Genomic DNA, 60,948 nt, shown 5'->3' with positions numbered 1-60,948 from the left:
TATAAGAAAACAAAGGCGCTGTATCGGTCAGACTAGAGGGAAGTGAGGAAGGTGGGAGTGAAAGCAGAAAAAGTCAGATGTACTCTAGTGGAGGGCTACGGAGGAATTTCGGCCGCCTGGGGCCTTTGACGCGCACTGACATCACACCAAACAGGGCTGGCTGCCTGTCTGTTTAAGGTGGGTTATCCCACCGGACAGGGCTGTCTGTCCGTCTAAGGTGGGGTTCGGGGAAACGAAGGTGCGATATGCTTTTGGGTGGACAGGACGGAATCTTAGACACCCATATTTTATTACGTCAATGTCACTTAAGGCTCAAATTTAGTGCCACGCGAAGACCGGCTCTACCTCGCGTATTGAAGTTTTCGCTGCAATTGTAAATCGGTTTATAAGAAAGTAACGTCGCAGTATCTGTCAAGGTCAATTGAAGGTCAAACTGAAGCTTGGTCGATGACTGCTTTACCTAGTGTAGCGAAACTTTTACTCCAAAAAGAAACAGATATCATGTCTCAACAGGGGATCTTTAACATGCGCTGACATCGCACAGCACACGGACGCCTCTTCGTTTCGCCTCCATAGAAACGTAGCCGCCGAGGTCGGGTTCGAACCCGGGAACTCTTCCTGCTTGCAGGAAATTACTCCGAAGCCCTCCACTACGGCTCCTCTTTCTCTCTTTCCACTTTAACTCCCACCTTCCTCCCTTCCCTTACGGCGCGGTTCAGGTGTCCACAGACACAAGTGACAGTTACCGCGCCTTTGCCTTCCTGTGAACCAATTATTATTATTATTATTATTATTATTATTATTATTATTATTATTATTATTATTATTATTATTATTTTAGTTTACTTCTTTTTTGCTTCTTTATTGTATTATTCTGTATTTCTAGCCTGTGTTTTAAGTACCATGCACTTGTTGCGCCTGGAATGGTTGTTCATTTTATGTATATTTCTATATTACTATAATCAATGTCAGTTATTTGTTGTTGTTTTTTTTTCTCTTCTACCTACCGTTCTTTTTTTTTTTTCCTGGTGTGCTCAAAAATTCTCTCACTGTGTATATAAGTGATGCTACTCATTGATTGCTTACTTTCCGTGATACTTTTGGTCTCAGTTTCATTTCATGTATTATTTATTTCTTTCTTTGTGTTCTCTGTGTGTGTAAACATGTTCGTGCTTTTTCACTTTTGTTTCTTTTTATTTATTTGTGCTGCAGCACAAAGACCACATGGTTGTTCCTGCGCACATTAAATAAAGATTGATTGATTGATTATTATTATTATTATTATTATCATCATCATCATCATCATCATCATCATCATCATCATCATCCTGCTTGCTCCTCTGTTCATGTAAAGCAATCATCGTTTCTGCTGCTAAATGCCTGTATTCTCTTGCGCTTCAGGCGTTGGTCATCAAGATCCTGCCTTCGGAACCAGAAGCAGAAACACGCGGTTTGGCCACTCCTTACGCAACCTCGGATATGTCGCTGCCTTACCGAGAAGAAGGCGACAAGTGTGTCGACAAGGAGGAGAGCTGCGCTTAAGCCCAGTGCTCAACAGCAGGGTTTTGGAGCCGTGTTCGAGCCGTTTTCTGCTTAAGCCTACGTGCTGGAGTCTAGAAAAATAAGCAGCTGGTGATAAAATCGCGAGAATCTAAATTATGAAAAATAAATGCGTGATTTGCATCAAATATACACGGACTCAATATTACTAGTAGCATGCCGTGATATTTCCATGGCTTCTTATTGTCACAGTTCAGTAAACAAACCTCTAGATAGACATTGATTTCTACTCATTGACGCATTTACTAAACTTCCGCACAGTTATATTCTGGCCTGTGAATTGCAAGAACCTCTCCTGTTTGTGAATAAACTCAGACTATGAACGAGATTAATGCGACTTATAGGCGTGATATTTATTTTTTTTACAGGTACTACACCAAGCCAAGAAGTGGTACGTATACTGCTGCGCTGCCCGACCACTCCGGTCCCAGCTACGGGGACCGACAACTCTGTCTCCTTACCACCGGCGCGCCGTTGACGGCAGCCTTTCCTTGTCTAAGTGAATGAAAATGGCCACCAGGTCTAACTTTAGCTACAGTGAACTGAAATTGACAATTGCTTACATCGTATGATGCGCGTACAATCCCCGACATGCTATAACGTTAGTATGCTGCTCGCTTGTATACGTACGAGCGGAATCGAAGAGCGGAAGTAGCCGGCGCACTCAAAAACCTTACTTCAGCAAAGTGTGCTACGATTTCACAAATACCTGATTAGATTTTTTTCCAGTTGATTTACGCCGTAGGCAATGCACTCACGATGGATCCAGAATGCGAATGCGAGCATTTTCACAAGCTTAAAAAAGTGGATTAAAATATCTTCTACACTTCCCTTGAGTTTAATACTTCAGTGTGGTGGTCTCCACACCCAAAAGACGCGCATGAAAAGCTTTGCACAGGGGTGTACCTACACCTTTAAAGTACAACACCCTTACGCGCACATTCTCCTTTTTTGAGATTTACGCTGTCCTAGCATAGATTGGAATAATTCAATACAGTATGAATACAACGATGAAATTAAACTTAAACTTGCCCATTTATTCACGGAACTTACACGCATTGCCGGAGATACTGCTAGCATTCTCAACCTCATACCGTCTAGGCACACAACAGCGACAAGTAGCTACTTCTTGTTTCTGAGAAAGTCGTTTGTGTGTAGTTCAACTTCACTCCAAAAATAAAATAAAAGTTACTATGTACGACACAAAATCTCTAAGGCCATCAACAGGAAATTACAAGCCTGTTATATAATTTTTGCAGTGATTTCACGAAATTATCAATGAAAACTGGTCAATAAACTAATGATTACAGAAATGATTAACATCAGCATACCCAAAATGTAGCTTCTGTGCTAGCAACCATATCCACCGAGACACTTGAAAGATTAGAAAATAGGAAGAAACATATATTTCAACCTCCAAAAAAGCTGTAATAACTACGCTGCTGAAAAGGCATACCTGGTCGCAGGAAACAACTATATATGCATTCATGCCATCTATTTACCTCTTAAACATTGCCCTTAACAACACAACTAAATTCTAGCAGGTTTTTAACCCACAATCTGTGCCCTCACTGACGGGTGTAGGCCTGCTGTTTCGAATGTTGAGGAGCTTACATGTATATCCTAAGTCATTATAATTGATTAATATTGAGCAGGAACCGCCCCCAATTATGACAACTTATGGGTTCACAATTACAGTGTCAGCTGCCACTTTTTTTCAGAAACTGGTATATCGCGTCTGATTTATACTTTATAAGCTGTCATCATCCGGAGGCATTGAAGCAATCACCAAACGGTACTAAAAACATCCATAATACTTTTGCCAATGCCCCATCCGAGGTGGCGTAGTGGTTAGGGCACTTTATTATGCCAAAAAATGTGGAATCATATCCCTGTCTCGGCGGCCTCTTTTCGGTGGAGGCGAAAAGCGAGGCGCCCGTGTCCTGTTTGATTTCAATGCACGTTAAAGAACTCTCGGTGGTCGAAATTTCCGGAGCCCTCCACTACGGCGTCTTTCATATCCAGAGTCGCCCCGCAGGGGTGGTGCAGTGATAAGACGCCCGACTACTGTGCCGTAGTTCCCGGGTTCGAACCCGACCATGGTGGCTGCATATCGATGGAGGCGAAACGAAGTGGCGTCCGTGTGCTGTGCGATGTCAGCGCACGTTAAATATTTCCAGGTAGTCGAAATTACTCCGTAGCCCTCCACTACGGCTCCTCTTTCTCTGTTTCCACTTTCACTCCCATTTTCCTCCCTTTCCTTACGGCGCGGTCGGGTGTCCACAGAAGCAAGTGTGACAGATACTGCGCCTTTCCCTTCCTGTGAACCAATAATAATAATAATAATAATAATAATAATAATAATAATAATAATAATAATAATAATAATAATAATAATAATAATAATAATAATAATAATAATAATAATAATAATAATAATAATAATAATAATAATTAATAGAATACTTGCTTTGGGACGTTAAACCCTATAAACAAAAGCAATGCTTCTGCCAAGTTTTATTCTTGCTGTTATCGGTGTCTCCTTCCACAGGCGTCGTACTCTTTGAGCCCCGCCGGGGTGGTGCAGTGGTAAGACGCCCGCCTACTGTGCCGGAGTACCCGGGTTCGAACCTCACCTCGACGGCTACGTTTCGATGGAGACGAAACGAAGAGGCGAAATCGCAGTGGATGTCAGAAAGCGAAACGTTGACACCAGCTCCGTAGTTGCATGGCTTAATGACAGGAGTATAACCTCGGTGACAAGGTAGTATAAGGAATATCCGAGGGACAATGATATATTTCAGAAATTCGTAACTTTTTCAGATTACCAATTGTATCGCCATTGTGTTCAATTTTTATTTATAACCTTGCAACGTTACGCCATCTGACTGCCTTTAAGACCCCAGACTTCCAATCAATTGTTTAGCAGTGCTAAGCGCTGATGCACTCAGATTATCATTGGCATTCCAAATGTTAGGACCTCTTGGAGAGTTTTGGGTACGTTCCTTTTGCAGCTTCTTGCTCTAGAAAATCCTCATCACGCTTAAACAAGTAGGAAACAGCTTGTTGTGCTGTCAAATGTCAATTCATTCTCTCCTAATTTGTGTTTTCTATTTTCCATGCAGGTCCAGATTTCCCACTGAATTTTTTCAGTTCTTGCCCTCCACGTTTTTACCTGTATAACGCTCTCTCGTCCCCTTGCGCCCGTATACTTGCTACCTAGAATTCTAGTATGTTCTAGTAGATTTGGGAGATTTTGTTCCCTGCCACGTTTCGGGGCAGCACTAGCGGCTACTACTGTCCCGTTTCGAATTTGTCTAGAAGCTTCATGGCCAGTATGCAAGATTCCGATAAAACACGAAGTGTAAGCGTCTGCGTACACACATTCACATTTATCAAAACAGTATACTGTCCATTTCGTCGAGCTATCTCGATACGAGCCGTCAAAGCAACCACAAATTAAACTAAAACTGACTGCGCTTGATGGCGCTAATTGAACGCTGCTCATCTCCATCAGTAGAAGACATTCTGCCACTCTCGCTCAGTAGTGGTTGCGTGGCCAATATCGCTGAATCGCCCACGAGGGCTGTTGTCCAGATATCTTAAGTCAATTCTCGCAATGCTAAAAAATTCGTTAAGGTGCCTCGTCGGTTAGATGCAGATGAGAGGTAACGGCTTCTCCGCATTTCGTTCAGTCCACGTGACGGTTGGTTGTTGTCGGATGGAGGCAATGCAGCGTCACTGCGCGGCATGCGCCTCGAGTCGCTGTCGCAGGGCAGGCGGTGGCGACTGTATCTTCCAGAGCAGGTACGCCTTCCGGTATAGCCTACGCATGAGAATCAGAGAGAAGACGCATTATTACTTGTAGTCACCGCTCAGAAAATGCCCTTGGTTTGCTCCAATCACACAATATTCTTTCTGTGAAGAAAATAATCGACTACAGTTTATGTATCCTAATGTACAAATCTGTTAGAGAGCTACTTCCGTTCTCACTAACCACCAATGATCAAATTCCGCGTCGTACGGACACACGTTTCGCCAACAACAACAACTTCTTGCTGCCTAAACCAAACACTAATTATGGGAAACAATCAGTCCGATTCTCTGCTACCACTCTTTGGAATTCATTACCTACAACTCTCAAACAATCATTAACTATTTTTGCCTTTAAATCCGCTCTTCGTCAGTTTTTGTTATCACACTTATCGTAATTTTCAAGGTAATCTGTTCCAGTGTTATCCTTTATATCTTTTTATGAATTGTTTTCTATGTTTTCTTTATGTGATTAGGTGTTTATTCTTTGTTTTTACATCAATAGCGCCTGTACTATTTCATGTTTCATTCGCCCCAACCCACTGATGCGAAATATTGTATAATTTCTGCAACTGCTCAATATGTATTTCTTTTCAATAATCATTATAGGAGGTCCCGTTCCGCAGTCCTTGACTTTGGGACCTCCTTCTGTATTCATGTTTTGTTAACCTTTGAAATACAATAAACTTCAAACTTCAACTTCAACTTCAACTTCAACCTCCTGATCATTGGGCGCAGTCAGCCACACAGCCCTCTCCCCGTTTCCTCCGGCGCCTCTGGCTCCACAAAAGGACAAAAGAGATAAATTTTGCATTGCAAGAACTCGCTCACAAAAATACACTAACCCGGAAACCGCGACAAATACCTTTCTAAGCGAAGATATTCTATGGAATACCCGCTGCTAGATCAATAAAGTAAGCAACGTGATGCTACTTCCGGGGCAAATTCGATACAGCCGCATTCGCTCCTTCGAAAACACTCGAACCAAATATAACAGCAGCTGAAGAATTGGCCCCAATGGAGTGTTCAGTTAAGTTTGGTTTGGTTTGGTTTGTGGGGTTTGACGTCCCAAAGCGACTCAGGCTATGAGAGACGCCGTAGTGAAGGACTCCGGAAATTTCGACCACCTGGGGTTCTTTAACGGGCACTGACATCGCACAGCACACGGGCGTCTTGCTTTTCGCCTCCATCGAAAAGCTGCCGCCGATACGGGAGTTAGTTAAGTAGTTTAGTACACACTAATGAAGAAGAACACAACACTTAATTATGGTCAGAGCGAACCCGGTGATGCAACAGCATAACAAGGGATTTTCCCCGGCGAAGCAGCGCTTCTCTATTTATAGGGTGTTAGCACTGGCAGAGTATTACATCTTTAATAGAGTAAAAACGTTTAGAATGATATAAGGCGCGCTGTTTCAGTTTTACGTGGAGCCGCGTTCGTACAACTTGGTTAAGGCAGGACCGCATGTTGGGTTTCCTTTCAAGTAACGTGGTGGGATATGATTACATGCTAATCATTACGTGTGAGATAAAGACACAAGTAAGAGGATTAGTGATTACACGAATAGCAGCCAATAGCAAAGTGCATGTAAAGGGCCGACTACACTTTGAATGAACAAGCGGGGAGATGGCCGCTTTCTTTAATGCGCCGCTGTGTCCGACACTGCCGCGCATTAAAGCAAAGTTGCGCAGGTACAGTGACCTGGAGGTGGTGCTTCGAATTGGTTGTTACTGTGCTTCGGTGCAGAGTTGGGCCGGACGATCTGGTGCTCCCAAGAGACCGACCACAGGCTCGCATGTGCCCCCTCAGAGTGGAGAAACCTGTACCCCCCGTCAGCTAGCCGAAAAGAAAAGTTGCACAGCATGTCAGTTGATATCATCGATTCGAAGCGGTTACCATTGGAACTAACACAAAATATAAGGGGAACCTAAACTTCGCCTTAAGGGTGGACTCGATAGCTCCTTTATCACCCCAGTTCCGTTCGGCAAACGTCGTATACGTTTTGTTTGCCGGTCTCATTTTGCACTGTCTCATTTTGTAACGCGTGAATTGTTAATTTTATATCGCACAAACTGCCGCTGCTGTTCGTTGTCGACTTTACGGGTGGCAAAGTCCGTCAAGCGGTCATTGCGAACTGCTTTTTTTTTGTCACCCGCGTTTTCTGTACGACAAAAGCGGAATAAACATTCATTCATTCATTCATTCATTCATTCATTCATTCATTCATTCATTCATTCATTCATTCATTCATTCATTCATTCATTCATTCATTCATTCATTCATTCATTCATTCATTCATTCATTCATTCTAAGTCCGAGCAAGTAGCCCAACTGTGCAAACCATTTGCCCGAAGGCTAACGGAGGGGGGTGTCTGATGACCAATGATAGCGAGACATCTGACATGGGCGCTGCAGACCCGCTGTGCCATTGTCTGGATGGAAGCTGGTTCCGAAATGAAATAAGACAATTACCAACACATTTAAGATGCGCAGATATAAAACATCGGCGGCCGCTGCATGGATAGAATGTTGATGGTGGAGCGCCGACGTCTCGGTTTACACCTCTATGCCTGACGAGCCCAATCAGAGATAAATACAACTGTAAATCTCCGTGAGCGGCAACTTAACCTTTTTTCTGACAGAAGATATTTGTAATCGCCATCATCAGTTTCGGTACCGTTCTGGGACAGCGCCACTTTTCCCCTAACAAGTATTTTTGGTCTGTATGGAGGAGGGTGCTTGCTCGGCATATTACAGTAGGTTGGCTTCTGGCAATGAAGGCACAGTATCTGTCTCACTCCTTCATGGACACCTGCAGCTATATTCACCGGCATACAATAGGAGATACATGTATCATCAGTTCTAATCCCTATCGCAGACTAGCCTCTAACTTCACAAATAAATAGATGCCGAATTGACAGCAAAGCGATATGACACCACTTTGAACTTTGCACAAAGAACGGCTGCGTCATACTTCTGATAAAACATCCCGTGCATATGTTTTCTAGAACGTTAGAAAAGGTGCCAAAATTCTCCCCCGCTATTCTGAGGTAAGACGAGAGCGACGGAGTTTCTGCGCACCGAGCCCCAATACGTTCTCCCGTAAATACTTGATAGTCTTGCGGCAGCTGACGATAGCTGTATCGCAATTCGATTGCATTTTGCCATAACTTCTATATGACAAAGGAAGAGATTGCGCGCTCTTGCCGATCTTGGTTCGTTCCAGCCTGCGGCGTCACGTACACACAAAAAGCACGGTAAAACTTGCTTACCTCGGCAGCCAAACTTATTATGACAGAGCTAGTGGAAACTTTAGGAAAATAAAGAAATTTAGCAAAACTAATCGGCTAAGTTATTTGATGTCCAAGCTCAAAATAACCTCGAATCCGCGTTTGCTTCTTTCCCCATTTAACTACCGAGAGCATTGTCTAACGCCTCAAGGTACTGGCGTCAGTCTAATCCACGCCGTCGAGAGTTCGTGTCAAAAGTGGTTACGGGTGTCCACGACCAAGGATCTGCAAACTATTGATCTCAGTATCGCAAGGAGGGCCGGACGCTGCACCCATTAACGCTGCCTGGTCTACCTTTAAAGGGCAACGGTCAATCCACCGGTCAAAAATATTTTCTTCCCCCGTGTTGTGAGGCTTCGCCCCCGAAAGTCGAAGCAGCGAACATTTTTTTTATGGAGCAATTAGTAGCGCAGTTACAGCTACTGCAACCAATAGATTCTACGGTATTTCTCTTCTCCCGTTTCTTCGCAGAAGCTTTTTTCTCGCCTGCCTGACCGTCTAGCTTCCGCTATGCCTCTGCAAGCCAAATTCCCCTTCCTTCCTCCTCCGCGCTTGGCGAGAGGCGAGGTGTCTGTAGGAAGGCTTTAGGAACGGCCCAGCGCACAGAATGGTACCAGAGTAGGGACACCGCGTGTGTGAGAACGAAATAGCCTGTAGAGAGCGGCTCATTCAATTAATGGTCTCCACCCACGATTCGCCCTTGAATCAAAGCGACGGACCAGTGAATGCCGTCGTATGTATTGACGTCACCATCCAGGATCGGTCGCCAGACTAGAGAGCACGGAATCTGACATTCAAGGCAGCATAAGGTAGGTTTAATTTGTATTTCTCCTGCTTTTCTGCGTTTGCATAAATGTAGTATTCTGCAGAGACCGTATCCGATACATGGTGTAAGCTTTACGCTAGTTTATTTAAAATGCCATACCCTGGTAAGTGGCCCTCTAAAGCAGGAGTCTAAGTTTTCCCCAGACATTTCCCACCAAAGCCAAAGGCGTCCCTCAGGGGTTTCCTTATTTATGAGCCAAATGTTATCACGAAAGTATTCACAGCGAAAGAGGCGCCACTGCTTATGCAAAAAAATTATATAATTTCCTTCAAAGTGGAAATGCCGGGATGGTAGGCAATTGGCAGATGCCCCACAGGAATTGACATGACGCCACGCTCAATTCTGTGCTGAATTCCGTTTATCTGTCACATCCTGCTCTTTCATGTTTAGCAGTAGCAAGTGGATTAACCACGAAGATATAAGGATCGGTCGATACCATTTCCTCGAAGGCTTTCTTCGATGGCCACTAGTCGCTTCTTTGTGGAGTTCCCTATGCCTAGAGTGTCAGGCCTGAACGATGGATTTCGTAGTAAAATTGTAGGCTGCAAAGCAGCCCGTTACACTCGTCGGAGAATAAATTGTTTTAATACAGCAGCTTATATTTCTTCAATATACTTACCGCAAGTTAGAGCACGATATAGAGCAATCATATTGCTACAAGTAAAGTACCGGGTCATCCACTCTTAGTGCGAACACGTGAGCATGTGGTCATTCCATTAAAATCGCTGTTACGTCCAATACAGATATTCATATAAGCACGCGTAGAGGGACCTCGAAGCGGTGCCTCGCATGGTCTGCAAATTTGCTTCAGTATACGAGAGTCCCCTTACCACAGGCTGTAGAAGGCGAAGCCAATCCAGGTGAAGCTCTGCAGTACGAGCAGGAGGGCGAGCGGCATGGCCAGCAGCCACGAGAGGTGCGCCAGCGTCTGAGTGGCCTGCAGCCAAGCGAAGGTCAGCACCAGCACCAGGCTGAGGGTGAAGAGTACGCTCATCGCGAACAGCACGTGGTCGGCCAGATTGTCGCCATCCAGCAGCCAATCGACGAAGGTCTGCATTTTGTACGTGTGGAATTGTGTGGTAGGTACTGCATAAGCAGGTCCATATGCTAATTAATACATCTTTCATGCGTTTCCGAATCGTTCCTTTATCATGTTGAATGGTCGCGCATGATATCCATGAGATGCCACACATATGAATTCATAAACATTTTCATGAGTTCAACTTTTCCAAAGTGGAGCTCTGTATGTTCAGTATCATTCCGACACCACCATAAGTTGAAATTACGCAGCTATGACCGTCATAGTGTCCAATTTTCATACAGTTTCGTGAAATATTTTACCAAAAAGCTACAGAATGAAGCTCTCTACATATACGCTGTGGGTATATGCTCCTTGTTCACTGCATAATGTTATGAAGAGAAGATACTGTGACATTGTTGTCAGTAACATCTTTCACACGGTAGGCAGAAGTGAAGAATACCTAGAGATATAGCAGCTACCGGAGGGACTACGCTGCTGCATCGCACCCTGCTGCAATGTGTGCAGAATGTTGAAGATGCCTATCACTTTGGGATGAAACTATTACCACAGAACTGAAAAATAAGTCGGCCTCTAAAGGTTTCTTGCAGATACATGCAGATACCCATAGGCAACCTGCAATTAAGCTAACCACGTCGCTCGCAGTGCCCTAACACAGCGTAGAGGAGCAGCACGTGACGTTTGCAGTACCGGGAATAATTTTACACGCTACCTGATCTTCCTTATCGGAATGTGTTCGCGCTGTGCCGAAGACACGCGTTGCGTAATTCAGTCCACTGGCGTCAGCCCACTGGGCCTTGTCGAGAAACGCAACGGAGGCATGTTATCAGTCTTAGAGTTTCTTACTCTAACCTAGAGTGAAAGGTGTGTCGAAATCCATGAGAGTTTGGAAGCAGCTTCCTGACGACCAGTTCAGCCACCATGGGCGCCCAAAGCATCATGGGTTAGGGAGCTACCGAGTGCAGAACTACGACTTTTGGCCAAACATAATGCAAAAATAAACGTTGCTTTAAATATAAAACGTCCCAACATCCAATAGTGTGTCCATAAATTGCAAAAAGCGAGCGAGACAGCATGTAAGTGTAAACTGTGTCCAAAATAAGCGATGTCCTTGTCTCCTCTATAGCCAAACGGGTCAGTTGGTGGAACATATTGGACGAAAAAAAAGCGCGACAGACGAACACACAGCGCTCGTCTTGTGTTCTTTTGCTGTGTGTTCGTCTGTCGCGCTGGTTTTCCAACCTTGTCTCCTATTGGCCCAGTATTCAGTAGCACGGAAATCAACATCTCGCACCTAATAGGCACTGTTTAAAAAGTAAAAATATTTTGAAGATATATATGGTCGCACAATTACTTTAGGAATTTTCGTAGCGGCCATTTCGAAAAACCAAAACCTTTTCTTAGCGACGTCTGCTTTTGCGCGCTTTAGCTACTATATATTTTGTGCTCTACGTTCGCGCCTCGACATAAGGATGATGATGACGATGATGAAAAGGACTGAAGTGCAGCGCCTCCATCTTTCTCTCTAGGTAAGAGTAAGAGCCGCCGGTACCAGCCATGCTAGCGCTTATAATTGTAGATAATTTGCTGCGTGTTTCCGCTGTCAATGCGGCTCATGGAGGCAGTTTTGAGGCTTTGAGCGAAAGCACTTAATCACCACCTTTGTACTCCAACTTTCTATGTGTGTGCAGCGCCTGCGAACTTCTCATTCGCTATTCTAGTCTTTCGCTGACGTCATTGCTTGTCTTAGATCTTGCGAGGGGATGTGGGCTATGTCGACTTCGTGCGATCGAAATATGCGGGAAAGGCTGTCGCTTATACTATTCCCTGGTTCCGCATGAAAGCGGAATCCCTCTTTTATCTTGTGAGTGGGGTTGGTATGCAGCCTGATAACCTTGGAAAAAATTGATGACCACAAAAAAGAATCCCTGGAAACGCTGTGACAACATGACAATACTTGCGCTGGTAAGATCAGTTTCTCGTTATCCCAGCGCTCATTACAGTGTTTGTTAATAGAAAGAGAAACAGTTTTTTCGCTCTCCGTAGTATAAGTGAGACAGCCACCAAAGTTTCGTGACAGATATGAAACTAATGTTCAGCTGCCGGCATTATCAAAGGTATACAGCCCAAGGGGTTTCCTTCTGAAGGCCATGCAGTGGCGCTCCTGTGACTCTCCCAGGTTTAGAATCCTGCATATGACGAAATATATTCACCCTTCTCAGACTTATGTGCTGCAGGTGCGCTCCCAGGAACCCCTTTGCAGGACGTAGAAGCAAGCCACCTTGAGCTCTAAAATGTTGACAGTCTGTCCATACCGGTGTGCGTGTTCGGTCTGAATACACACTGAACGCCCGTCTAGTGTCATTGCATTTTACTAGAATGTGCATGAACGCCAGAGCGCCATCGACTACTTCCTTGCTCGTGAACTGTATGGCCATTCATGTGCAAAGAAAAGCCCTCAAAGCCGTTTTTATGATAATGCAGAATCAATCGTACATGCATTGAACGAAGGCCTTTGGTATCTTTGGGAATGCTTTGAACTTGGAAGGGCTCGGGACTCTACAGATTTTTTTTTGCCAAATCCTTTGTGGTGACTAAAATTGATGGTCTCATAAGCGTTTTGGATACGCTTAAATAAGTTTTACTGAGATATTACATATGTGTCGGATAGACAGAGCCGCAGAAATCTGCTTGGGCTTTAACATTATTTTGTGCTGAGTCTTTATTCGAAGCACACTATTGTGATATCGGACAACCCATCTGCCGTTCCGGACGATACACGGAGTAATAATTGCGCCGTTGCCTATGCAAAAGTGAGCAACAATTCCTGAAACCACTAGAGCCGCTGCCCTTGACAGGGCACATCAGCAGGGATTCGCATTTCTTCAAACTGAAATTTCTCACTTTTTTTTTTTGAAAGCGTGGGATCCGACCGGTCAACCAAGACTAGAGTATGCAAACGCTGTGTGTTTTGAGTTCTGCAGATTAGGAATCTTTTTATGTCCATGATAATTTACGTTGGCAGAAACAAAATTGAAAACTTTACAACGCTGTGGTGGTCAAACTGTTTAAGCTGCGGCGCCCCAAACAACGGGGCGCACGAACACAATCAGTTCAGGAAGAGAGTCTAGGAATCTGGAGAGCCTTCTGAACGTTTATGTGTCTATTGAAGACGTAGGCGGGAAATATTAAAACATATTCAATTAGTAGAGGAAAAGTTGTTTCTGCCACCAACGGTAGCAAATCATGATGGATGAGAGGGCGCAGACGGAACGTGGACACAGAGAGGAATACAGCATGACAAGCGCCGTCTTGCTGAACGGCAGCAAAGTACCAGAAAGGTTGTTCGCAAGACAACAGAGCAAATCTGCAAGCCAGCCGACAGCTCCTGAACTAAAAAAAAATGTATCAAATGGGCACCAGCAGCAGGTAGTAAAATCTATAAGAAATAAAAGCCATTTGCCTTTTAAGAAAGAAATGAAACTATACAAGTGCATGAAATGCGATCTAACGCCGAGGTGCTGCAGCATTCGAGTTCGGACGCATATGCGGGAAGTGCAAAGCAACAATTTCGCAGTTTGCTGCAAATCTGAATTATGATAGTCACAAGCTTCAGCAATATGAAGAAAAATTATACGTGTTCCATGTGCTGGTCAGCAATCTCAAAAGAAAAATAGAATGGATCGCCCGGACATGCATAAACAGAATAATTTTGAAGCTTAAAGTAGCGACAAGAGACGAAGCTAAACTTTCGCCATTTGGGCGCCAAAAGAAATGTTCTCTAAGATCATCATTGTGGTTGAACAGTGTGGTTTTTTGCTTGTACGGCGTTAGAATTATTTAGAATTTAAGTGCCCTGAGAGCAGAAGTGCCTGTGAACAACCGATGAAGCTCTGTGATCTTTCTGGTACTGTGTAAAAGAAATAAAGCAATTTTTAGGCTGCAAGGATATGAAGAACTAGCAGTTTTGCCTCGAATCATTCGCACCATATCAGTCAACATTGTGGACAAAGTGATTGATGACTCCCGACATTTGTTCATTGGCCCACGTTGTGTTTTACGGCAGTACCGCATGGTCCTGGGTGAAGGAGCTGTAGCTGCCGTCTAAATAGCTGACTGTATTTTGTGTTTAAGAAGATTCACTTCGGGAAGGATTAGAACAGATAAAGCGAACTGATATAATCATTTAGGTCAACCATATATATTGTGCACCGGGACAAGTGAGAGCTCTCGTGATCCTTTAAAATAAATTACAAAGTAGCGTAAAGCTATTCTGAACAGCGTAACGCTTCCGTCTTTCGTGATTTTCTTCAGCTAAGCAGCAAAGGGATGGCTAATGACACTGTAGCCTGCTCCCACGGCCAGAAAGCAGTAAACGTCTGGCCGGTAGAAGTCACCTTCAAGCTGGGGGTTTATACTTGAACCCGCGTATAATCTTAAAACAAAACGTAATAATATTTACATTTTGCAGGGAATTCTGTGCAACAGAGGAGTTCCGTTAACTTTATTATTCAAGGCAGACTTCCTATATAACTTTTTTTTTTAGAACGCCCAAAACTTTAAAAAAAGGGCTACTGACTTTAGAATACTTTCAGCCCTGGCGTTATATTTGAAGCCTATGGCGGACACCAGGTAAGACGTAGAACGCTTCGTTGAGTTCCCTAATCAACTAAATACATTTAATATTACTTTAATTACCGTTTAGGGCGTATGTTATATTCGTAGAATTGGAGCTCGTCCTCCAAATTGTATAGCCATGAAAAAAATATTGTAAAAAACTGACGGGAGTTGCAAGGCCCGCAGATATGACCCTGATAGGCAATGCACTTAATAACACTGCGCCAATGGCACGTCAGAAGTAGATCGGTCGGCTAATGCGAGATTTGATCGAGGCGGGACTGCACGCCAATGACTGCGTGCATTCGATATCGAAGCGGTGGCTATCAGCGAGGCCACGGTCAAAACAAAATTAACTAGCCGCCGTGAGCCCGTCTGGCTCTCAGGTGATGCCAGCAGAGCGAAGAAACATCTGGGTGGAACGATCTACGTCGCAGGCGCTGAGCTAGTGTGTGAAACTGTCTATCGAGGACATATTAGATTCTTGTAGCGCGCTGTAATTTTTTAATAACTTCTTTTCGTTGCTATACTATTTGGAGGAGGAGTTACAATTCTACAAATACAAAATTTATATACCCCGAAAAATGAAAATTTAATATTTTACATAATGTACATAGCTAATTAGTGAAATAATTAAAGCACTCTGCATCTTACCTGGCGTCCGCTGTAGCCCGGAATAAATCCCCGGGATAAAATAAATCTCAAGCGAGTTGCCTTTGTCTTAAAATTTCGCGCCTCCTAGAAGAAACATCCGGTATGCTTAGTTTTAGCCTATACATTTATACCTTCTTCTATAAAAATACTGAACAGCATACTCTCCGACTGCAGCATATAAAGGATGACAAAAAGCTCTCTTCAAGGGTGAAGTTGTGCGCTTGTGCCGTACCTTCTGGGTGTCCCAGCGTATGTTGAAGTCGTAGTGGCAGATGTGGCAGGCGTACACTCGGTTCTGGTATATCTGGATGGCAACGCAGTTGGCATGGGCGTGACTAAAGTTCCCTGCGTAAAATAGAGCGAGGTCTATAAGCGAACATTTGGCAGCGGTTAACTGTGCTTAAGCGACTTTGACGACTTAGTGTATACAGCGCGCCTCTTGCGCTTTCGTTCACGGTCTCTGCCGATACGCTGCCTGCCTAGCTTCACATTCTCACGCTTTTTCTGCATCTTGTTTCGCTTCCTTTGCCGTTTCTTGACTAGTTTGTCTTGCTGAACAGGGACTCCGGAATCGGGGGGGCAGGGGGGGCGGTTGCAACCCCCCCCCCAACTTTTTTTCCGAGGGGGCGGCGCACCGTTTCCCCCCCACCTTTCCATTGCTCACACTAAACTCCCTTTTATGAGCGCTGAAATTCTAGGACGTTAAAATTAGACTGTGTTGTAAATGAACTAGCATGAATTGCCACCATTTTGAAAACTTTTTCTTTGCGTGAACTAAATTACTACTCTAAAAACAAAAACAAAACAAAACAAGTATTGAATGACTGACCACAGTTGATGAGCAAGAACCAGGGGATTGAAACAGGCCGTGCGCGAACTTCCTTAACTCAAGTGTATATCGTTTGGGCGTATACTTCTTTGAACTAAGGTTTTATATATATATATATATATATATATATATATATATATATATATATATATATATATATATATATATATATATATATATATATATATATATATTTCATACAAAATTAAGGCCCCTTTCATTTTTTTGCCCAAGTTTCGTTCGCTGGCTTGAAAATTGACAGATTGCAAGAATAGGGCACCCTTGAGCCAACAACCCAATTTCTTCTCGCAAAGAATCTGAATGCAAGTTGTTGGGACCCTTAAACAACCTTTTGTTGGCTCCCTAAAGTTATGTATTCTTTTAAACCAGCTTTTCGATTGCTTGAACTTGAATCATGTTGGCAATTTTGAGTGAGTATATTAGCGAGTATTTTGAAAGTATCAAGTGCGATAGTGTTTTAGAAGGCTGTATTTGCGAAAAATTCATGGCCTCATTCTTCTTTAGGGGTAAAACATGCCTTCAAATCGCGCAAAACTAAATTTACAAAGTGTTAATTTGGGGCTAAATTTAATTAAAAATTCATATAAAATAATAAAATAACGATAAAACAACATCAAAATAAAAAATAAAATCAAGCGCGCCTGTAGTTGCAGTCTGCTCGCGCGGCGATCAGCTGTTGCTGTAGCTACGAAGTTGTCGCTTCCGATGGGGGACATTTCTGGGTTCCGCTCCGCTCACCTCCAAAGTTTTTTTTTTTTTATGTAAAAGCACTACTTGCGGACACGCAAATATTGGACAATTTTGCTATGTTTTGAACCATAGGCTTAGTGATTTCACTCTAAACGTTGCTGCAATGCGCAATCTGGTGCATCATCGCGTAGCAGTGGAGCCATACTGCATGTTGCAAAGTGAAGCGCACGTACCCTTGCAGTTGCAGGGTGTCACCATGCTCATCTGGTTGTCGCTACTCAGGCAGAAGCGGCATGTGTACATTGGGGAGGCCGCCTGAACTCCCCCTTGTGGAGGAGGAGGAGCCTCCGCACCGCGGCGTCCCGGCTGCTCAGCAGCGTCGCTCTGCATGTTGGCTTCACTGCTGGGCGCTCCAGAACACCGGTCTGAGTGCGTGGATTTCGGAACGGTGACCTAGATGAGAAGCATGGGCGAAAACGATTCATATGCGAGGTGTAAACGGCCGTGAAACTAAAAAAGAATTGGATATACCATCCGTATTCCTATTATAGGATACACACTCGGTGGCCTCACCGATGTGGTGCAGTGTATAGTGCACCAAACGTCTGTGGCTGAGAATGTGGGATCAAATCCCGGCTGCGGGGGCGGTTTCTGGATGTAGTCCAACAGAAAGGCACTCATGTGCTGTGCGATGTTAGTGCACGTTAAAGAACCCCAGGTGGTCAAAAAGTCTAGGGCCCTCCACTACGGCGTTTGTCATAGCCAGAGTTGCTTTGGGACGTTGAACATACCCGAGGGCGAGGACAAAAGTCGTTGTAATCCTGGTGGGTCTCATAACCATTTTTAAAGTTCGCAACTGACAGAGCGAGGCAATATATGCAACAAGCTTTTATTTCCAGCCCCTTCATCTACTCAATGAAGCTACAGAGATCAAGCTGTGGTGCCTTATCACTCAAGCATTGAAATCGGAACTAGGGCTTTCTCGTTACACATCCAGAAATATTTCTCCAGCAAGACGTGCAAGACACTCTAGTAAATCCCCACGACCCACATCACCACGAAGATGGCGCATGTCACGGAAAGAAACTGTCAGAAATATCCTAGCCCACTGGACACAGAATTAGATACTGGACGCAAATGCAGAAGCGGAATTGGATGAACCAAAAAACGTACCCACACAAGTCAGGAAATGACTCACCACTAATCATTTTCCAAAAATGCGCATCCAATGCACAACAATGGTCGAATGACCAGAGCTGTGGACCAGAGGTATCAGGAAATTCACAGCTAAACCTCTTCCAAATAAAGCGCATCCTATGCACCACTATGACAGGACGACCAGAACTGCGGCTCTCAGTCTCGAAATATAAGCAGTCACCGGGTGTCAGCAAATGCCTCACCATTAAACATCATCCCAAAAACGCGCATCCTATAACCCGTAGGATGTCATCCACGTAGATGCATCTGAGTATCGGGCTCACAACAGAGACTTTACAGTGGCAGGGATTACCGACAAACAGGCCACAGTCATCTCAGCCTTCATTTCTGCATATACAGGGACAGTCAAAAGTTCCCAGGCCAGGTTTGCTTCTGAGAGTTTAGTGAGGCAGCTACGACAATCGCAAACCACAAAATGTCTGTGGAAAGTAGAAGCATTAATCTAACCTCCGAGGTAATTGATAGCTTTGATGGGGTCTCAGGTGCCAGAATATGCCGGCGATAAGCAGAATCTGTGACTTAGGAATTTTTTACTCAGCCTGTACATAAACAATATCTGAGGCGGCAGCCATTGCTTTAGCTGTTACGGATTCACAAGCAGCTATGATAATCTGGCTTATAATCGCTCACAACATCAGCTACTTCAAGGCAGCCAGGCACAATTTTGCCCAGAGTAGAGTTCAACAATCGACTTTCATTAATCTTAGGTCCCCTTTCCCATATACGGACATTCAACTGATTTCAATGCAGTACAGTCTGGCTACCCTCAAACGAGGTGGAAATGACGCGGAAACGAGGTTTAGTCAGCTGCAAAGTGAGAACCTCCACTCTGGGAATAGCCACAAATACCCGAACCTGATTTCATGATCTAACCCACTACTTCAGCTCTCAACACAGGAAGTCTTCACATCTGCAGAACAGGAAATCAACAGAAGAGTATACTGCAACTTCCTCGCATACTCTGTAGTTCACTCCCATATGTTCTCCAGTCAATTTTCGCCTTAATGTACACAGTGCGACTAGATGGTTTACATTTTGTGAGGTTTAACGTCCCAAAGCAACGCAGCCTGTGAGACGCCATAGTGGGGGTGGGGTTCCAGACATTTCGACCTATCGTTTACCACATACCCTGCGGGGCCTAAATTATTAGATGAAATTCTGCATCCAGACTAAAGGGTATTCTGCTGCACAGCTCTGATAGGGACATACAAGAAAGTATCATCAAGAGCCCTTAAGAGTGCGCCAGTAGGTTTGACCAACTGGCCATGTATAGTGGCAGTGCAACCTGGCCCTTCAAAACTATCTGTGTACATGAAGGCTTCTGTCTGTTTCAGCAGAGGAAAAGTCGCAGGAAAACTGTGAGTTAAAAGTTTTGATTTCGTTCTAATGTTTCCTACTGTACTTAAAAGTGCAAACAGTAGACAATCCACGGAGTAGACACAAGGAAAGCAGGTAACTAATAACTAATTCATTCGTCGTGCAACAACGCACTGCCTGAGGCCACCCTTGTGCAATCAGACGAGAAATCGACCTTAATCTGCTCCAAGATAACAACGTCTCGAGCACAGAAACTTATATTCGGCTTCTTACAAAGAAATAGAAGAGTCGCTAGTACAGCTTTCTCCTTGATGTGAAAGGCTTCAAGTGCCGACCGCACGTGTTCAGTTTTGCTTCTGCCAAGAGTCGACGTCTTATCAAATCGCGGTGCACATTTGCATGCAAGACTATGAGACCCTAGATGAACACCTTTGTCATCTTCCCTCTTAAAATTTAGAGCATGCTCCCTGAGTCGATCACTTATACAGCGGCCAGTCTGCCAGCGTATGTCTTCCCTCAAGAAAGCGGAATTGAATACACCACTCCGATGGCGCATGGAATCTGTGTAGTTCTATGCCCGATTTGGCCGCCCCGCCGTCCTCACCGCACGTGCAGGGGCAAAACTTTGATAGCTTGTTTGGGGCAGAAAACGCCCCAGGGATAGAATGCCTATTTGGTATATTTTCTCAGATGGTGTGAAACGTTATCGAAATTAGACACTTGTCTGAATTTTGTGCATACACGGTTTTCTAAGAGCATAAAAAGGAGGCAAGTTTGACATTCAGGCGCTCCGAATTTTGGAACTAGGTTATCTTTGTCGCTTTTGACAGCTGTGGCCGAGAACGGATTCAAAAGCGAAAAACCGGAACGCCAATTCAGAGGTCGGCGGCCGAACCTCAAACGTTCAGGCAAGTGGTGGTGCCTTAAGGTATGACACCATCTGATGAAAATAACAACTTTCGCTCTGGCGTTTTCTGCTCCGAACAATCTATGTAAGCTTTGCTCCCGCAGGCTCTGGGGCAGCTGGCGCTGGTGCCCGGAAAGTAGGCCCTCGGGCTATCCTGTCGGCAGCCTCGTTGCCGTCGATTCCCTCGTGTGCCGGTATCCACAAGATTGTGTGCTTCATGTTGCCCGTCTTTTTTTTCCTGCTGCATTATTCGGTGTGCCTGTTTGCATACGCGTCCCAGGAGGAAGGCACGACAGGCCTTTTGGGAACCGCTGAGTATTATGTGTTTTCTACCTTGGCTGCAGGCGTTTTTTAACTGCAAGGGCGATTGCAACTTCCTCTGAATCTTCTATGTAGTTATTAGTCTTGATCGATGAGCTAGTCACCTCTCTTCCGGTTTGTGTCAACTGTGGTGGCTACCACCGCTGTTCTTCCCAGATATGGACTGGCGTCTCTAATGTCGCTATTCTGGACTCAGGAAACCACCCACGCTATTCCGTTAAACAATTAAAGTTTACTCTCTCTCTTTGCTGCCCCACATGCGGTGGTAGATGGAGTGGCTGCCAATTAAGGCACGGAACTACACACGTTTCATACGCCATTGAAGTGGTGTATCCTATACCACTTTCTTGCGGGAAGACTTACGTTGGGCAGACTGGCCTCTGTATTAATGAGCGCCTCAGGGAGTACGCGATAAATATTAAGAAAGATAACAAAGGTGTTCATCTCGTGTCTCATATTCTTGCATGCCAATGTGCACCGCGATTTGATAAGGCGTCGATTCTTGGCCGAAGCAAAAATTAACACGCGTGGTTAGCACTTAAACCCTTTCATATCAATGAAAAAGCTGAAGACTGTATCAGCGACGCTGCTATTTTTTTTGTACGAAGCCGAATATAAGATCATGTGCTTGAGACGTTGTTAACGTGGACAAGATTAGATATCGGATTCATGTCTGCTTGCGCAACGGTGGCCTCAGGTCTATATATGCCTTGTTGCCACGAAGAACAAAGTAGTTGTTAGCGCCTGTCCTTGTGTCTTCTCCGCGGACTGTGTACTGTTTGCGCTCCTCAGTTTCGTAGAAAATCATCAACCAAAAAGGCCTAACTGAAATTTTATTGTCGCTCTAATGTAACGTCCAAATCAACATTGGTTATGACTGCGCATAGTGCAGGGCTGCAAAATGATTTCGACCACCGACGATCCTTTAACCTGCGTGGACATCCCACACTACAGGCGGGCGTCTTGCTTTTCCACTGGCGGTTCTTTAACCTACGCGGACATAGCATACTGCACAGATGGCAATCGTTTAGCCTAGAGAGAGAGAGAAAGAGAGAGAAGGCAGAGAGGTTAACCAGGAACGCTTCCGGTTTGCTACCCTGCACTGGGGAAGGGGAATGAGGAGTTTAAAGGAGAAAGATAGAAGAGAATGATAAGAAAGGTAAGGCGGCGAGGAGCACAGTCACAGTTTCTCAACCAAGTTTGTGTCTCTCATAAAACACATAAGTGCTTTGAAGGCTTTGTCGTTAGACGCCTTCTGTGGCCATGGGCCGAGGATTTTCTCCTCTGTGAAAGGACGGCTGTCAAGATGGCCCAGAGCCGAACGCAGCGCATATCTTTCGCTTGAAAAAGCAGGGCACTCGAAAAGGAGATGCTGTGTGGTCTCTTCGCAGCCGCATCTTTCACAGTTAGGGCTATCCGCCATTCTACATTTGTACTGATTGCGGCGGCCTAGATCAAACTCGCGCCCTAACCGCTGACACAGCACCTTGGGCGAATGTAATGTCAAACCATTAGTAATGTTGTCCGTGATAAAAACATTCATGACTTGCCCACAAACAAGACACACTTGTGAAAGAAGATAAACATCAAGAAGGACGCCTTTCGCGCACTTTCTCTACATTCCTAGATCCAGTTACCCTGAGGGTTGTGGGAAGCTCCACACGATTCAAATATTCCCATTAGAAATGTTTCAAAATGGGTATACTGCTCAAATGACAGGAAGCTGCTCTCTGCACGAAGGGTGCTGTACCCTACAGTACTCGAGCGGAGGGATTACAGAGCAACAAAAAATGATTGGAAACAACCTACTGTGATCGACGCCCTCTCACGTCCAAGGGTGCTTCTTCTTTCTTCGAACTGCGGAATGAAACACGCGCATTCGTGCCTTCGGTCGGAAAAAATCAACGACAAAGACATTCAGGAAAACAAACTTCTTAGTATGAAAAGTTATAATTATCTCAAGCAATTTGCCTCAAGATCAGCATTCATTTATATTTGAAAGCGGATTATAAAACACACAAAATTGTAGCGATATCTTAAATGTTTCCCATTTGCCAGGCCCTCACGCGGATCCTCGTTTGCGTACATTCACTTTTGTGCCTTCTTCAGCACTTCTAAATTAGCGCACATGTATCCAGCACAATACAATCCAAATTGTAAACACTGCGGCGAAATAACAGGATACGATCATATAATATGGAGGAGCTGCAAAAAAAGCGCCGCCACCGGCGGACCTATATACTACCAGTCCCTTCTCTAGAGCGGTGGGAGGCTATACTGGCCAGCTCAGACCCGATGACGCAAGTTCGGGCTACCGAGTGGGCTCATAAGGTCGCCGAGAGCAACGGCCTTGAGGCCATCTAAGTGTAGCGTCCACAAATCGCTCATTGCTGACAATAAATGTTTTCCAATCCAAACATCTCCTCGCCTAATCACTAATATCTTGATTTGTGCGTCTATTATCCCACAGATACTCATTAGAAAGCAATGTTAAGCTACTATAAGAGGCATGCCCGTGATTTTTCGTTCACAAGACAGGCGCTGATAATACCGCACCGGATACTTTTAGGAACTAGGACTTAACTTCTATCAGAAGTTTGTGTTTGCTGCATTGGTCTAATGGTGCGATGACCTAAAAGTGTTAGGTTAGTTTTGCCTACGACGTAAAATGTTTCATGGTTCGAAATGTTAGATCAAATTAGAACAGGCTTTTTAAAGAGCCGCTTAAAAAACGGCATCGCTTTAAAAAGCGGTACCGCTTTTCTTTGTAACTGCAAGGAACAGTTGGTCCTGTTTTTCCATAAATCTCTGTTTGAAATCCCGCGGCCTCAAATTGAGCAACTTGCTTAGAATGCTAAGCTTATATTCAAACTACTGAATTTAGCTTCCCTCTCTTCATGAACAATTTCTGTTGTTACCGCTAAGATATGCTTCCCTCCTATATCGCGCATACAAGCCTAAAGAAGACACATTACTCCTCTATAGCAAAGTAACAGTAGTTAAGCTTTCTTTAAGACATGTACCGTCTTTGCCAAAAGTAACCAGGCTGCGCGGTTTGCTCCTTAGCCCCGTTGTGCAGAGTTTATGAGATATCTCAAAATTTTAACCACTTGTATGGAAAGAAAGCCACTCATCCTTATCTGTGAAGACAATCTTTTGCCTTTTAGGATAGACAAAGGGCTCTAAACACGGATGAGAATTAAACCCGTCAGCCTGGTTACTTTTTTTTGCAAAGACGGTACATACACTGATACGAAGAGGTGTAAATAATGCAAAGAGCAACCTTAACGTGCCGTACTTACTGCGGTATGTACTAAGCATGCCGTATGTACTAAAAACTCGAAGAACTATGGAAATAATTGCTACGTTAAAAAGTGCGCATCATGGTTAAACTGCGAAACAAAGTTGTGTACTTGTTGTGCTAAATTACACCGCAGTAAGTTTTGCGGCGAACTTGCTATCTCATCTCCTTTTCCGCGAAACAATATTTATTACATATTATGCGCTGCATAAAAATTGTTTTGAATTCACCGAAGCAAATAATCATCGCTAAGCTGTGCGTGCACTTGAAACAAAATATGAGAGCCTATATAATAGGCGCGACAAAGGTTTGAGCGGCGCTGCATTGTGTCTTGGAATGGATGGAGTGTTCGTTCAGAGCTTCTTCCTTTTGCACTGAAAGCCGAATGAAGGGGTAACATTAAGAGATAGAAAGCGTGCAGAGTGGGTCCGAGAAATAACTCAAGTTACCGACATTCTAGTGGAAATTAAAAAGAAGAAATGGACATGGGCAGGACATGTAGTGCGAAGAGAGGATAACCGGTGGTCGCTTAGGGTAACAAACTGGATTCCAAGGGAAGGAAAGCGTAGCAGGGGGCGGCAGAAAGTTAGGTGGGCGGATGAGATTAAGAAGTTCGCAGGGGGCAAGTGGATGCAGCTAGCACAGAACCGGGTTAAGTGGAGAAATATGGGAGAGGCCTTCGCCCTGCAGTGGGTATAATCAGGCTGATGATGATGATAATGGTGAATTGGACCAATTTTAACACTTTGCTTCATCTAGTTAGCGCTACTTGCGCTTCACAAATCTCTGAGGATGCTTGCGTCAACGCTGCTGACCACTTCTCGAGTTCCTCCACTTTCCGTCTTGTGGCAATACTCATATTGTCCTTTCCCCGACAGAAATAGGACAGGCACGAAGGTTAGCCGATAGAGGAGAGCAGGAAATTATAGGAGAGGACCTTGGACGGTCAAATTAGTCTTCTCTAGTCGGCATCTAAAAATAGAGGAGACGCTGGTGCATTTAAGTTATTTTATTTACCTGTTATTATTCCAAAAGTTTGTTTTTTATTGTAAATACAATGCGCTGCACAATTACATGCTCGTCATAGATTGCTTCTCTAAGCAAAACCCATGAATAACTTGCAGCTCAAGTTTCGCAGCAGAAATAGCATTTGTCGGCACTATTTTAATGCCAAATTTGTGGGGGGTACTGGCATAGTTCAACCAGAGGTCGAAGTTCCCTATAGTATCCGGTGACGACGAAGCAAGAGATGCCGTTCCACAAACGATGGCCCCAGTGTCATCATCATGTGCTGTTTGCAACAACCTTCCGCCAAACAACGTTCACCCCTTTTTTTCCCGAGACCGAGTTGCCACAAATAGCGCGAGATGGCGGCACAGTTTATGAAGAACTTAGCCGCTGCTAGCAGGTGCCGTTTTATTTGAAGGTCATTATGCTCTTTGAGCGAACAACACAAGGGCGAGAGATACGCAGATTTTGCTTGCGCATGGTCTGCCGCTGCTTCGTCACTGCGTCTTTGCAACTCTGTGGAGGATCGAAGAAGAGGAAGGCTCAATTAAGCCAACCAGGCGCATACTGTACGCAAGAAAGAATTTACAAAAGTGGATTATGTCATCACTTCTGGCAGTCCAGAAGGTTCTCATGAAGACATCATCATAACAGGGGCTGTGTTGAGGAAATACAATTCAGTGCCAGATGAACATTACATGAACATCGAAAAAAGCAATAAAGGTCTAGAACACAGCACTTCGTGCACTCAGACTCACTTTTTTGTCCATTTTAATGTGACAGACGTGGCGGAGGCCGGCTGGAACAGTTACGTTGGGTGACACCCTCCAGCCGAAATCGTTGTCCTTCCTGTTAATAATAGCATTCTCGCCCTCACGCAGGTAAATTGCACAGACAACGTTTTTGAATTTGGCTTCTCTGTGTCCAAAATAATTAAATCCAATTCTTAGGCAATAATCATTTTTGTAATGCATTGCATTTCGACGTGTTGGAGTTTTGTTATGGACGATCAGCGAGAGGTGCCACGTGGCTGTAACAGGCTGCGCCGTTTGCCGTATCTTTACTTTCTGGTGGCGACCCATTGCAAGCCCAGCTTAGTCCAAGATGCGGGGAGAAATGTCTTCGCTATGCTTCGCTATACGCGGCTTGTATGCCTGTGTACTTGCCTGAATGAGTTGCAGAGCCATTTATAAAATGGAAGCATTCGATGTCCCAGTGGCATCCACGTCAGTCAGGACAAGTTCCTGTTCGACCACGTTGTATAGAGAAAAGCTACGGCTCTTCCTGAGAACGTTTTTCGTGCTGTACAGCAATACATGACTTTGATAGGACCTTACAAACATCTAGCTGGCAGTGTCACTCACAGCCGATGTAGTAACCGATCCTTGAAATAGGATAAGTAAAGCTGCGAATACCTATAATCAAAACCGCTGATCGCTAATATATAATGGAACGATCTTCTGTATAGCGAAACCTAAGCTATATATGCCGCTTCTTCCTCATTTGCTATCAATAGCGATGTTGGAAGCTGACTGCTTAGTAATTTGAAAGTTTTTTGCACGTGATTCTTTCTCTAACGATGACAAGCGTTCTTGCACTTTGTTTACAGTTGGTCTACGTTCCTAGGAGACTTTTACAGTGTCCAGCTTTTCTACGCTGGAAGCACGTCCTCCCATGCGTTGGATATCAAAGCGTAGATGCTAATTGCTGGTTGGAACTCCATCTCTGATAATGCACTCAAGGTTGCTGATGTAATGATTTCAAATCTTTGACTGAAGATGCAGGTTACAAGTACTGAGCTGGGCGTTGCAGCCCTGAATGACATGGTTCATTATTGCGTCGGTATTCTGAGAACAACGGTGTCACCTTTAAGAAGGAATCACATGATACGATGTATTCAATGTCTTGTACAAGTAAACAGGGACGAAACCAACCTACCAACAAAGAACAGAATCCAAAACTCGCGATACAAAGGTTTAAGTTTTTTTTTTCGGTAATCACGTGTAGCCGCTCCTGTTCACTCGAGCAAGCAAACATCACACGAAGAAGAGAAGAACGAGAAAAAAAAAATGACGGCCGTTTCGGAACCATCGCCCCAGTTTTCCTGTTCTAGCCCAGGTAAGATGTGCACGCAACACTGTATATACACTCATTACGGATTCCCACGAAACTGCTGCACGCAGCAGTTAGCGCGAACAGGTTTTTGCCACATGTGATAACTTACCGAAGGTAATGGTCATGCACACTGAAGGACACCTATACCATCAGCAAGCGCATAAACTAGGCTTATTTTAAAGCAAGGAGATATGAATGCACGCGGCGACGACAAATCGAAGTCGGCCTATACATAGAGTGCGGTATTCTAGTGATGAATTCACTGCTTATAGTTTAAAAGCACATTTTGCCAACTAGAGTAGAAACAAATAAAATACTTCATCGCCAGTACCGACTGTCCTTGTAAGGAAACCGCGGGAAAGTGATGACCATTTTGTGGGTGCGGATCAGTCACGATAGCCTTCAGCACCGTTCACTTCAATATAAATGCCGGAAATGTCTGGCTGTTTTCATCACTCAGCATTCACTCAGGCGCAGTCATGCGGCTACAAAGGCGAGCCCTAGAGATTTCACACCAACTTCATAGTTGACGAACCCGTTTGAGTTCTGATTTCACATCCAGAATAATAGGCCCGGCGGGGAAGTCGTTCTATTAACGGTGCTAATGAGAACAGCTATCAAGTGGTAGGGCGGGATGGAACGGTCAGCAGCGTGAAATTGTTGGTCCATCGTTTACAGGAATCCGCTAAGGTGGAGTAAACGTATGAAAAAGGAGCAATTACTCATCTCCATCCAACCCGCTGCGGTGGTGCAGTGGTTATTGCGTTCGACTCATGTGCCCCAGGATACGGGATCGAATCCAGGCCGCGGTGACCGCTTTTCGTTGGAGGCGAAAAGCATGGCACCCGTGTGCTGTGAGATATCAATGCAGGTAAAGAACTTCGAAACTTCCGGCACTCCTCTACGGCGTTTCTCATAGCTAGTGTTGCTTTGGAACGTGAAGCCCCACAAACCTAACCAAACTCATCTCCATCCACCCACCGAGGCTGCTGAATCTATGTTAGACTGCTGAACCTATTAACTCGAGGTCGAATCCTGCTAATCCTGGCTGCGACAGCTACTTTTCGATGCCGACGGCTCAGTGTCACATTGTGTTCGTGCATATTGTACTGATGTTGATGCCTGGAGCTTTAGCTCTTTTTTCAAATATGCACAAAATATACACAAAATTCTTCGAGATTTTTTAGTGGCCGCTTGTATGAAGCACCTGCTATAGTGGCGGGAATCGACTAACATGAACATGAAAGTTTAACTAACATGAAAGATTAACCAATATATTGGAAGTTCTGGGCAATTTTTGCCGCTTTATGTTGGGGTCATGATGCCCGTCAAAAAGCGAAGGACTTTTCTTTTTTGTTTTATTTCTACGCTGTCCGTCTGAGCTGTCAATGTTTAGTAATATGAGACAGAACAAGAGCCTTGGAAGACGGTTTCATTGGGACATTGCTGAGGTTTCATTGAGGCTAATGGTATCGAAGCCTTTCTCGTTTTCTATGTAGTTTCCAACTATGTGCTGCTGGAGCACTGGATTTAGTTAAACGTAGTGTATTCAGGGATGACACCGTGGCATTGGACGAAGTTCAGCCTCTGCAAGCGCCTGCTGTAAATGCCCTTCTTAGGTTATCGCTAAAACAAAAAATATAAAACACGGTCATTTAGTCTTTCAGCCTCTAAACGTAGTGAGTGGTCATTTGGACAGAAGCGAGATAGCATATCTGAAAATGACGGCCCCATCTAGTTCCGTTATTTACACATCTTTCCCCGGCCATGTGAAATGCGTACTCGTGCAAACACTGCTATGATGTGAGTATAGAAATGAGCTCGAATGCGATAACCCACATTTTAACAGATTTCGCCCACCCTTAAATCATTTATTGAGGCTTCAAAAGGATGTTTGTGTTTTAACGGTGAAACTATTTTTTTTTCTTGATCTATCTGTATTTCTTAGACTCACAACAGACCAGGCCTGTCGTAATAAGAGCCTTATTCTGTGTCTTCCTACGGTGTCCGGTGTTAGCTTTGGGCTATGTGTGGCCTAAATGTATTTTGTGGTTTACCAGAGGTATGTTCTTGTATAAAGGCTTGGCTTTTCAGACCGACAGCCAATTACATTTTTGTGCGGGCACTGCTAATTTATATAAGATTATTTCATAAGAGGAAAACCAATCGTTCCAATTCTACTTTTTCCGAAGAATAAAAATCTGATAATCTGTCTCAGAAGCTGTTTACAGCAAAGCGAAAGGCAGGGGTGCCGGGGCCCGATCAGGATTGTGTGTACTATAAAAAAAAAAAGAAAACATTACAAGGGTTCAAGGCTGCTGAACCAAACATTTAGCGAAAGCATTAGCTGCAGGTGACCGAGCGTTCTTCTTCTTCTCTTTTTCTTCTTCTTCAGCCCACATATAAAGCCCCGCTTTAACCAAGCCATATGAACGTGCCTTAGTGGCCGATAGGTGTAACGTGAATGCCAGGGTCCTAGAAGGCTAATTCTGACATAACCGTCCCATGTGAAACTAGAGAACCAAGTTAGCAGATTCTGCCAGCTCACATATAAAGACATCTAAAGCCCCGCTTTAACCCAGCCGTATGAATGTGCCTGACGTCACGTATCACGTTAACACCAGCTGAGCCTCTAGCGCGCCACGCAGACCGCTTTTGTGTCACGTGGGGTGTGACGTCACGCGCTGCGCCATGGATGCGACCGCGCTTCGCCGACGGCTTGAGTTGGTAGCCCAGCTCTCACCCTAGTTATCCTAGTGTCACGTGGGGTTTGACGTCACAGCGTCACGTGGGTGCGGCCGCACCACGCTGAAGGCTCGAAACCTGGAGTAGTATTGCTTCCGCAATAATAAATAAATGGGCTCCTATTGTCGGGCCCATATTCGGGGGCGTGAGGCGCATAGAAGCGAAATTGCCTATTGTAGTGCTTATGATCCTAATTGCTTCACAGAGTCTATGCCTTTCACATTTCTGCAAACAGCTTGCGAGACGAACAATCGTTAAGCGTCTTTTCACGAAAAGAGCTGTAACCAAGTCGATCGACCATTGCCAAACGGCATTTAGTTTAGAACATTTCAAGCACAATTTGAGAGCTGTGTTGTAGAACGATTAAGGGACACCTAGTTATTATTAACGATAATAATGTCCTAGAAATAAATCATCTGTTGCTTTTAATCTCTTCTCTCATACATACTAACTTCTATTTTTTCCTAAACTACTTAGTTAGCCGAGCATTCAGTGCTCGGCTCGAAATACACATGCTAGACTATTCACGCACTTTTATTGCATTTTCTGGTATTTAGCATTAAGAGTGAGTTATAACTTCTTTCTTATGTGTTTGCTCTTGCAGCGGATGAGTCGGCTGTGGCCGCGGCAAGGCGCTTTGGTAAGTCCGCGATCCCTTTATTCTATTATCTTGCCCGCTGTGTTATATATGGCTACAACTCCAACTGTTCAGCGTCTCGTTGCTGCATTCGGTCTTGGGCGGACCATGTAAAGGAAAAATCACTATTTGTGATGCGTACGTTTTTTGCGTAACACTTGATGTGTGGCCTTGCGGCGCTTACTATACCGATCATTATGATTTCGTCATTACTCAATCCACTATGAGGAGGACAAAAAGCCCGATACGTGGTTGCACCGACGGTGAAACTTTTCAGATGGCTTTAAATATTCCGCGCATATATTTATTCGCCACATATTGCAGCCATTGTTATTCTGCAGGCTATCAAACTGCGTGTTTATCGATAAAGCCGATTATGTACGGAGTTCATGTGGCGTCTTAAAAAAATGATCTCGTGGGTTTAGCTTATTCTGCAGGCTATCAAACTGCGTGTTTATCGATAAAGCCGATTATGTACGGAGTTCATGTGGCGTCTTAAAAAAATGATCTCGTGGGTTTAGCTTATATTTTGATAATTTTTTTTCTCTCGAATTCTTTGTGGAATGTGGAATAAATTTTTTAGGAGTGAAAACAAGTCAATCAGCTCGATTGTCTGTCCCGTTTGCTCTTTTTCATAAGAAACAACATAAAAAATACACGTACCGTGCTTTCAGGCACACGTTAGGTAACAACGTAAGCTCGACAAATGTTACATCACAAATGCAGGGCGTTTCTTCAGACGAGCTCAAAGCTTCGTGACAAATAAAATTTGGGGAACATTAGGCTCCGCCTATAAATGACGAGTGCCTTAATAGAGAGATTTAGCATACCGTGATCCGCGATCCGCCACCGTGGCTCTCTACCGCTCGTGGGCGAGGCGCACAAGCTGATTGGTTCCGATGCGGCAGGTCTGTGTGCCATGGAGGGGCTTTACCAACATCCAGTATGTGGCGCCATCTATCGGCATCAAAGTGATCTGGGCATGCGCAGTGGAACGCGCGGTGGCAGATCACGGTAGCGGATCGCGGATCACGGTGTGCTAAATCTCTCTAATGGCTACTCTCTCAGCGGCCCTCGATAAGTCGCGTTTAGTCACCTGCACCGACATCCGCTATGATGCTCGCTTAATCGCTCCTTCCTTAACAAATAATAAAAATAATAAATACAAATGATAACCTAATATGGATCAGTATAAAAATAATAAATGTGTTTTATTGCTGTCACCCGGTTCAACCTTCCTACGGTCATAAAAAAAATGTCTTTGTTGTACTTAACGGTATCTACGAATCACGTGCGCTTCCCTTCGGGCACCCTCGTGCGCAGCAACGTTCCAGAGAACGATAGGTACTGCACTAACGTCAACTCGTTAAAAAATTTGGAATGAGTTGGCGCACGCTACAAAAACACCTAACATAAATGTGGCGATGGCTTAAGCCAGATATTAGGCGGCAGAATAGTATGCGCTTGATTTACAGGGATGTGCTGCATTATAAATATGTTCCCAGTTCCAGACACGACCACAAACTGTTTTCTAATGCTTTGTGCACGTTTTACTCCTAAATCGAGGATTTCAACAATTTTAGCTCCTTCGTTTATTCAGGTATATGAGCGAAACAAAAACGAAACTCCAGGGTAAAATGCAGCTATTCTCAACCACACTTTTCATTGAGACGTGTGTGTGCTACTCCGATTTCGAAAGCCATTTTTTTTTTACTTTTATCTGGATCAACACCCTCCTCTTTTGACCGATCACCGCCATGATTTCCTCTTCTTTACTGTGCAAGTGTCGTCAAAAACACCTAACATCCATTCGGATTCAAAGGCCAACTTGTTGGCCATTCTTACACAACACGATCAGGAACAGGTCACATTGCGCACCCTATGCCAGCTTCGCAATATTGGCGCTCAACAGCTGCTTGCAGCGGCCTAAGCAGCAAAAACACCACCGTCTTCCTCTCAAATCAGTAGAGGGAGTGTTCGGGCTAGCGCCTTTCAACATTTAATGAAAGAACATTTCTTTTCCACTCCTTGTTTTCCACAGGAAGGGCAAGGCGTTACTCACGTAAGTGGCTTCATAACGAGAAATACATTTCTGTTTTACGTGCAGATGCACACTCTGTTGTGTGCACTATTGAATCTTACTAGCGCTGTGGTACACGCCCTAAGGCTGCCAGTATGAAGTTATGGTAACAGCAATAGGGAGTGAATGCGCTTCTGATATTGTTCGGTGTGAAGGAATACTCTCCTCTTCTCCCTTACGCAGCTACCACTGCCATCTATTGACTTATGTGATTGCAAGAGTAAGATTGCCTACTTTCATAAGATGAAGCCCATAGCTCCCGTATATATAGTCTCCATGGAGGCAAATATTTAATTAGCCTTGGGTATAAAACATACGCAAAAAGAGGTAGGACGCAGAGAAACAATATTAGGCCTCTAGAATTCGCCCAAAAAGAAAGCTTGATAACGCGACTTGGGCTGCTTTTCTGTGGACCACCGCGCGCAGCGGTGAGGATAGTGGTAACGATAAAAGATATATAACGTCTTCCAACAATCTTTTTTTTGTTTTTATATTTGATAACGTCATGCATATTCCTGCTCACACAATACTGTAATGTAGAGATCTTGATTTATTCGCATCGTCAGTTAAAGTTTACATTTCTGCGAACATAATCTTTATCACAGCATGTTCTGAATTTGGGCCAGCAACTAATATATGTCTAAATTTATTCCTATTTGCCACGGTAACAGCAGGTTGGCGAAGCTGCAGTGATAGTACTCGCGTCACTATCTCCCCATTCTAAAAACGTAAACATTTAACCCTGCTACGAACATGTTTTATCGAACTGCTGACGTCTCGACGATCACACATCGGTCTGACACTGTGGCAGCATGCAGAACAAGCACTGAATGAAAGTTTAACAATTGAGGTGTAAAATACACCAGCGGTGTAAGAGGTGGCCTTCCTCCAAAACATGTGCAGTTAGAGCAGGTAATCACTGAATGTCAATACCAGGTAAGTGTAATAAAAGACGTATAAGAATATGGGACGAAGGAACTCGTTGGCAGGTATTAGAGAGATTTAGCTTACCGTGATTCGCGATCCGCTACCGTGATCCGCCACCGCGCGTTCCACTGCGCATGCCCAGATCTCCTTGACGCCGATAGATGGCGCCACAAACTTGATGTCGGCACATAGACCTGCCGCGGGGGGACCAATCAGCTTGTGCGCCACACACGCGCGGTAGAGGGTCACGGTAGCAGATCGCGAATCACGGTAAGCTAAATCTCTCTATTCTTATGCAAGAAACGGCAGTTTGCCAGTGCTCTTCGAAAGAAAACTATACCACATATTTCAGTGCACACTTTAAGAAATTGCTTAACAGCATTTCAAAATATAAAGTGTATTTTCAAGAAGAAGCTCTCAGCCGCAAAGTACGTGATTTACCAAAACAAAACGCTGAATTGCACTAACTTTTTATGTAAGGCATATTGGTGTTAAGTGATTACGGCGAGACCAAAGCCGGTCTAGATAATGCCATGGTAAACCGGGTTGCAACAACTCCGAGTTTCCTGTCGGAGCTCGTCAAAAGTCGCTACGGTCAGTTTTATATCCCCGCAACTGATTTCAAGCAATACATTGACCGACCTAACCCTGGAACAACTACTTCGTTATTTAATCAAAGGTCCAGGAGATAGAAATTCACATTCAAGAAGCAACGGCACCAGGTTCGCCGCCGCTTGCGAATAGGGCCTACGATGGCTTTGAAGATTTCGAGCATCGCCATACGTTCACGTCCGATCGGTATATCGATCAAGCTTCAGTGGTACGCAAGAAAAGGCTTCTTCGTGCGGACATACAGGTCTCAGGCAGCCCGCGCTGATCGCGAATACCGTAAGCTTGACGGTGTATAAAGCAAGCAACAATAGAGAGATATAGCACACCGTGATCCGCGATCCGCCACCGCGCGTTCCACTGCGCATGCCCAGATCACTTTGATGCCGATAGATGGCGCCACATACTGGATGTTGGCACACAGACCTGCCGCATTAGAACCAATCAGCTTGTGCGCCCCGCCCACGAGCGGTAGAGAGCCACGGTGGCGGGTCACGGTATGCTAAATCTCTCTGGTTTGGTTTGGTTTGTGGGGTTTACCGTCCCAAAGCAACTTAGGCTATGAGAGACGCCGTAGTGGAGGACTCCGGAAATTTCGACCACCTGGGGTTCTTTAACGTGCACTGACATCGTACAGCACACGGGCGCCTTGCTTTTCACCTCCATCGAAAAGCAGCCGCCGAGGCCGGGATTCGATCCCGCGTCCTTGGGAACAGTAGTCGAGCGCCGTAACCACTGCGCCACCCCGGCGGGGCGCTAAATCTCTCTAATACAAACTCCTAAAAACACAATTCAGCTCCTCGTTTGCGTTGACTATAACAGATTATTTGAACACGAAAAAATTATTAGGACACTTAAGTTTCACCTTATGAGTAGACACGATAGCCTCTTTAACACTGCCTTTTCATTCCGCGATAATTTTTCACATTTGAAATATTTTTTTGCCAATTATTATTCTTGGAAAATAAGTACACATCCCAACCCCACTTTGTATTAAACCATACGCATCGCAATCACAACTAGGTGCCTCTCTGACACGCTTAGATCCGGCTACTTCTATGCCCTATTATTTGTTTAAAGCAAGCAATGAGGAAGCTTTCTTGGACATTGCGTTCCGTGCCCGTGTGGCATACAGCAGGCTTGGGCCTTGGTTCAAAACCCGTTGGCGGAAAATATTATTTTCTATAGTGCCCGCATTAGAAGAACCTCCTCACCAATTGCGGCTTCGTTTAATATCTCCGCAGTGTTTTTTTTTTTTTTTTTTGCGCTTGATTTCAAATTTCAGGAACTTTTTCTAACTACGAAGTGTTGTATTCCGCTTAAATTAACAAGCCATCTTGATCGCTTAGCAGGGCTTATTTAAAGCTCTGTATAAGCCTAAAGGCATTAGGACCAGCAGGCTTCATATTCGTTTCACAAAAGGATGTCTGCCTGTGTTCTGCAGAGGAAACGCTATTTACGGCTCGAATCTCTTTCTTCTGTACAAGGGTCAACGCACGGAGATTATGTGATCTCTTCTTTTCCTTGATTAGTGTGCAATAAATATGACGTGAATAACGTAAAAAAAATGTAATAGAGATCCTAATATAGCCCGGAAGTTATATGAAATAGCAATGGGCATCTCGATTTTTTATATTAATATATTGGATCCAAGTCAACTGTTCAAAAAATACCGCGCCCAGTTTTTTTCAACGATTTTACCTCGCAAAGTCAAAGCGGTCCAGCTACATGCTCCTTTCAATCTTGATAAAAGTCGCATAGCTTATGTACATAAAACCCTTTTGTATATTGTTTCAACAAAAGGCAATCTGTCAAGAACCATTCATATATTGCGCAGTGGCCACAGCACTCCACATGAGGAAAAAAAAAATGCGCGATTTTAACGTTCATTGCGTTTACCTTAACGGGGGGGTGGCAACTTCACACCAACACGCGACGTCGAAAATGCGCGACTAGCTATTATCATGCAATGTGTGGTGTTGTTTTTTGCTGTTGTACGCGTGAAAAGATTTTTTTTTTGTAATTGCAGAACAGCGTTGCGTGATATACGTATAGTCTTGTTAAGGAAAATAGTATTTGATTATATGATGCAGCGTCAGCGCGAACTTTATATAGAGACAGGGGTCTCGCCAGGAACCGATTGCCTTTAGCTTCTTTTCTTGAATCAGGAATTGTATTTGTAAGCTGTCAAAAAGTGAAATAAATCAATAAGCCGTCCATTAAATTTTGTTCTCTTCCTCCTGTCCCATTCATCATATTTACAAGTCGCGGCGAAGCGAAGCGGGAAAGAAATTATTCGTTACAAAATGGGGCCTTTGCATGTCCACTTGATTGTAATAAATTGACTCTGAAAGCAGCGCATTGTTTTAATTCCTAATTTATGATGATACTGATATGAAAGTTCATTTCCCCAATAATCAGGACTTGCCACCAACAAAAAAAAATACACTTGTTGTCTTTCTCGCGTGTAACTCATTTTCCCTGCCCGGATTATCCTTTTTGATATGGCAACACACATTTCAGCCCGCCTAAGTCAAGACGCTGGTAAGTATACGCGCTTCATTTTCGTTTACGAAAATAGGCCGCATTTTCTTTGTGGCCGCTCGGCGTATGCGCGCTCCGCCTCAACTCCACCACCTAGAGATGTATTGGTTCAAGACGAGCCGGCAAGTTGCATCGCTCGGGCGCAGTTCCCATTTTTGACAGATGTAAGCGACAGATGGCGACATCTGCATGCTTATATTGAAGCTATAGAGAATAATCTCAGCTGTAACGTAAACAGGAAGAATGCACAATCGCTCAGGCAATAAATTCGACAAATTGGTTGGTTTCACACATTCTGAAATTGATGCTAGAAAGCTGTGATGCTATTTCGATTTGTCGTCGATGATTACTTTGTTGCAGGTTTACAAAATGAGGTGCATTCTATAAATCAGTGCTTCAAGTTAAGAGTACTTTTATGCCATTGGACTATGACCCGTAGCTCACGTCACCCGTTTTGGTCGGGAAGACTACGACGACTACGATGATTTCCTTCCTCGCGAGTAGCATTGCACGCGACGAACGCTCGTGAATGTCTCGGTCTGCAGAGGCAGGGCGCTCGCTTATATTGCCTGCAAAGCCGTTGACACTCAAATTCTCCAATCCGGAGGCAGCACGTGACGGCGGACCGAGAGCTCCAATCAGCGAGCACGCCGATTGCTAGCTTCAAAGCTTCAAGTCAACTTGCCGCTAGGAGACTGGCATCAGGCCGTTTGGGATTTCAGGCGTGCAAGAAGCCGCTTGCTGACGCTTTCTTGCAATAAGCCGCTGTCTTGCGGTGCAACATCGGGGCTTCCACAGATGGTGTTAGCAGGAGAAGCTTGCCGTTAGCTGAGCGAAATCCGGGCGGCTTGCCCGTGCACAACTGCACACAACTTAGCAATTACTTTCCGCATGCTCGGTTCCCCCAGAAATGTGCCGATTCACTGATTACGATGACTGTTCCCAGCGCTTTTTTTACTTAGGTGTGTATAAAAAAAGCTATATTATGCTTTTTACATGCAAATACAAGCAAGCTAAGCCCTGATCACAAGACATTTCCCGCTTTCTTGTCCACCAATTATAGCTGTAGCTACACCTATATTAAAGTTTGATTAAACACTGAAATAGCGCAGGAATATTAAAGAGCGCCGAAGATGGCATTGCATGCCTGGGAAGTGCTCCATAAGCTTGTTGTCGACACCACTGTGGGATACCAAGATACTTTATTGGGCGAGTTGGTACTTATTCATTATTAATATAAACAGCTCGAACACGAAGACAAAGGACAAGATAAAAGAAAGCCACAGTACAAGCGAAGACAAAGGACAAGATAAAAGAAAGCCACAGTACAAGCGCTTGTACTGTGGCTTTCTTTTATCTTGTCCTTTGTCTTCGTGTTCGCGCTGTTTATATTAATAATGAACCACTGTGGGATATGCGCTTCCCGTTGGTAATTTCCGCCTATTCCTTTTTTCCGGTGTGAGCAATAGTTTATTTGAGATTGCTATGTTTACAGTATGTACATTCGGCGGCCATTTCCATTAGCGGGGCCAAATGTTTTCTCCACAAGCGGCGCCGATGACTGGATGTTGCTGGATGTTTTCGGAATCGTTCGACAGACAGCGTGACACCCGTGCTTCCAGCTTATTGCGTGTGCTTCATGTGATGTGAGCACTAGTCCATGTATTTATTTGTTTACTTTTAACTACTTTTATACTTTTACAAAACAAGAGTGCGCGGTCAGAAACTACACAAGACTGGGCCGTGTGCACGGCAGATGCAAGACAAACATTTATGCTGTGAAGCGTACAACCTTAGCATTGGCATCTCGCCTCAAAGACAAGCAGGAATGGATTTAAAAGGTTCATGGCCTCAAAGCTTATGCCCTACTTATTTGCCGATGGTCACCAACCAGTCGATCTTTCATACTTCCGAGTTGTTGCCGTCGATGATTCTGGTGGAGGATGCGCAGCCGCCTTTAGTGATTTGGTTCGCATAACCCAGCACTCGTCAGCGGGCGGGGAGGGGGGGAGGGAGGGAAGGGGTAATGAAACCAGAAAGTGTCGAAAGCCAGACCGCTATTCTCATGCGGTATTGCAAAGGCGCCACCTCCTCCGCCTTCGAGTCCCCGCTCTTACAGAATCCTTTTGTCCCTCTCCCATTGCCGACAACCTCCCTTGACGAGCTTCCCCCCTCCCACCCTTCTCTCTCCACACATCTAAACCTTGGCGATGGTTGGAAAAGAAGGGGGGGGGGGAGGGAAGGGGGGTTGGCCGTGTGTAGCTTTTAGTTTAACTTTGGAAGATAAGGTGCGCTAGGAGCGTTACTGAGACCAAAATATTGCGCCTGTAGAAGTAGATTTACTGCAGATCTACTGACATTACAAAACTGAACCCAAAATTTTGAAACAGACAAAAATTGAGATTTAGCCTATAGTTTCGCTCTAAAAAAAATCCTATGTATATTGTTATTACGCATATCGTTAAATGCGGAGGGAGTAAATATATCACAATTTATTCAGATAACAGCACATAAAATATGGAGTAAACTTAATAGGTTTGCCAGCCACCCTTTAGATAATAATATGCGGGGCCAAGCTTCGCTACACTTTCTCGTCTAATCGCGGCATGTAAATGAAAGAAAAAATTTATTTCATCCCGAAGAGTGTTTTTTTTTCATCGCCGTTCAAATACGCTTCTTTCACATCCGTTGAGGGACGCTTTTGGCACTTACAAATCCCCATCACCTTAAACGCATGCGTTTATTATGCTCCAAAACACTAGCTGGCAGGCCAATTTGAATGAACACTTGTCGGGTGTTAAGACGCCGCCATGCACCGTTCCAACTTAATCCTGCACTGACACTGTGGAGCGGCACCCACCTGTTGCAAGCCTGCGCAGAAGCAATAATCGGCATCGGAGCTTACACCATCGAGTACCAATAAGCGGGCACTCGTGACATTAGCCGCCAATGTGTGAACACGCTGGCTAATATGGGCTGGATAAAACTTCCTGCACAATCATTTATTGCATCCTCACATCAACGATCGCAGAAAGAACGGAGAAGAAAAGATATTTTCCCCGTTTTCGCTGAACACAGTCGCTTCGGTTCAGAGCCCGTATTCCTATCGCCCTTGATCGCCCTCCATAGAGAAAAATAGCGAGTAGAAGCTCGTCGCCAAGACGCGCGCTAACACCATTACCTGCTGTTAGGGTGGGAAGGAGATATGGCGCTGACCCCTGCTCCCCAACTCTTGCAACTGCTGACAAGGGTGGGGTGAGAGGGTATTGTGAGCAGGGAGAGCCCATACATGGGGAAACACATGCGTGGCTCTTCACGGGATTTTGGCACTGCGGGGAGATGGCACATTGCATGGATGGATGGATGGAATATAGGAGCGTCCCCTGTGAAACGGGGTGGTAGCAGTAGCTATCATGGTCATTTTATGCGAAGCATATTAACGTAGGTTTCGGGCCTTCGCGCGACGCCCGGCGGTGGCCACCATTGACCCTGAAGTGGGGTCACGTGACATGACGTCACGCGATGACGTCACACCGGCTGCAGATGGGGCCTCATATCGCGCCGTCGGACGTCGCCCGGCGGAGGCCTCCACGCTTCGGTTCGCGCCGTCGCGCGCGACGTGGCGGCGGCGCCACCACCGCTGCATCACGTGATATAAATAATAATAAATAAATAAATTATTTATTTATTTCAAAAAATTACATACAAATACAAGCCTGCCCAAGCCAACAATGGGCTTGTGGGGCAGCGCTCGGCAGAATGGAGCAAGCCCAGGGGCGGCACAGTAAGTCAATTGCACAAGACTCAAACTAAAAACTAAAGAAAGGCAGTAAGAAATGACGGGGAAGAAATGACGTGCGGTGACGTCACGTAAGGGATGAAGCGGCGCGCGCCCGCCGTCGCGTCAGTCTCTGTGCCCGCAACCGCGCCAGCGTCTTTGCGCCGGGCGTGTATGCGTAAGTGACGTGCAAACCAAGAGTCATGCATTTACGGACCATAAGAGTGTGTTTGTCGGGCTGCAAAGAATAAAGTACGACGATTAACCTAAAACCGCGTCTCCGTTACTTAGCCCCATCCACACTGAGGCAGCTGCTTAACATGCTTCGCATCTACTGGGCTTAACCTTGATAAGCCTCCAATTTTTTTCTCCCTATATCTTAATTATAGTTTTAGATTGGTTAAATATACCATCATTCTATTTATAAAATTTTTGTTTCTACATTACTAACATTATGTCACTTTTCTGCTTTTAAGCCACCAATCTTCCAGTCGCTTTTTTTGCTAGCTTCAACCGCCGGTCTATTCATCCGGCCACTGGTATCGACACGCCGAAACCGCCATCAGGGGAAGTGTGCTACTCCCTTAAGTGGAATTGCTTGCTCACGACCCATGGCCGTTTGACGAGCTGCTCCGGCATATTTAACGCAACTCTTCCTTCGCATTTCCTTTGCAACGATCTGAACAAAGCAGCGCGCCTTAGGTAAAAGCAATTTAGAAGAAAAGAAGCAAGAAATAATGAAAAGAAATAACATTCGTGAGACTCACGGGCTCAAAGCTTCCGCGAATTTGACATGAGCGGCGGCACCGGTACTCATTATGCATACAAACCGCATGTTTCATGAATAATTTGATCTTTATTGAGATAAAATTATCCACGAAAACATGTGGTTTGGATTCACAAAGCCTTATGCAACAAACATTGTTAAACAGGGGCTTTTTATGATCCTAAGGGCATGCATTTTGGGCTCCACAAACTTCCCTTGTGGATGAAAACGTTGCTCACATAGTAGCACCCTATAAAATTGTTTAATCGAGCGTGGCGAGAACGACGGGAGTATATTGTAATGCTCGAAAGTGACGAAAGTGCTTGCTTTGAAATCCCAGCTGCATACGGAGCTGGTGTTTGCGCGATATCCATAGAACATTCTACGTTAACGTCAGCAGCAATTGCGCGACATCAGTGCATTTGTGTGACTTTTGTCTGCAGGCGGGACATCGGGAACTCATGGTAAGTTGTACGTTTTATGTTTATTTGTTTTGTGCGAAGACATTATGGGCATCTTAGTACCCTAGCTGCCGTACATGAACGTCCAGCCTTAACGTGCAAAGCTTAGTACTGCTTACGCAGGAACTTTGCCTTTATCTAGGTGCTGGAAAAATTTTCGTAATGTGTAATGGGCCACTGAATAAAGTTACTTCCGAAAAGTAAGAAATCTTGATGAACTTGATGACGAGAGACGACCACTGGGGTTATTATTGACATGTCCAACCGCACGTAAACTCCACAGTTCACAGTTACATATATAGTAACTCGAGTTGTGTGTATATAATATATATATATATATATATATATATAGTACCTCTAGCAAACTCAATCGCATGGAGGTTTGGTGAGGTAAATTTACTGAACTGTAATCCCTTACTTGAACTCACCTAATCTCAACTTTTATTACGTATGGTGCCGCCGCCAAGCGGCTGCTTCCGGTACCTCTCTTGAGATGATAGCCGGCGAACGGCGCGTGCTTCAGCAGCTTGGTGCGGCATCTCCCACCCAATTTTGCGTCTATTTCAGTCCGAACGGCGCTGGTAGTGTGTAACTGCGTTTCGAGTTACAATTTGCTCTCAGCGATACCAACAGGTTAATAATATAATTTAATTTGATTTGGGTGTGTGTAACGCACAGCAAGAGCTGAAAAACATAAAGTAGTCTCCCTTGTCTTTTTGTGTCGTCTTTTTGTGCGCATAAAACCTATCTGAGTACGAACACAACTAGCCCCACAACGCATATTACTGAATATTCTATACACCGCAGTGTCCAAACTTTGCAGTCAAAGGCGAGATAAGCTTGCACGCGTTACCTCTAGATGGAAGAAGAGGATAACCAAGCCAATATCTCGGTAAGATCAAGTCGGTTACTCAAGGTCAAAACTATCGCTGCAAAAACTTCAAAAACTTGGTCGACGAAGAACTACGCCCTTAATGACAAGTGGTGTAGCGGTATTGTTTGTGAGTGTCGCTACCTTCCGCGTTGTTTTAAGCACTGAGGGTTGAGCGTAACTAAGGTTCTCGTGTGAAAGCCAGTGATCAAGGTAATGACGGTTTGCAGTGAGAATTTCTGCTACGAGAAGAAGAAATGCAATATTCAAGAGATATTCAGTGACGCAAGTTCCGAGCCAGCCGTGAGAGTAACATTTTTGAGTGGCAAGTTGCAACCCCTTGACGCACATATATCTTTTGAGGAATTAAGAACGCTTGTTTCCCGCATTATTGGGAGTATACAGTGCTTGCAGTCAGTGATGCGCGCTGAATTCGGAGCTTGTACTGAACTTTGAATTTTAGAGAAGTGCAGCCCATTCACAGTATCGGAAAATAGCTCTGGCGTTTTCTAAAGCAAAGGCTACCTCGCTTGTAAAGCTTTCATTGAAGAAAACATATTTCTTTAGGATCAGCCATGGACGTGCCATCCCTAAGTTCCTATATTCGTCAAAATAATTGCCTATTGGGGGTGCTACAAAAAAGTCAGGCGCTGTAAAATGATCACAGAAGACCTCATTGGTAACTTGTAAGGATGTGTTTTTGTTGCACCCAAACTATGCGCTCCTATGCGAATGTTCAAGTGGAAAACGAGGTTACATTGGATGCGGGCTTGGCACGTTTTACTACGCGTGTGAAAGCACGGTGCTATCGCGAGTTTCCGTGATCGTCTTATGAATTAAAACATTTATTGGTATTTGTGTTTGTTCTACGAGTGTGTGTCGAACGTTTCTAGGTGGAGCGATTACCGCCTTGCAACGCCTCGCACTTGCCACAAAACGCCGTCAGCAGCAGGATGTTTCACATACCTGACCAGCCACAGACGAGTGGTTCTCTGTATCGCTCCCCTGCAACATCTGCTCCCAAAGGTCTCGTGTGCTTAGGTATATCGTGCATACCTTCGCGCCACAGAACACTCTCGCGAATAATGTAATGTAGCTCCAGGAAGCGTAGCCCATCAAAACAAAAGGCAAGGGAGCCTGCCGGATCATCTCAAGGGCAGCCATATTGGCAAGTACACGGAGCACCTCGCATTTCTTCGCATGGCCAGGACAGACAATGCGATGGCCGCATAATTCTCTGTCGTACAAGGCAATTGGATGCGATTTGATAGAAGGCCAACCAGGCAGAAGACGGAAGCGGGTCAGATGGACAAAGAATAGACACGCTTAGTGAGCTTACCGTTTGTCTCCTTAGATCGTTGATAGCAATGCAGCACGGTTCTACGCGTATCTATATTCACTACGTTTTCCTGCGTTGGAACTCCGCCATTCCTTCCAGCACGTACTGTCGCGTGGACCACGCAGAGTGCGACCAAAGCGCATAACGTTAGTATCGGGCAGTCGTCTGGGACCATATTCGTCGACGTGCAAGTTAGATTTTAGTTATTGCGTTTAAGATAGAGAGATAAGCTGATAATTTGTTTACATCGTGCCTATGGTCTAAAATTGCTGGACGTGTGGTCCAGTGACTTTGTCCTCGATAGTACTTCGACGGCATCGTCAATTAGCTTACACAGCACCGAAGAAAAAAGCCCCAGTGAAATTTTAGAAACACTAGTCTCCCTGGTCAAATTATCACCGTGTAAATTGTAGCAAACAGCTAAAGGAAGTCACACGAAGTGCTTCCAATACGAAATATACCCTAATGATTACTTACTTATTTCGAATTGTTCAGTATTCGTATTCCAATATTTGTAATTTCAGCTCAGTATTTGTATTCGCTGTATCTGTATCTGAACTCTTTTGTTTCCCGTGGGACAGATGAAGGTGTAAAACAATTCGCTGTGTTCGAAGGAGGCGGGAATTTGTTTTTGATATCTGTGGGAGTCCTTGTAGGTCGCGGGAAGAATAGCCAACACTTCATTTATTTATTTATTCAAATACCTCACGGGCTCCGATTGGAGTATTATGTGAGGGAGGTTACATAACTGGGGTGCGAAACAGAAGCATGTAGAAGATGGTTATTTTAACATCGTTATGTTCAAAACGTTAACATTATACAATGGCAAACACAAGAAAAGAGAACAATTTGAAAAGCACACTATAGAGCACACTTCAGTAACAGCACACTTCAGAACAAAATGTTGCTTATTTTTTCTTTGAAAATAACATAATCTGAAGTGTGAACAATGTTATCATGTTGCCTTCATTTTATTTCTTTCTCTACTTTTTATTATTTCTGTCCTATATATTTGCTGAGAGTGAGACGGACCCAGCGACACTTTTATTTTCATACTGCAATGTACCTGAGCGCCTTTGCACGTGCAAGGATATTGCGAAACATTCTCCCGTTTAAAGAGGAAAGGAAACTACTGAAATGCGTCGAGCAAGTCAAAATCAACTTGCAATTGATCAATTTCAAAAGGATGTCAGCGAGTGACCATCGCGTTAAGCATGAGGTGCAGTTTGAAGCTGTTCCACACTGTGTTTACCTTCACCACTTAGAGTAAATGTGCTGTTCTTTTGAACTAAACGCTGCGGTTTTCTTCCTGCCAAGGGTACGCTGACTAGTAAGGCTCAACACTGCACTGAAGCCACTCTCAAGGCCCTTAACGGCATGTCATCAGGGACAGAGTGCCTAGTGGCGGCAAAATGGAATGCACCACTTTTTGGAAATCAGGCGCTTTTCAAGCGGAACCGAGAAAGAAACAATTTACATTTGTTTAATGCTTACACTAGTAAATGCCACTTGCTTGCTTCCACGTAAAGGCGGCAACTATATTTCGTGCACGCAACGCGTACGAACAGTTGATTCCCGAAGCGAGGTTCGTATTATCCTTTCCGAGGCTGTACTGTTAGTGTGAACCGAAATGCTAAAACCACCCGACTGCAACGAAAAAAAAAAAAGAAAGCAAACTTAGATTTTTGTCGAACAGGGGTAGATAGTTGCTCACTCGAATTTCACTTTAATGCACGCCCCCATATTTTACCAATTTTTGTACCTATCTCGGCCCACGTGCACCTATGTAGTAATCCTACTGCGCTTGTTTTAGTATCTGCTTATTGCCTACTCAGCTACACCTGTACGGTGGGCTTTGAGCATCACACAGGGGGCCAAAGATGGTTATTCATCTAGCGCTTCTGAAAAAAAAAAAACAAAAACGACTTCACCGATACAAGCTCATCTACACAAAAGAGAAATACCCTAGTATTTAGAAGCGTATATGTTTCCCTCGAACGATGCAAGTTATGTGAAAAAAGAGAAACAGAACAACAAGGCACGAACTCCCAATTTGTTAGGCAGAGTATATCAGGTGTAGCAAGGATTATCCTACAATCTATTTGATGTTTTGTTGAAATGTGCTTTATACGCTACAGCGAAGATAGTAGTTCAATTTAAGGATGTAAATACAAGATATAAGAGTTCACGATAGTAAATCATACCTGCACTATCGAATATTGGCGCATGCCACTAGTACTTGTTAAAGCAAACTATTGTGTTCTCTTTTCTTCATAGCGGCCTCTCCAGAAGGGTAAGCCTAAGAACTATCTATAGCATTTTGAAAGGCATTCCTTGTTTCAACTGTTGCCTAGTTGTAGCTGCTTTTAGAGAAAAATATATGAGAGAAAAAGCTAGATTTCAGCGTAATAAGATAGCTGAGTATCAAAACGTTGCGCCGTGATCTTAAATTTTCGCTACGGGAGGGAACACGTTGGAAAAAGACTCGTCCATTCCCGGGCGCCGAACAAGTCATGAAGTGTCCGCTTTTATGCTCTATGGTGTCAGCGGTAATGCAGCTCCTTTGTGGTGCACCCGAAAGACGCCAGAGCTGGCCATGGCGCTGCTAGTGAAAACTAGCCAACCGTAGCTGACCGAAGACGACCGGTTGGCCATCAACACACCCTCCACCGCTTTGGTGGTGGACGAAGGCTGTTGCGACGCGCGTCATTCTCTCCCTCTTCTCTTCTCTTCTCCTTTCTTTCTTTCTTTCTTTCTTTCTTTCTTTCTTTCTTTCTTTCTTTCTTTCTTTCTTTCTTTCTTTCTTTCTTTCTTTCTTTCTTTCTTTCTTTCTTTCTTTCTTTCTTTCTTTCTTTCTTTCCTTCTTTCTTTCTTTCTTTCTTTCTTTCTTTCTATCCGCACGAGGCAGTGGAGGTGGCTCAGCTACAGAGCCAGTAGCAGGCCCATGCATTTTCTTTTCCTTCTTCCTACAGTCGCAACAAAAACAACAGTACCCCTGAACTTCATCTTGGGCGCTTAACTGGCACATTTTTCTGCTCAAACCACGAAACCTAGTCATGGTTTCTAGCATTTACAGCCAAACGCGGCGAAGAAGTAGAACCAAGCGGATGTGGAATCAAGCTGGACATAAACTTTCGGCTCGCAAACAGAGTTGATTTGTTTATTTGACGTTTTATTACATGGAGTATTCTGCGCAAGCGCGGTACAGATTATATGTATCCTTCTAATGGGGATTAAATGGCGGAAGTTATTTTTTATATCAATATTTTTGTTTATCAACCCTATCCTTAATACTACAGGCTTAACTACACACATGTGGCGCATTAGTATTGAGAGCGCTGTAGTGAGGAGGGTTCAGCCCAATTATGTGTCAGGTAATCAGTTTCTTGTAAAGATATGGGGGAGAGGTCTTTATGAACCAAATAGTCCCTAGCGAAAAAACCCTATGAGTCACAAAAACCTCATACAGATTTGTCATACTAAACTCATATTAAGCTCGTATAAATCTCATATAATCTCATACAAATATCATTCAACGTATGAGAAATATATGACCTTGAATGAGCTATGTATGAGATATGTATGAGTTTTTATGATAAATCTGTATGAGGTTATTGTGACACATATGATTTTTCGCTAGGGGTGCGAGCTATATTGAGAAGATGGACACCTAAGTTTAAGCTGCAATACGACATATGCTCAGGTTTCATTTTGAGCCATCTCGGAAGTGAAGTGGACACGAAAACCACTTCCTCTTGGCACAGCTCCAGCGTTCTGAAATTTCCTTTTACGTTGAAGACGTAAAAGGAAATCAGTAACCAATATCACAAAATGACGGACGTTGTCGCCGCGTAGGTATCCGGCGACGCTCAGCGAAGCCGGCTTGGTTCAGAAGTCACTGGGATTCCTCCTGGTCGCCGTACCGCTGGTGATGGTCCTGGTCCTCATCGTCTACTCGCTATCCGTGCTGCTCAGGTTCGGTGAGTTAACTAATAAGCCTGCACTTACCAGAGTTCAACTATGTGCTTGCCAAATTGGCGCGACATGATGGAAAAGCGATGGAACGACGATTGTTCATGTGTCATGATGCATCTGCTGTCCTCATTGTACTCACTGTCATAACACTTGAGGCACTTGCGTTTTTTTTTCTCCCAGTGGAAACCATGTCAAAAACGTGATAACATATTGTCTAATTTAGTCGCAACTTGATAGTTTTCTGTAGTTCTGTAGTACCTTCTGTAGCTTCTTCCTGTCGTACTTTTCTGTAGTCTGTAGTTCTGTTGTACTTTCCGGTTCTAACAACAGAACTTCTGATGTCCTTCGGTTTTCACATGTTTACTGTCAAAGCCGCACATATATTTGTTTGTGAGAACAGATTTTTTTAGTTTTCATTTTTATTTTCAGACCGTGTCTGGAGTAGGAGTAGGTTTCATTGACATTGGAGCCTCTTGCCTCTGCGCACCAGAATCGTTGCAGATGACTAAAGGGAGAGAAATAGATGAAGTCCTCCAGCACCATTTCCTACTTTACACGTGTATATCGCAGGCGATAGATATGAAAAGTGCACATACAATTTAAGTTTGCCTTTTCGCAGCTCACGACTGAAAAGAAGTGTTTAGCTTTCCCGTAATGAACATTTACTCTGTCATTAATGACAGCGACTGAAATTAAATTAATGACCCTATGCCTGCTCTTTGAATTCAGTTATGAGGCCGAACGTTTTCTTCTCAGTCGCCTGTTGACAGCAAACCTAGCCTTCAAACCTCAGCCCTTTTTCTTCAGTGTATCAAACTCATATTTTTCAGTCAGCGCATTTATACTCTTACCTCGTAAATAACCAACGAGAAAAGAGTTGACGAATGAGCCCGATCACTTAAGCAACTAAGGCCTGGGCTACCAACACTTTTTATTCAGTTTGAGGTCACTCATTTGCACCCAAAGAAAGCGACCCATGACGGAAACACCTTCGCCATGAAGCCGAGAGCTCAACGAAAACACGCATGGTTTGTTATGACTTGACATTTTATGTGTAGGCCTACGTTCTCCGTATTGTCGGCACTAGTGAAAGCGCTCCTGTTCCGAAGGTTTTTTCGGAAACTTCTGTGCGCTACTGGCCGATATTTTAGTCCCGCCTCAGAGGCAGAGATCTGCCCTAAGCAGTAACGCGCTCTAACCTATGGGCTGTCCAGTGCTACTCTGCAAAGCATCTCCTAACAATGACAACACAGCTTTGAGAATATTGTCCTGACGTTCGGAAACAAAAAAATTTGTTCAGTATTTGTTTTCAGCAGACGTCCTTTCGTAAAAGCCATGAAAGACAGTTAATTTCAGCCTAGTAGAAAGGTGTGTTTAGTTTCTTTCAGGAGTTTTAGTTATGTCTATTTTATGTGCCTTCCGCCTTTTTCTCAAGACGTGGCCCCTCTCGGGAATGGTTGAAACGTTTACAACGAGAGCTACATTGGCCAGTCTCTCGTCGTGCCTGTCCGTGCTGGTCCGAAAAGCGAAAAAAGAAGAATGCGTTTTAGGCCGTAGCTGGCAGCTGACATGACCAAGCACTAACTGGATGTAGGGCTTCCTGACATCACGTTTGGCAGGAGCTGTCAACTCGGGCCTTCCCTTTCATATGGGAGGGTGCTATCACAACCAGCCTGCCAAAACCCTTGCATTCACTTTACCCTAGGCCACGCAGGCGCGTTCATACAGTTCGGTTAACGCGGGCGTTATATGTTGGCTAGTAGTTTACGCTATGGCGTCATCGCGAAGGTGAGAGTGAAAACAAATAGATAGAGGTGCCCTAGTGGAGGGCTTCGGACCACCGCGCAATGCCTCATCGAACTTTAGTGGTCAAAAGTGCCCCCCGTGGCATAAATAAAGCTGAACAATAGAGTAAACTACTATGTGCAAAAGCCAAGCCATATTATTACTTTCTAGCCGAACCTAAGCGTAGCCATACAGATAGCTCTCGCGTAACTCCAGGATTAACCACCAGCTAAGCCACAGCTAATTTTTCTGGTACTGGTTGAAAACGACATTTTCAGACGGGGGGATATTTTTGCGGTTCCTAGCAGCGCAGTCATGTGACACAAAAGTGACGTTATGCCTACGTCACTCCTGCGTGTCATATCGATGATTTTTTTTCATTCTAGTAGGAAGCAGCGAGAGGGAGGATGCAAGCTGTCTCTCAAGTTCGATGCGTGGGAAGGATCAAAGTTGTTGTTGTTGTGGCTGTAGGAGGAGATGGTGAAGGGTGGCCGTTCCTGGCCCTGCGGGGCTGGGACTTAGCTGGGACGGTAGGTCAACGCCGCGTTGCGGCGGGGGCTAGCCAGCCACCGAATTTTATCTGTTGTAGGCCGTCATTGCACTCGCCACTGCTTCGGTGGTGGATGACGGCTGTTGTTGCGGCGCGCGTCGTTCTCTCCATCTTCTCTTTCCTTTCTTCTCTATTTTCTCTTCTGTCCGCACGAGGCAGCGGAGGTGGCTCAGCTACAGAGCCAGTAACAGGCCCGTGCATTTTCTTTTACTTCTTCCTACAGCTACAACAACAACAACAGACGACCTGCGGACACGCTCTACGGACACGGTCTGCGGACAAAAATCTGTGAACATAGCGAAGTAATGCTTTCTCATTAATATAATCTTTCAAGGTTTAACTGTCATATCATGATCACGTTTATAACAACTGCTGACACGCATTACACATGAATTCCCACTGAATATCCTAGAAATACCGCCCTCTCTTTTTTCTTCTAAAGTCCATACAGAGCAGGCGCAACAGAGCACAATGAAAGGAGGCCTAATTTGCCTAAACCGGCTCATCCGAGTTTATCTAAATGGATGAGAAAAGGCGTGCGCTGCGGAAAGCGATGACGTGGAGCCGGGTGCGAGGCCGCATGCACCGACGATGCGTCACAGACACCGAGGTACTTCAGACGATCCTTACAATGAACAGCGGCACGAAGCTGAGTTGACGAGGAAGCGATCAAGGCAACGGGCTCGGATCGCCGCTGAAATGGGTGAAGAACTGGTGTTCTTCATTTTTTTTTGTTCAGGTTGCAGAGCAAGCAACGTCTGACCATGTAGGACAGTAAGACCCCGCCGGGGTGGTGCAGTGGCAAGACGCCCGACTATTGTGCCGGAGCACCCGGGCTCGAACCCGACCTCGACGGCTGCGTTTCGATGGAGGCGAAACGGAGTGGCGTCCGTGTGCTGTGCGATGTCAGTGCACGTTAAAAGAATCCCAGGTGGTCGAAATTTCCGGAGTCCTCCACTACGGCGTCTCTCATAGCCTCAGTCGTTTTGGGACGTTAAACCCCACAAACCAAACCAAACATCAAGTTAAACCGTGCCCAACTGTGTCAACCGAACTATCGCTCGACAAATTACGTTTAGCCCGGTTGAACCTCAGTAATTCTTTTTTGCCGGCTGTCTCTTTCACATTGTCTACAGCATGTTGCAAGTTTCTCGAAAGCACATGTCATCCCTCAGCCATCCTTACGCCATAAGTGCATAAGATGCAGGCTGAGGATTCGCTGATTCCTGACAAATAAAGAACAGCCGCACGTTGCAACAGCAGCGACTCTGTTAGAACTGTTAGGCACGATTGGCTAATCAATGTCTCTCTATAATAATAGTGCATTAGTACTAAACACAACTTATCTTCACCTGGAGAATGGGAACTAATGCGTGGCATCCTGTGGCATCCTTTTTCTCGCAGAGGACACCTCGGTGAGATCGTGGCAAGGTCTGCTTCATGTGATCCTGATTATTTCATTGCTGCACCGCGCTTGGGCCCGCCGCGCTATATAGGCGAGGGCAGTGAAAGAAAAATGATTGCCGACGATTACATTGCTTCCTAACGCGAAATTTGAGCGCAGCTCACTAGCTGTTTCAGCTTTTCGATTTGAGGCAAAGATTTCCAGCAAGACACGTATGTACAATTACAGACAACTTTTTCAATTTTTTTATACACATTATTTCCTTCAAGAAACACTTCGCTAAATTTTCTTTATTTGTCATGAAGGAAGCTTTGTGGTCGGAGAAATAGATGGATATATGCTCGACTTGTTGCCCCAATGACTGATTCTCAAAGACGAAGTATATGCAAGAATTTCGCGAGGTTGTCACAGCCGTGGGAGGTCTTACGAGCGAGAGGGATGCTGACTCGCTCAAGTAGTAAGAAATTTCAGTTCGTCTTTGCGTCTACTTTAAAGGCACCCTGCTAACAATGATGTGGATCGATGGACGGTTAACGCGAGTAGCAAGAAGTGTGGTTCCCAGTGGCGAACGGCGGCGGCTCTGAATTTCGGCTCGGGTGGTGCACATCGAGATCCGCCGCCAGCGATCCAGCAAAGCTGGGACACCTGCCGCAGAGTGGAAAATTCCTTACCTTGTCGCACGCTCATTGCAGTATATATATATATATATATATATATATATATATATATATATATATATATATATATATATATATATATATATATATATATATATATATAATTAGTTTACAGGAAAGGAAAGGCGCTGCATCTGTCACACTTTCTCCGGCAAGTGTTTGGAGGGTACACCGTCGCTCGTGTTGCGTGGCATTCCTATAGGCGCGCGTTTAAGCGTGTAACCTTGGAATGGCTGCCCTATCTCGTATTGTGGCGTCTATACAGATACTGCGCCTTTCCCTTCCTAAGAACCAGCTATTTTAACTATTCTATGCAGACGACCTTACTGTTTGGTGCACTTCTGGGTCTCCTGGAGCAGTAGAGGAGACCCTACAGCTAGGTATGGATGCGGTCGTTAGCTATCTTTATAAAATAGCGTTATTTCCAGCACCTGAAAAATCTGAATTGCTGCTGGTTGCGAAAACTCGCTATAAACGCCAACATAACCAGCTAATCAATCTCACAATGGCAGGGTACTCCATTCCTCGTGTATCGTCCTACCGGATCCTTGGACTCCATATCCATGAGTCCACTAATCAGGCCAATGTATCTACAACCGTTAAAGTTTGCAGTCAGCTTACGCATCTAGTTCGCCGCATAGTCAAAAAGCACGCCGGGCTACGTGAGGGTCAAGTCAGGCAGCTTGTCGACGCATTAGCACTTAGCAAAAGTTTAGATACAATTTCTTACCTTACTCTAATATGTCTATAACGACATAAGATTGAGGTTGCGCTTCATATATTGTACAAGGCTGCACTTAACGTCCCTGTACATACGTCCGCGGAGCGCCTATACTCTACGGGGCTGTTCTTGCCCCGGGGAGACCTCATACAACATCTATACCGGCAAATGGCACGTCTTTCTAGCACCAAACAAGGACATTGGATACTACAGCAGGTTGCACTCAAACCTATCGACCTCCTTATCATCACCCCTTCTTCTTCGCTCCTGGATAGCCTCAAAATAACCCCCATTCCAAAAAACGTTGCACCCGCGACTAACCCAGGCAGACGATCCGCTCGCGTTGCAAATCATGTTCACCCTACAGATTCCACGATCGTCTCCACAGATGCATCCCGAACTAACGTCGGAGTGGCTGCTTACTCAATTGAGAGCTGTAGCTATGTAGTGACGCCTACCTTCGGTCCTTATATAGATCCTCCTCCTAAAGCGACTCTCGAGACCCTGCCAATAGTTGCTAGTATTCAAGACCTCGCACAAGCCCCCCCTAACCTTCAGGATATACTGTATACACTGATTCAATACAGGCTATACGCGCCATTCATACGGGTCGCATTCCTGAAGAACTGCAGGATGATCTGCACAGAGCTCTCACCAAACTACGTCCCAACACTGTCACACTGAGGTGGATTCCTGGTCACGCTGGAATCCCAGGCAATGAGGTAGTGCATTGCCTCGCCCACGAACTTCAACACCGGGCGCCTGGGATTCCCTGACCTTATCCACCCACGTGGTACACTACTCTTTACTACAAAGAAAAAATCAACAATCACTATGACAACATTAGAGAAACTCATCGTACACTTCCTCTTCTTAATAAATTACTCCTAGCTATCACGCAAATACGCATTCTTAGAGGCATACAACTAAATACACTGCTTACTCCTGCCAGATCGTTTCTATGCCGATTCAAAACGTTCCCCCGCATACCCAAATTGTTCCGAACACTATGCAAACTTGGAGCATTGCATTTTTTAATGCCCTGTCGCAATTCAATCAGCTCACTTTCAACACCTTCCTCCCCTAACGTGGCGGGCTTGGTTAGCAATGATCAGTTGGCCTTGCTGACCCTGGTCCAGGACATTCTTGGCGCTCAATTATGCGTTGAATAAAGTTGTTTCCTCCTCCTACATACATACATACATACATACATACATACATACATACATACATACATACATACATACATACATACATACATACATACATACATACATACATACATACATACATACATACATACATACATACATACATACATACATACATACATACATACATACATACATACATACATACATACATACATACATACATACATACATACATACATACATACATACATACATACATAAATACGTCCGTCCGTCCGTCCACATTCGGATGTACATACTTAAAGCAAAACTCGAGTCATCTATAAGAGCTTGTGCAAACACAAAGTGCTGCTTGCTAAATAACACCCCTCGGCACACGCAACCATTGAGTACATCTCAAACGCGAATACCTTTCTGAGGATCCTTCTACTGCACGCTTGATATTGGAGTGCATGTGGTTTGATGCGGTGCGATGTTATCCATAAAACGAAGGCAAATTGGTAATGGGTTTATTCGATTTTAAGCTACTTTTGATCCATTTAGTTCTTCAACTGTTTTTAGCATTATTCAGGCGAGTAGGCGAATGATAAGAACCGAATATAATGCTACCATTGCGCTTTTACAGTACGAAGCGCGGTGAATTGCTCTGAGAAGAAAGTTCGCGAGAGAGGGTGGATTCATTGTTCTCGCTATACATTTATGCCCACGGTTAGAATCCTGTATTCATATTTAAATCAGAATGCGGGTGATCAAACATATGAGCTCAAAACAACGCCAACTGGCGCAGCTGTATCGTTTGAGATTGACTGGAATACTTTCCGAGGTTATTTTCTGCGATGTGGCAGGAGAATCGCCGGGACTTGACTACATGATGGAGTGCTAAGCGTGATGAACTGCGCTTCGTCTTTCTTCTGTAGCAGTTGCAAGGAAGCCGTAGTGTTTATGTCACTGATTTTAGGTTCTCACCGAAATTCGCATCTGCCTTCCGCCGCGGGCCCCGCCGTGGTGGTGCAATGGTAAGACGCCCGACTACTATGCCGGAGTACCCGGATTCGATCTCGACCTCAGCGGCTGCGTTTCGATGGAGGCAAAACGAAGAGGCGTTCGCGTACTGTGCGATGTCAGCTCTCGTTAAAGATCCCCAGGTGGTCGAAATTACTCATTAGCCCTCCACTACGGCTCCTCTTTCTCTTTTTCCGCTTTCACTCTTACCTTCCTCCCTTCCCTTGTGGCGCGGTTAAGGTGTCCACAGAAAACAAGTGAGACAGTTAACGCGCGTTTCCCTTCCTGTGAGCCAATAATTTAAAATTCCGCCGCAGCTCCCTCACGCTGGTATTTTCAGCTACTAGGAAAAGCTTTCTAGTTTTGTTTTTTAGAGCGCAGCTCTTTGGCGCCCGTTCCTGGGCTTCGCGTCGTCGTTGGCGTCGGCCGCGTCGGTTTCGTAACCAGCTCCACCCCCCTGTCAGCAGCCCAGTTCGAGCCGGCGCTTCAGCAACCGGAGCCTCTCAAGAAGAGAGGGGGGAGGGATACATTCAGCGGCGAGCGATGGGGGCAGGAGCGTGCGCAGCAACCGGAGAACACGAGGAAAGGAGGGGGGCGGGGGGTCGCTGCCTGCGCAGCGAAGAGATAGCAGCGACGGAAGCGACTGACTGATGCCGCTGACGCCGCTAGCGAGTCAAGACAACGTGACTGCGTAGAACACCGTCGCATGCAGAAAGAGGAGAAGGGGGTCCTCTTCCCCTCTTCCTCCTCCCCTCTTCCAATCAGGGTGCTCTCTGATTGCCGAAACGCCGGCTCGCTATCAGCGGATCAGGTTGCGTGCATCCCGTTCTCACTCGCTTCACTCGCTAGCGGCGTCAGCGGCATCAGTCAGTCGCGCAACGTTCCTATGGGCCCACGCGCTGCCTCCATCAACCTCCCGACAACTCAATTGCTCTCTTCATTTCTCCGACCACAAAGCTTCTTTCATGACAGCCAAGAACTGTTAGTGGAGTGTTTCTTGAAGAAATACGCGTGAAAAATAAAAAAAAACCTTCTGTAATTGTACATACGTGTCTTGTTCGAAATCTTTGCCTCAATCTATCGAAAAGGTGAAAGAGCTGATGAGCTGCTCTCAAATTTCCCATTAGGAAGTAACGTAATCGTGGGCAATTTCTTGTTTTTTTTTCATATACGTGCTCGAAAAAAGACATTTTCACTCATAAGAAGCTGCCACCATCGATGACTCATTGCTATTTTATGAAGAATATTTGAAGCAAGTGCTATCGTCACTGTGACAGGCTAAACGCAGGTGCGATGCTCTGCATGTTAGTCATCGTTAGTGATAAAAAATTAGATCAATTCATGCGACCATTCTGGATCTTGATAATTGTAGATTCCCCGCACTCCGACTACACTAGCCACCACTGTACTCTGACACACTGATTGGTTTCGATGGTGGCGAAAGGCAAGGTGGCCTGGTACTGTGCGATGACATTAGATGATACATAATGGCAGTTGGTCAATCTTATCTGCGTGCCTTTTGTTACTGCGTCTCCCATTTTCTAAATTAGTTTAGGCCATTAAACGCCGTAAACCAAACCTAAACAGTATATACTAAAAAGCATAGTATTTTTTTGTAGCGCCATTTTTTAAACATGTCTGCAGGTTTCTAGCGACGTCGTTTTGATTTAAAGTGCATAGATGGCAGCACACGGCCACAAGTCAGGTCAAGCGCGAAAGGGGTGAATTTGAAATTTGCCTTCAGCTCCTAGTGAGCGGCTTCGAACAAAACAGTTCTTTCTTTGTCTCGTTAAAATTTATTAAAATATTGCGGCGAGAGATCATATGCGCTGTCATTCGCCAAATTAGCGAAATCAGCGAAGTTTAGCGAGTCAGACTCAGCAACAGAAGTGGTTTCTGCGTTTGTGTTGCGAAATCACACGTTTATTGAGTACCCTAAAGCAGCGGTATACGCAAAACCAACGCCGTACTGCCGAGCTTTCGCGCGAAACTGCCTTTTGCATCGCTCAGTAAGATTATACGCAAACGTCTACCCTTGATTAAGAAGGCCAAGCTACGAGGAAATATCACGAAGATTCGCAACTCGAGTATGAACAAACCTTACCAGACCTTCAATTCAGGATGTTTCGTTGGGTCTCAGACGGCCACTAGTATTTAAAAGGCGTCTGATGCTTTCATTGTTCGAATGTAAGGACTACATCAATCCGAAGCAGACAACCATCTTTTATTCTTGCTGTCAATGGTGGTCGAAACATCTCCATCATTTCGAAAAAGCGTCCGACATATCCATTCTAATCTCAGCAACGATACGGTGGACGTTGGTGTGGGCCATGGATAAAGCCACGTCTAACTTATGTCTGCATTCCGTTTGCCACGTAATCATGAAGCTGTATTCGCGGCACTCGAGGAGGTGCTAAGAAGGGTTCGTCCATTTCTTGCGTAGTAGCACTTGCGAAATGGCACAGGTCCTGGTCTTTACTCAGTATTGTGTGCGGTGAGCACCTTTACCACGCGCACAGGCTGCATACACGGTACGGTGGCAGATGGCGTGACGTATGTACTGATAGGAGCGCAATGCCTCCAACTGCGGCAACAGGAAGGTATTTGTGGCAACAAAGGACATCGAATTGCGATGTTTGCTTGCTTTCGCTTGTCATGCCCATTGAGAACTACGTGTCCCGTGGATCATTGTAGCCCTTCAATATTCATCGATTTTAATATTGAGCCAGTGTAGTGTAGACGTCAGTACATAGGAGTCCAGCTGATAATGAAAACGTTTTTATTGAAAGGATAAAGGGAGGGGGATTTACGGGAAGGTTGGTCGGATCCTTAGTCCGGGATTCCGTTGGGTAAAGCCGCCGCCCTCGCTCTTTCCACAAGGTCTCGCTGGTCGTCGAGGTCAGAGCTGGACAGGGCTGCCTCCCGTCCTTCCCACGTTGGCGGCTGTATAGTGTCCAAGGCACTATTGGCCTGGCAGGCCCGTACCATATGGTACAGTTATGCGTTTGGCCTGCAAAATTTACATTCGGCTGAAAATAATTCTGGATCAATAGTGGAAGCTTTACTGGATTGTTAAGAAAAATTATATGCGGGGCCGAATAGCGTCGCTAGCCTGCAAGATCCTGAAATGGTATGCGCTTCGCACGAATAACTTATTTGGGTACCAGGTCATCAGGATGTAGAGGCGTTCACATGCCGCCACCCGAGCTTTTCTCCCCCGGGTTCCCTCCTCCTCCCTCCATGAAGGCTCGGACTCCCCACAATCATTATTAACCTACACTGACGTATTACAGCACTTGCGCTTATCAAGGCAAAAGTTTCCGGGCACACCAAGGAATCGGATAAAGTAGAACACTGGAAGTCAAGAAAAAACTTGTGCGATAGACGTGATAGTGTCACGCCAAGCCGACAGAGACAATAGCTGTTCGAATGCCTATTAGGGGTATGCCCAGCTTCAGAACAGGCCCTTAACATGCAGTTTCCGAAAGTTAACTCCACAATGACTTTGCATGTTTTGCCACAGTCTTCTTCAAAGCGCATGCCAAGAGTGAACGAACCGCTGTCTATATTAGTACTTTGTGAAAAGGGGAAGATTGTTCGGCAGTTTTTGTTTTCATGCGTTTCAGTAAGTACATCACACTCCCTCCCGGTTCCAGCCGTTGGTTTGACTACCACTGGCACATGTTGTGCGTTTTAGAATATGTTTCCTTTTAAATGGTGCTTCATATTCCGGCCATCTGTTCTCGGGTATCTGTGGCTTTTCTTCATGAAGTGACACACCCCAGGTTCAGCCTGAAACCACAAAATTATGTTGAAAGCATCTGTCTATATATATTCCCTACGGGGCGCTTCGAACTCGCTGTCCGTGTTCCGAATTATCGTCGTTATTTAAAGTGTCGCTATCTTCCCGACCTCAAGTCTTCCGATTGGTGGACACACCGGAGCCGGATGTCCCTACCAGATCATGTTCCGGCGTTTCCATCGATCAGATGACTCGAGGTCGGGGAGATAACGACACTTTTGAAAATGATGCAAGCTCGGAATACGGGCCCAAGACGCAGAACTGTCCACCGGTAGCGCTGAGCGCAGCATTGACGTCAGAGACACCTGATGGGCGCACATATAACATTTGCTGGCTTTCCGTACTACCTGCTTTCACAGCTACGTTAATGACCGACTTTGATATAGGCCAGGCTCAATATGTCGGCATTGTCTCTTGAAGCAGCCATTAATAGTCACTTGAAAGAGTAAGGACTCGTCCGCTGAGAAAACGCTTTTGTAAAACGCTCTTGGGAATAATAAGTAGACATATTGCTTCAGCCCCGGATACTGAGCGAAAACGCAAAGCGCGGCCGGTGCATTTATCACTCTTACCAACGAAGAAATACCAGCATGATAAATAATGAGAAGGAATAGATGGATGTGTGCCCGGTAAAGCTATCTACGGAACACTCTATACAAGTTAATAACTGCATTGGCTTTGGCGTCTCTCATATAGAGCTGCATAAGGTTCTGACACAGCGGTTAGACTTGGGCTCCACAATTCAAGTGCACTTTTGCGTCTTATCGAGGTGAAAAATGTGTGCAGCACTACTGCGGCTAGTGTGCGTTTGTGAGGCACCATCAAGGGCATTCAGACGGGTGGGTTTTCGTCAAAGCCTAATGCACTGTGCTCGATGCTCAGTACTGAAGCTCGAAATGAATAAATGAGCGATTAACGAGCAGCTCCGCTAAGAAAACTGTGTTTGCGCTTGATGTTTGGGTTGTTTCAGCAAAACCAGCATTCCTTGCCTTCCTTTCAAGTCGGCTGCGTTCCTGACGATCTCGCATATTGCATCGTTTGCAGTATTTTTGCCGCAGTGCTCTTTCTCAGACAGGTTCTCAACCGAATCCCGTCCGAATATGATTTACGTTCATTATGACCAAGGGACCCGTAGGGACACATCTTTTTAAAAGCGTTTATGTTTTGGCAAGTGTATATTTCCTTCAGCCACAGTGCTCGTCTTTGTCTTGCCATTGTCTTCGTTCCGGGGGTATTGTTGAGAACGCTTTCTATATGACCGGCACTCGTATCATAATGTAGAACACCTTAGCTCTGCGAGTGGTACTTTTTAAAAACAGAATCCAGCATGATAGCGTTAATCTCGCGAATCTTGAATCGTGGCAAAGCCTGCTCCCTGAAATCCAAGCAGGCGCAGCTTTCCGCTGGTGGAACACTTCGGTACTGTAACGTAGCGGTGACAGCGGCTTAGACAGTGGGCCCGACAACGCCTCCTATTTTACAATGGCGGCCAGATGCCACCACTCCGTTGGTGGAACACTTCGGTACTGTAAGTGACAACGGCTTAGACAGTGGGCCCGACAACGCCTCCTATTTTACAATGGCGGCCAGATG

The 60,948-nt window shown here is 44.9% G+C and overlaps 1 protein-coding gene across 1 annotated transcript; it reads right to left on the bottom strand.

Annotated features, from left to right (window-relative positions):
* Positions 1 to 5,298: 5,298 nt before the first annotated feature.
* On the bottom strand, positions 5,299 to 18,021 carry LOC146178885 (E3 ubiquitin-protein ligase MARCHF2-like). The gene is made up of 5 exons (XM_084580063.1): positions 17,914 to 18,021; positions 17,574 to 17,793; positions 16,033 to 16,145; positions 10,321 to 10,541; positions 5,299 to 5,386 (listed from the first exon to the last, which is right to left on the bottom strand). The coding sequence occupies exons 1-5, from the start codon at positions 18,019 to 18,021 to the stop codon at positions 5,299 to 5,301; spliced, it is 750 nt and encodes a 249-aa protein (XP_084436189.1).
* Positions 18,022 to 60,948: the final 42,927 nt, after the last annotated feature.

Source organism: Amblyomma maculatum, chromosome 9, assembly GCF_055883805.1.
Source record: "Amblyomma maculatum isolate TAMU_Amacu chromosome 9, ASM5588380v1, whole genome shotgun sequence".
NCBI lineage: Eukaryota > Metazoa > Arthropoda > Arachnida > Ixodida > Ixodidae > Amblyomma > Amblyomma maculatum.
Note: the sequence above shows the minus strand (reverse complement) of the source record. Positions and strands in the feature narration are given on the sequence as shown.

Bases quoted from the DNA above. Each gene is read 5' to 3' on its own strand.
- LOC146178885 (XM_084580063.1), bottom strand. From the start codon at position 18,021: ATGAGTGCCTTTCTGTTGGACTACATCCAGAAACCGCCCCCGCAGCCG. The intron at 10,542-16,032 runs GTACGGCACAAG...TACAAAATGCAG, and splicing joins TACGCTGGGACACCCAGAAG to ACCTTCGTCGATTGGCTGCT. The intron at 5,387-10,320 runs GTAAGGGGACTC...TCTCATGCGTAG, and splicing joins TTCGCCTTCTACAGCCTGTG to GCTATACCGGAAGGCGTACC.